Source organism: Arachis stenosperma, chromosome 9 (genome assembly GCF_014773155.1).
Source record: "Arachis stenosperma cultivar V10309 chromosome 9, arast.V10309.gnm1.PFL2, whole genome shotgun sequence".
Lineage (NCBI taxonomy): Eukaryota > Viridiplantae > Streptophyta > Magnoliopsida > Fabales > Fabaceae > Arachis > Arachis stenosperma.
Genome location: NC_080385.1, coordinates 163,706,099 through 163,778,187, shown reverse-complemented (window position 1 = coordinate 163,778,187; position 72,089 = coordinate 163,706,099). Strand labels below are relative to the sequence as shown.

Here is a 72,089-nt window from a genome sequence, read left to right as displayed (position 1 = left end):
CTACATTATTGTCATTGTTATTAAATAGTTGTAAATATATTGGGAGATACAACAATGCAAAGCGTTTGATTGACACGGATAATTAAAGATCCTTTTCAAGTTGTGTTCTTTAAAGTGGGTTATAAATTAATTAAATTACTATTAGTGTGAATTTCTCATTGTTATATTACATGATGAATTAATCAAAGTTAGAGAGGCTTAACAAAAAATAACAGTGGAAAGAGAGATAACATCAAAAAGAGTTTTGAACTTTTTAAATTTGTATATTTCTTGGATTTTCTTATATATATATATATTAAAATTTTTTATTTTGTGGTTGGAACTAATTAATAGGTGTATAGTATGAAAATACAAAATAAAAAATATGAAATTCTTATAGTAATTTTATAATTTGCAAAAAAAGGTTATAGTATGATTAATTGGTTATTAGGTTATCAAAATTTCAGTTAAATTAATAATTAAAATTAATTATGATAAATTAATATGTTATTAGATATATATTATAAAAAATAATTTATTTTTTATTTTAGAAAAAATTAGGTAAAATTTACCTATATTTCTTTTGGTAAAATTCTAGCTATTTTTATCCTTTTTTCTATTATAATAAGCAGATTCTGGTTTGTGATTGCTATCGGTGAGTGATCACATGAACAATATCTTTTATGCAAGGATTTTTTTTTTTATTGTTTTCATCAATTAAAGTTACTTTTGTCGATATCTAAAATTTTTTTAGCAGTGTACCTATTTTGTGTTTGGGGTGGGGGGCGGGTGGGTTTGTTTTGTGTTGTATTGTGTTATTTTGGTTAGTGTATTTACAAAAAATATCTAATTTTTTTAATAACAAAATGTTCTCAAAATATTTTTAAATGTAATAAAAAATATCCAAGTTGAATATATATTTTTTAAAAGTATTTTAGACATTTAATTTTGATGTAATTTTTTTATAAATATGATTAAAAAATAAGATATTTTTATTTTTAAAATTTAGTGATTTTAAGTTAAGAAGTATTTTGTGATTTTTTTATCAATGGTCAAGAATATTTTTAAAAATTGAAAAAAATTCTAAAAATCAAATTTTTATTCGATTTTTTATATGTATCTTTTAAATATTATCCAAATATTCCTACAAAATTTTATAACAAATGTACAAGTGATTTACTAAATACAAAAATTTTAGAGTTCAAATTTTTATTTGATTTTTTGTATGTACTTTTTAAATATTATCTAAATATTCTTATAAAATTTTATATCAAATGCATAAATAATTTATTAAATACAAAATTAATTTGTCACTTATAAAAAAATAATATTTTATTTCATTATGTGTGTCCCATTTTATAATATTTAGATAATATTTTAATCGTTATTAAAAAAATCCTTTTTATCAACAATTGAGGATGGTTTTATATTAGTCGTTTATCCTCATCAACTATATGATAGAGTTTCTCAAATTCATACGGAGCTATAAAAACATGTATATGATGTGATTATCAATCAATCATCAAGATAGTAAAAAAAGAAAATAAAATAAACAATGAAGACAAAAGCAAGCCCTAACTTGAAAAATCAGCTATCTCAAGACATGCCTATCACTTCACTTATTAGTTCATTCATGTAGAGTTTAATTGATTTAGTTGACGAACTCAATTTTGGTGGGGTCAAACGTTGACCTTCCCAAACTAAAGTTAATTAAATAAAATGGGACAAGCAAATCTTAGTAAAAAAATCATTTAGATAAAGACGTTTAAAATATTTTTTTTAAATATTTTTAAATAATTAAAATTTAATATATAAATATATAATTGATTAAATTATATTATTTTTATTAAAATTAGATTAGATAAATTAATTTGTTCAAAAAATCAATAAATTATATTTTAAACCGATTTAAATTAATATTTTTTATAAAAAATAATTATAATATATCTATTACAAAAAATTATTAAAATATTATTATTATTATATATATTTTAAAAATCTTAAATTTTAATTCTTTTTTTTCTTTATGCTGTATAGTATTAAAATTTAGAATTTTTAATATATATATATATACATATATATATATATAAAATAGAAATATTTTAATTATTTTTTATAATAGAATTATTGTAGTCATTTTTTATAAAAAATTATTAATTTAGATCGATTCAAGGTTTGATTTATTGACTTTTCAACCAAATCAATTTGTCTAATCTAATTTTGACAAAAATAACATAATTTAATCGATTATGTTAATTAAATTTTTATTAATAAAAAATATTAAAAAGAAGTATCTTTATCGGAGTGGCCTCTTACCAAAGAAGGTAGGGATTTTAATTTGTTTCCAATGGAAAGACTTTCATTCTTTTAGAACGTAACTTGTCAAACAAGGATCAGAAATATGACAACCAAATTTTTTATTACTAGTATCCATCGTCTAGAGGTCAAGTATCCTCTCATCAATTATGAAGTAGATCTACTTCAATTCTATATGGCATCGATGTTTTTATTTAATAATTTCAAATTTTATTTATTTATTATCATTGGACATATTATATGCAATTATTGAAAGGTAAAAATTAATATATTGGCAATGGATGATCCACTAAGATATGAAAATGACCAAATGGATCCCACTACATTGGAATAATTCATGGATGCTTGTCATTCTTTGTGACTCAGATCAAATGATTTTTGGTGTCACACATAATGTTATGATAAGAAGTTTGATCAAGTTCGTTAGTTCTCTCTTGCTGTAGCTTGGGGCCATTTATGTCTTTTCCTCTCACGGGTGCCCAAATTAAATAAAATTTAATTTTGCATAGTCATAATACTAAGCTAAAAAGTTAGGCAATAAATTTCAACTTAATATATAATTTTATGTCCCTTAACTTGTGAAGCTACACTGAATTATCTAACGAGTAATATATATATATATATATATATATATATATATATATATATATGTGTGTGTGTGTGTGCACGCGCATACGTGTGTGTTTTGAAATTTGAAGAACAACAAAAAAGATTTTAATAATTCTTTATATATATGTGTGTGCACGCACATGCGTGTGTGTTTTGAAATTTGAAAAACAACAAAAAAGATTCTAATAATTTTAAAGAATTATAAAAAAAATATTAATAAATTAATTGAATGAACAATGTTACATTATTAATAAAATTTATTATTTTTTATTAATATTTAATTAAAATTTTAAATATTAAATACTAAATTTTAAATTAAAAATTTTAAATTTTAAATTTTAATAATATAAAAATAAATGTTAACCAAATATATTAGTTATACTAATAGAAAAATATTAATCTCCTAATATTTCTCCCATTGAATTAGGCTTTAGATAGCACTTTAATTCGTTTCCATGGGTGATAGAATTTAAAGTAGGTTAAATAGAAAAAAAGAGAGAGTAGAAATCAACCAATCACAGAAACTTAACACATACAATCAACAAGAATTAAAGTAGGTTAAATTAAAATAGTGAGATAAAAGCAATATAATTATAAATCACTCTATATTTTAAGAAGTATATATATATATATATATATATATATAATATCATTTCACCAAATAATTTTGTGACAAAATTTTGATTCTCTAATATAAGTTTGTATATACAATTACAAGAGGATGTATATTTAGAGAGAAAACTAAGATTATAGTAATTTAAATATTATTAATCTTGCCAGCAAAGAAGCATTGTGATGCACCTTCTGAAAATATAGAACCTTGCTCTTTGCTCCTTAACAAGCCTATTGCATCTTCTTCCAAAGGATCTCAAGGGTTCACAAACATGCCTATTACACAACCCCTTATCATCATTATCTTCTAATTGCTTCATTTTCATTGACCACTCTGAATTTGTTGTTTCCTTCTTGATGATTTGAGTTGAATTTCTCTTATGTTGACTTTGTTTGCATGTGTTGTATGCAAATTAAAAGACAGAGAGATAGGTTAATTAGTTGAAGGAAGAGAGGAGCATAGAAGAAGAAAAAGAGAGAAAATAGAATGAAGGGATCTTTAATTTTTATCTATCTATATATGTAGGCAAGTATATGATGCAAAAGGGAATGCATATATATAAGAGCATTTAAAGAAAATATATATCTTTTTGCTTAAAGATTTTCTAGATCGTGTCAAGAGTCATTGTCTTACTCTATTATTGTTAGATTTTAATATTTTTATTTTATTTTAGTTTTTTTTTCTCTTAAATTGTGTTCCAAATTTATTACTTAAATTTTGCGTTCAAATATCATCGCAAGTTGGCATCAATGAATGAGAGTTTGTGTTCGTTAACTATTTCTTTTGAATTCGATGCTAGCTTGTTTGAAAGGATCGTTTACTCTGTTTCTGTAGTATTTGAGAGATTAATTATTAGACTTTTAGCCTAATAAATATCCTAGTACAAACTAAAAAAATTTGCATACAAATATTACAATTTATTTTTTACAGTTATATTAAATATACAATAAAATTAATTATTAGTTTGTAATATATTTTAAAATATAAATTATATATATTTATATAAAAATATATAATAACTAATTTTGATAGATGATTTGAGTGCATAATTTTTTTTATGAGTAATATTCGTTTAATTTTCAAGCGGAGTCAATGCTCATTTTACCACTTTTAAAATTTAACTTGGGTCCCACTCATATTTTTTTAACACTCTTTAAATACATAAGTAGTTGGATATAATTATATAAACTCCCTACATTTATTAAAAGCTTGGAATGATTCCAACTTAAAAGAGTAATTTTCTAGAATTTATTAATTTTTTTTAAACTGTAACTAAAAAATCGTATGAAATTGAAAATGAAATAGAAAAACAATATTAGAACCTAAAACTTGAATGTTAAATTAAAAAATCATCCTATTAATGTAACAACTTAATTTTCATACACTATGAATATAAAAAAAATTATTCAAACAGTCAATTGTGTATTATTATATTAGTAAAATAATTAATTTTTAAATTTATTACTTAAAAAGCATAAATATATAAAAATTAAATAATTGTGTATAATTTTAAATTTTTTATATTATTAATAAATTAAAATTAAATTCCATAGGTAATAATGGAAAATAATTGATATACAAAGAACATAACCCGTAGCATATTTGTGCGCTTTTCAAAGTTTAAATGATGACAATTAATGATAAAGCAATGTGAGTTTGATATTACATTGCATGGCATGGCCCATAAATCAAATAAACTGATTGCTTTTATTTGCATGAATTGATATGAGATATTGATTCCTCAGTTATTATGGAAACTCCTAGCTACTACCTTATCTTGAGCGAGAATTATTGAAATATCATAACTATGTATATAATTTTGTCCATCCTATTATTTTTCTAGTCTAAATAATTAGGTATTTGTTTGGGTACAATAATAAATTATACATATTAATACAATAAATAAAAATATAAATAAATAAAAATATGAGGCATGGATTATATTATCTATATTAATAATTTATTTTTTAAATTATTTAAAATTTGAAAATATAAAAAATTAAAATTAGTTAAATTTAAAATTTAATTAAATTAAAAGAATAATTTTGTTTAACATAAAAAAATATTTAAATTTTTTTATAAAATTAAATAAAAAGATATTTTTAATTTTATTAAATTATAAAAATATTTTAATAAAAATAATAATATAATATATATTTTTTAAAATAAAACTAAATACTAATATGAATAATAAAATTTTTGTTTTATATTTTTATTTATCTATATTTTTATTGTATCAATAGTTCAATACGTATAAATTTATTATCGTGCTGAAATAAACGTAAAATAATTATTGCTCATACAAATTCATCCTTATCTAACGGACATCTTTAGTTAAAATAATCTTAATGAAAATAATTAATATATATTGATTATGATATTAAACAAGTCATCATGGGATAAAAGTTAGACCTTATCTGATATGTTTTGCACTTTGAAGTGATTTTGTCCTCTCAAGAAAGCTCATTTGAAGTATATGATTTGCTAATTGCTCATTTATATCGTTGTCTCTCAATAATTAACATTTTTTCAAAAATACATTTTCGATTGGTTAAATTTCTACATTACATAATGCAGTGACGAATTTAAAAAATTTAATAATAAAAAATATATATGGCAAATTATTTAAATAAATTAATTGAATTCTAAATATACCACAATCTTTTAAAATAATACATATATTTACAATTTTTTTATATTTATATATGTAAACTGTTATAAAATGTAATCATTTTTAAAATAATCATAATTCACTACAAAATATTATGAATTACGTGAAAAAACAAATTGAACATAAACTGCTAAAGGTCGTAGCAGTTTTTGAAGAATACATAGGTTACATAAATTGCTGTTGGGTATAGCGATTTATGAAAAAATAGTGCGTAGCTCAATTCGTGTCATAATGTAGCGGCATGTGAAAAGTGTGCGTCTCAAGACACTACCTCTTAATAAATGTGTTGATTATAAGCTTACCTAATCAGAACTAATAATCGTTCAGCCTAGTCAAGTGATACAAGTCAATCATTAATAAGGTATAAACTTTTTATGTATAGGCATATTTTGTTGTTTTCAAACGTTATAAATACACATACTTAACTGTATCATGTGATATAAAAATAACTACACTATAATTAAATTCTGATACTTACAAACCTAAACCATAAATTATTATTAAAAATATCTTATTCCGGTACAAAAATAACGTAACTGTTATCTACCCAATTTTTTAGAAGTAAAAATAAAAAACATAAAAATTCTAATATATTAAAACCTAATCAATAAATTACTGATAAAAAATATTAATTTTGTTTGATTTGGAAAAACAAATCTAACATTTTTTTCATAGTATAATAAAAGTTATCATACTTTTCAAAAAATGAAAATCAAATTCAAAATACTGAAATTTATCTATTTTTTATTAATTTTTAATTAATATACATTAATTAAATATTTAATTTAGTTCTCTTAAAATTATATATTAAATTTTTTATGAGTTTAATTTTAATAAAGTTAAAAAATAAGTATGACGGTCTAAATATAAAAATAGAACAAATATTAATGTACTTTAGAACAAGTAACAAATGTGTCATTTTTAAAATTTTAAGTCTAAATTTTGAATTTTAAATCTTAAATATTATATTCTAATTCCTATACCCTAAATACTAGATTTTATATTCTAAACTTTAATATTAAAAATAAACAAATTAACCTCGTCATTGATGCCTCCGGCAACGCGGATAATGCCGTTGAGTCGGTACAAGCGGTTTTTGTCTGCCATGGTCTTACTTAAATATGGCCTCTCCCAAAAACTTAAATCCTCTCCCATCCTCCTTCTCCCTCTCTCAAGAATGTCTTCCCTCTAACCAAATTCCCTTTCCACACTAAATGAAGGATCCGCTGCTGGCTATCACAGTTTTATAACCAACCTTCACGTAAATTATGACACCCTCTAGCGGATTAGAATAGCTGTTGTCTCTTCATAAACCGTTGGATCCTATAATAGTCTATGATTGGTTGTGTTCCTTCAAAAACTGCTACATCCTCTAGCAATTTCTGCTTTGCACATTTTTTCACGTAATTCACGTCATTTTATAGCGGATTATATCCTCCATCTAGCAGATTACGTGCAGTTAGAAACCGCTACACCCTGTAGCGATTACATCCTCTTCCACTATCGCCTTCTCCCACAACCCCATGCCCTCTTTCTCTTTTTCTTTTAACCAATTATTTTACTAATGAAGATGAAGGGTAAACTTGTTAAAAGATAATGATAGTATAATTGATTAAATAAATATATTTTTAAAATAATTTTAATTAGAATATATTTTAGTATATTCCGTTAATTTTAACGTTTTTGTCATGGTGAAGATTAATTACAGAATTTGATATGGTATAAGGGCTCAACTGAAAAGAAAAAAAAGTATAGGGACCTAATTGAAAATTCGGTAAAATTATAAGGACTGATGAAGTAATTAAACCTTTATAAAATCCCAATGTGAAACTCCTAAAACTTTGCAATACTTGAAGAAGAAATATCTTGACAAATCTAAGTGTTTTGTTCATATTTGTTAGAAAGTTTTGTGATTCACTAATACTAATATTGCACAAAATAGGCTTGTAGTTAAAGTTGTTTGTGCTACTAAAATTATAATTATGTCAAAAAAATAATTTTTTTTAAATTAGGAATATTTTAAATTTATTTGGTGTCAATATCTTAAGAGTTTAAGCATATAAATAATAATCTTCATAATAGAATGACATCTTATATTTAGTAATTATTATTATGGTTTCTATACTACCTAAATGTAAGTATTATAAACTAATAATTAAATAATGTTAATATTTTAGTGTTAATAAATAAAATTAACTTTTAGTATATATTTTATATTCTTTATTTATTATATATGTTTAATAATATTTTATTACTCTGATTAATAAAAATATTATAAAATATTGACTTTTGAAAAAAAATTAAAAATATTTGAAAGGACTATTTTAAAATGAAAAAATAACCATTTGTATCCATAAACATTACAAACACTAACAAAAATACTCATCAAAAAAGGAAACTAATGTTGTACTCATCAAAAATGGGTTCCGGCAAAGTAACCAAACTATAAATTTTTATTGATTTTTTAATAAAATTTTTAAATTACCCCCGATCTTTATCTTCAACCTCAACTTCACCACCACTTCTTCTTTCTCAAATTCCAAACTTTCACAACAGTTGCCACCCAAACATCCCTACCACCTCTGGAACTCTACCTTCTTTTGCCTCTGACACACCTAATACACCGTTGCCCGCCCCTTTCGTTTCCAATCCACAACTGCTACCCTTCGAAGTGGCTCCCCGCTGCTACACGAACCTCCTGAAGATGACATCATCGTCAAATCGAACGTCGTCGTCGAAGGCCCCGCCTCACCAGCGCCGCTCATGCTTCCGCAGTCGTTGTCCCCTTCTGAGAACCTCATCGCATTTTCTGAAGCTCTCGAAGTCGATGCGAAAGGCGTATCGCACGACTCCACCACTGTGAATTGTTCTCTCGGCGCAATCCCCTTTAATTTTGGCGACGGTCCCGATACGGCTGCTGCCTCTCCTCTCGCATGATTGCTCCTGGTTTGGCAAAACATGTGAAGTTCGGAGTATTCGTGGCTACTGCCAACTGCCTATCCAACCTCCTCAGTAGCAAAATCGAGCTTCTGTTTATGTTCGTAAAGGTTCGGTGGAGAAACGATGAGTTTGGGTTGATGATGGGCATAATAAACAATGTGGATTTGATGGTGGACAGTCACGTGGCGAGCATGACCGATTACAAGCCGCCGGAAGGAGAGGGTCCGGTGGCGGGTGTAGGGATGACAAAGAGAGGGGATTTGAACAGAGGAAGGCCATGGGGAAGGGAAGGGGAATGATGACTTATGATGGTGAACAATGAGAAAGGGGTGTTTAGGCTGCAAGATTTGATGAAAGCGTTGGAGGAGGTGCTGAGAAATAACGGATTTGGAAAATAAGAGAGAATAGAGGTGAGGTTGAAGACAAAGAGCGTGGGTAATTTGAAAATTTTATTAAAAAGTCAATAAAAAAAATTAAAGTTTTGGTAAGCATTCATAAAGTTTATAGGTATAAATGATTGTTTTTTCTTTTAAATTTTTTCAAGAACTATTTTGAAATTTTTAAATTTTTTTGGAGACTATTTTATCTTTCGCCCGTGAGGACTGATTTGTTTAGCTAGTTCGTACATGTAGACACTTAATGATTACCTGTGTTAGTTAACATTTCACGTCAGTAATTACTATTAATAATTATAGAGAAAGATTGCTAATCGAAATAAACATTGGAAATTATTTTATATATTTTAAAATCTGAAAGACTAAAATCTTTAATTTTAAAATTCTCATAGACTAATTTTGGTAATTATTTAATTTTAAGAAAGTTAGCTAGAAAGTTTCAACTAATTTGATTAATGCATAACAAATTAAAATTATATTCCCTCCAGCTGCAGTCTCCTCCATCTCCCTTCCTTCAATTGGTGTGGTATCTAAGGTACCTATCCTCTTCACTCTCTCATGATATTGACTGGGTACCGCTGTGCAAGCTTTCGTTGTTCTGCTGCTCGCAATTTTCGGGGTGCTTCACTCTTTAGGACCGTCATCAGCTCTGCCTGAGTCGAGCTGCTTCTTTGCTTTGTGGTTGGCGATTCGGTATTCCCTCCTGAAGGTGTTTTTTTTTTTTTCTGGTCAGTGAAGGTGTATTGTTTCTTTTTTGGTCATTGTTATGGGCCACAATAAAGGATTACAATTTAAATAGGAACTATGTGTTTTTAACTTTTTTTTTTTTGGTAATGAAACGGAGCTGAAAAGCCCAAAAGAAAACCTAGATACAAACTAAACGGGGTAAGGTAACCCCTCTTTTATCATCACTAATAATCCTCCTAAGGTCAGAAGGAGGTATATCCCAAAAAATAAAATCAGCTTCCATTGTTAAACTCTTTTTTGCCAGGTAATCTGCACACATATTACCTTCTCTATATATTTGAACAAAATGAATATTCCAATTTCTTCTTTTTAATTCATATATCTCTCTGACCACAGCATTAGGGTGGGAGGCCAAACTTTCTCCCTTGTTGAGGAGCTTTATCACTGCTCCAGCATCTATCTCTACCACAATTTTTTGAAAACCCATTGTCCAGGTTATCTCTAATCCCTTCTTCACACCGCAGAGTTCCGCCATGAAAGCTGTTCCAACTCTCTTTTTAACTTTTTATTCGTTCTCTTTTTGGTTTTCATGAAGTTACGATCCATGGATTTTTTATACGGCCCAGAATATAATTTTAGAAGCACATATAATATAATCAGAGTTCCAAAAATAGTGACCCATATAATTTAAACTGGGCTCAAGGCCTCACCACAGACGGATCTATCTTTCAAACATTATAAAGTAAGTAGTCCAAATTAAGTGTTTTCTCACAAAAAAAACATATTTTTTACTTTCAATATTGAACAAAAAAGAAGTGCTAAACAGCACTAATCCTTATAGGCATTCATCTCGACATCCAAAACAAAAATAGTGTATCCTTGTAGGAATAAAATTACCAGTTCAAATATACCAGCCTGACCCCCAAAAAAAAAAAGTATTCCAAAAAAATACCAATTCAAAGAACCAATTTGAGTTAGTCGAGTCAGCTCACTTATTTGCTTAAATAAGTATCAGGAGTTTGAATTTTTTGTTTAAACAAATGTCAGGAGTTTTAATTTTCCCGTGTATATATAACAACTTATTGACCGATAACAGATCCTTAAATAAAACTTAGATTAGTCGTTAATTTATCGAACTGAGAAATATCATGGACAATAAAAAAAAAATTACCAGTCCAAAGAAAAAACAATGTGCATAAAATTTGGTGGCAATTTCCATCTAACTAGACACCCAAAAAATCTCATCTAACTGTATAAATTAAAAACTTAAAATAAAGGCTAAAGTATCAAAATTAACCAGTAAATATTTTTAAAAATATTGATAAAAATAATCATATAACATAAAACTCACTTCATAATAATCATCTAATATTATTTCGATTCAATACCAAAAGTTATTAGCCGCTCTACGTGCCTTGTTATCTTTTACTCTAGCATTAGGACAAACTTAACATTTGTTCGGTTTTAGCTAAGAGATAATCTTATGTGATTGTTATCGTTTAATCTTTTATAATTATTCTTTTGCAACATTTTTTTTAAAATTTTTATATATCATATTTTTGGAGATTTATTCTAAAATAAAATTCAAAGTAAAAATGTCGAAATAGAGTACGAGGAGTATGAAAATTGTTCTGCTAGGTTTTTGTTTGGTTCTTAAAGATTTTTCTTTTTTCTTTAATTTTAATTTTTTAATTCTCTTCTTATTTTTAAAATTTTTTTTATTTGAATCTATTTCTTACAACCTTTTCTCTTTTTTTTCGCTCGTTTTATTTTTTTTATCTTTTTCTTATTCATATCATGAACCCAAAAGAATAATAAATTCACATCTGAACCTAAAGAGCATAAAAAAAATGAGGAATTGGTGTTTGTAACTTCTCTTAAGAGACTAAAGGTATATATAGAATTTGTGGTAAAAAAAAATGTATGTTGAACAAAAATTAATTGCTAATCAGAGGATAAAAGGTGCCAACCAATCAATGACATCTGTTATCATGAAATTATCAGAATTTAAACAAATCCTAATAGTTTAAAACTTTAAAGGGTTGGTTCAATTCCGCTCTTCCGAGTTAATTTTTTTTTTGAAACAAAAAACCAATATCTACATGTGAAAAAAAAAACCTCATAAACTAATTTTAAGTTGGGGTTTAATTTCACCCAAACTTAGTCCTTATTATTTGGCTGATATTCCACGCATATATAGTCACACTAAGATTAAATCATCATCCCTTTGACAATGTCATTTAAAATCCATCACAATCCAGTTTCAACCAGTCAAAACCTATTCCTACTCCTATATATTTATGAAGAACCTACATTGTATAGCTATAACTATACCTATAACTATACCTGTCTTTTTCGATAAATAAACTCGAGTAAGCTTTTGAATAAGAAATTGATTAGTCATTGGAAATGTTTATAAAGGTCTCAAGATATTTATATAAAGTGTCACAAATGGTGTCACCTTCAACAAGTGTGGCAATTCAGAATCATTTCATTTTCTAACTAATTAAAATTAGGGTTGTTTATCAAAATAAATCAATATGTTAGGGTTATATACTTGTATTGTAGGTCATAATTAATTTTATAGCATGATCTTGCACTGTAAGAAGAAACATATATAATTCTATGGATTCAATCATATCTCTTATAATTAGTAGCGTAGCGAGTTCAAAATTTAATATTCAACAGCTCCAACCCTCTTTAATTGTGATAATATTTGTGCTATTTTTTTTCCCTTGCCACAAATCCAATTTTCTACCATAATAAACCATTACCGTCCATAGTTTCTAGTCAAAGTCAAAGTATAGAGAGCATTATATTTCATCCTAAAATTTGGATCAATTATCCTTAAGGTATGTGTACTTTTAATTCAAGGTTTATAGATATTTATTTTTGGAAGAATAGAATAATAATATGGAAATATATTGTGCTCATGTTTGTGAGGAGCTCTCAACCACCGGAGACGAATCAAGTGAAATAACATAAAATGAGAAGATACTACATCTAACTCAAAACTTTAAGGTAATATATTGTGCTCATATTTGTAAGGAGCTCTCAACCACAGGGGATAAATCAAGTGAGATAACATAAAATGAGAAGACATCATATCCAACTCAAAACCTTAAGATAATAAGTTAATGGATCTCTCCTCTTATAAACTTTTCGTTCTTCCTTATTTTTTTTATGTAGGACTAACTTCATACTCTTCACACTTGCAACATAAATAACTTGTGGAATTAATTTCATACGCTCTCACACTTGCAAATTATTCTTCTCATATTTGTATATTTTCATTCACTCAAAAGTTTAGAGATAAAAAATGAGTTTAATTTTAATAAATCAACAAATTTTTTAAATAATTATCTAAAAAAATCATGAATTTAAATAATTTTTTAAATAATAATTAAATTTAAAAATTAGTGAATTTATTGTCACATGATAATATAAAATTAATTATATATATACAACTCTTACATTGACCGCATAAAAATTTATAAGAAAAGAATAAATAGGTCCCTAACCTTTTGATTTACGGACTTTTTTGTCTTTGACCATTGAAAAATACTTTTAAGTCCCTGACTTTCACAAAACTTGGGCAGAGACCCAACGGAAAAGTCTGACGTAACTCCCGTAATGCTTGTCACGCGTACGCGTCGTTATGAATTCAACAAATCCTCATTTCTTCGTGGATTCTCCACTCTGCATTCTTTTTTTTCATTTCTTTCAAGCCATTCTTGCCTTCAAAACTTTAAATCACTCAAAAAAACATATCAAGGCATCGAATGGGAGAAAAATAAATTAAATTTAGCCCTAACTCCATTACAACCCTTGAAATGACCTTTTGATATGTGTATCCATGCATTGAATATATGTTGATTGGTAGAAAAAGAGCAAGCTTTAAAAAGTAAGATTAGTAGAGAATTGAGAGAATTCCGGTGAGGGTTCGATGCTCAATCCCTTGTTTCTTACTTTCACAAACTTTCTTCTTGCAAGTATATTTATACTTCATTTTGAGATTTGAATGAGTGAAATTTATAAATCATCATACTATCTTACCCTACTTGTTCATATATGTTCTTGGAGATTGATTCATTTTAACCAAGTAAATAGACGTATTTTGCATATTAGTTAATAAACCACAAGAGTTTAGCATGAGGACATGCTAATGTTTAAGTATGGAAAAGTCGATGAACCACAATTTTATGATTTATATTGTATTAAATTTGGTGGATTTTATCATTCTACTTTTCAAGTTTCGTGACAAACTGAGGGGCACGGATTTGGTACGCCACACATGTTTGCTACCGAAATGTCAAAATACTGTTTGGCACACCGAAACGCCAGAGAGCATCAAAATAAAAATATTTATTTTCTAAGGGCCTTTTCTACAATTATATATAAAATAGAAGGGTCATTTTTTTATTTAAATTTTTTAAATAAATACATTTAATTTAATTATTAAAATTAATTAAACAATCAGTAGTTAATTATTATCGCTCCTAACCTCCTCTTTCAAATTTTCTCCCTCCCCTTCTTCTGCCATAGCGCACCACCTCTTCCATTGTCTCCAGTGCTAACGACCGAAACCTCCCCACCACCTCTCCTACTCGCTTTTACGTCGCACTAGCAACTCCTTTTCTTCCCCCACTCAGCTATGGTAGCTTGGCAACATCTTATTCGACACGCCCGAGATCCACTGCCGACATTCCACCGAAAATTTCAACGACTCTATCCCTTCAGAAGTACCCACATCCTCATGCTCAACAGTAGGATCCATTTCCATAGCATAAAAATTGGTGAGGCTATTGACCAAAGTTGGAGTCTCCGTGGATCGGTATTGGATCGGTGGAGATAATGAGAACAGAGTTCCGAACACGAACAGTATTGTGCTACATGTGGTTTTGCCAACGCCACCTTTGCCATCAAAAAAGACTCATTTGAGAGTTTCTTGTTCTAGGATGTTCTGCACCGTTCTTTCTAGCAAATTCTGTTGATCTGCCATGGCCACATGTTTCTCTCTTTTGGAATATTCCGTCAAAGTCTAGGATGAGATCGACATTTTTTAACCATTTATATCTTTTGAACCATGAATTATCATTCACACAAATATAATTATATCTTTTCATAAATGAATTATTGAGCAATTTAATGAGATTAATTTTGAGTATTATTTTTAACTTTTATAGTAACTAAAATAATTTTAAATTAAAAATTAAAAATTAAAATTTGTATTAGATACTATCTTTAAAATAATACTGATATCATATTAAAATATACGTAGACATAAATATCAAAATATTGTAAGCACATTTGAATATTCTAAAATTAGTCTCTTATCTAGTATTAATTTATGTATAAAGATATATTTTATATATATGAATATCACTCTTATTTTTTCTTCCTGTCTTTGGTTTATTAGATTTTGTTAAAAAAAAAAAATAATTTTTAGAAAATATTAAAAAAAATTTAATGGATGAGATTAAAAAATTATAGGATATTTATGAAAATTTTTAAATATTAATTTTATTATAATAAAATATATTTATTTTTTTTAAATTTACGGTTAAAATGAATAAATTTTTTAATATTATTTAAATTATATTACTAAAACCTATAAATTTATTCTAAAAAATTATTAATTTCACATAACATCTTATTATAATTAAAAAAATTATTTTTCATATTATTTTTAAAATTAATGTAATAAAATTACTAATTTTTAATATATATAATTAATTAAATTACTCTAAATATTACTAATTTATAGTCTAAGTTGTAAGATTTATAGGTTTATGAAGTCTTTATTAATGTAATATGAGACTTTTTTTATGTTATTTTTTTGTATTTTTTTATGTATTCTTTGTACTCATTTTTATAGTATCTTACTATAATTAATAATTTTTCATAACATATTACTATAGTTAATAAAATTAATTTAACATAATTATTAATTTCTCATATCATATTAATATAATTAATAAAATTACTTTAAAAATTTACTAATTTTTCGGATCATATTACTTTAATTAATAAAATTACGAAAAAATAACTAATTTCTTAAATTATATTATTATAGTCCATAAAATTACTCTAAAAAATACTAATTTCATATGACATCTTACTATAATTAATAAAATTATTCTCGATATCATTTAACTATAATTAATAAAATTAACGTAACAAAATCACAGATTTTTAATATATATTACTATAATTAATTAAGTTACTCAAAATATCATTAATTTTTCAGAACATCTTACCTTGAAAAAAATATATGTTTTGTATATCTAAATATTACTTTTATATCTAATCTTTATTTTAAGTCATTTCTCTGCCTTTTTAATTTCTTCCCAACTTTTGACATATAAAAATAGTATTATATCACCTTTTGTTTTTATCAATTTAATGTAAAAAAATAATTTTTTTTGTCTTATCAATTAGATGCAGAAAGAAAATCGTTTCTTTTTATTTGATATCTGTTTTTATGTTTTTTTATATGTCTTTGACTATCAATGATTAAATGAAAATTTCATAAATATTTTGTTATTTTTTAATTACTTTGCAATAATTTTTTTTAATTTTCTAAAATATTGATTATGTAGAGTATTATATTCGAGATTTGAATACTTAGATATTTACTTTGAAACTAAATTAAATTATTAAACCTTAAACCCTAAACCCTAAACCCAAACCCCAAACCCCTAAACCCCTAAACCCTAAACCCCTAGACCCCTAAACCTTAAACCCTAAGCTCCTAAGCACCTAAACACCTAAACCCCTAAGCCCATAGACCCATAGACACTAGACCCTAGACCCTAGACCCTAGACCCTAGACCCTAGATCCTAAACCCTAAACCTTAAACCCTAAACATGAGACCTTTGAGATGGGGAGAGGGCGGAATGCCGTGTGAGCTATGGCTCATTGGCGGCAATTTATGAATTTATATAGAACGGCAACAAAAAAATAAACACCGAACATATAAATCTGAGTTCACTATTGAAACCCATAATAAAAGCCAACATGTCAAATGAAAAGCCCAACAGTTTCAACAAAAACAAAAAAATATGAAAAATTAAATCAAACAACACAAAAAGAGAAGTGAAAAAAGGAATAAACTAATGAATCAATCAAAATAGAATGCTCACCAGCCTGAGAAGGCAACTGAGTTTGCTGCTTCTGCTGCTGAGCCGTCGCAGCTGAACCCTTCTTGGGTGGAGTTGCCAGTGCCGCCGCGGCGATTTTCTGTGAAGGGTCATCGGCGTCGTCATCTAACAAATGGAAAGTGTTCGCCGTCGCCATTTTTGGAAAGCCGGGGTGACATGAAGTACGACGAAGCAGACCAGAGAGAGAAGTGTCAATGTCGTCGGTGCGGTAGGGTGCTACGGCGAAGAAAGAATGCCGGCCCAGCTCGGAGAGCAACGGAGCAGATCAAAGAGAGAGTGGGAGGAAGCAGGCCAGATAGAGAAAAGGAGCCCTGTGGTTTACCTTTTCTTTTCCTTTTTCTTTATTCCTAAAATTAGTGAGGCTGACACCTGGATGAAAGTTCCACAACAAATATACAAGTGGGAGCAATGTTCTAAAAAACGGTTCGAACCGTCCGGTCGAATCGTGAACCGGTGAGAATTACGGTTCGGTTTTATGCCAAAATCGAAAAAAATAAAAACCGTTGTTGAACCGTTAAACCGGTCGGTAACCGGTCAGTCGAACCGAACCGAGACCCGGCCGATTTTTTGCTTGGCCCAAAAACACTAAAAACGCGCGTTTAGCTTTCAGTAACCCCCTCCCCAACTCTTGCGTTACCAACCCTAACCCACTCCAATTCTCCAACGGCGCAGCAGCACACGCTCCCTCGTCCCTCCCATCACCCTCGAGCTAGCCGTTCCTCTCAACGCCGGCGAGCTCAGTCCCTCTCTTTCGCGCTGCCACGGTCCCGCCGGCGCTAGCTCTATTTCACCGCAGCCACTGTCTCGTTCGAAGGTGCTCCTTCTCTCGGTGTCTCCTTCTTTTGTGTTATGTTCAAGGCTTCTAGCTTCGAAGGTGCTCTCTTTCGCCACCGTCGCGCTCACATAGAGGAAGAATCATCACAAGTGTCGCCGTTTCCTCCTCCTCTCGGTCAAGCCGTCATCCACTTTTCTGCTGCGCCGCTGTCTACTTCTCAATCCTCCTACTCACCGCAGTCTTTCATCCGCTATCTACTTCTCAATCCTCCTCTTTTTCCCTGTCCCAAATCCATGCGGTCAGACCTTCTCTTATAGGCTTTCTAGCTCGGCACGTCGTCCAGTCTTCGTCGGTGACTTCGGTGTTCAAGGCTTCCAGCTGCTGCGCCGTCGAGTCGTCGTCGTCGTCCTGCTGTCGGTGGAAGGTTAGTAAATTTGTTTTTGAGTTTGAGCTGTCAAACCCAAGGTTTTGAAAACCAGACCGGACTGGCCGGTTCGACCGAATTAATTGGGAACCAGTCATTTGACCGGTCCGATTAGTCTTTAGAACTGTTATGCAAAAAATCGATTTAAAAACCGGATGAACCGGTGGTTAACCGGCAAACCGAGTGAACCAGCCGGGTTTTTTCTAGTCCCGGTTTGCTGATCCAACAATCAAAACGACGCCGTTTTGATTCCAGAGAAAAACAAAAACCCAATGCTGAGTTATCCCCTTTCTTTCTCTAACAAACGCACCCTCACCAACCCTAGATTCTCCTAAACGGCGAAACCCTATCAGAGCCACCATCACCATCTCCCCTTTCATTCTGCTCTTCTCCTCGCGTCGCCAGAAGCTAGGGTCGGTTCGGGGCTGTTGTTGGCATCGCCGTTTTTCTGTCCGAGCTCTCTTTGTCGCTGCTTCTTTGCTCTTCATCGTTGGTCGTTGCCGCTTCTCCAATCCTCGCCGTGGGTCGTCACTGCTTCTCCCCTCCTTGCCGTGTCGTTTCTTCTTCTCACCTCCTCGTCGTTTTTTGCTGTGGCCCCTTCTCGTCTCCCCGCCAGTCTTGTCGTCGCTGCCTCTCTGCTCCGCACCGTGTCTCACTGTCGTCGCTTCTCTGTTTCACGTTACTAAAATTCCCAATTTGAATTTCTCTATCTCGCTGGCTCTATGCTGTCTTTTCCTCTCCTTCGCTGGCAATCCAGATAACGTAAAACCTCCCCTTTATCCTCTTCAATAATGTTCAATTTGTTGTAATTGTATTACATTGTTTTCTTCTTTATTTTGTTCTGAATATACTTATGATATATTATTGATGATTCCGCTGAGTTTTGAGATATTCATTTTCTGAAGTTTTATTTGAATTCAGTCAGTTGATGTTGAATTAATTCTGCTAAGATTGAATTATAAATTTACTTTTTTTAAGTTTAATTTATTAATTATGCTGAGATTATATTTGCTGAGATTGATATTGAATTAATTCTACTGAGATTGCCAGATTGGGTTATAAATCCAATCTGTTTTACTTGTTATTTTGGTAAATTGTTATTTTGCTGTCATTGATTCAAAAGAGAAACATTGCTACAATTCTGCATTGGATTTACTATATAGCTTTAAAATAAGGGTTGGATGAAGTTCAAACAAGGAGTAGTTTATTCATAGAAAAAGAGAATGAAGTTAAGAAGTAAAGAACAAAAAGATTACCTAATTTATGAAAATGGAAAATTCAGGAATGGAAACCTAATTTATAAAGGTTATTCATGCTTTTATATTTTGTTTTTTTTTTGTTTAGTTAATTTAATTGCTCAGTTTTTGTGTATTCTGAGCTTCTTACTGTGCTGTGGAATTGCTTCTTCTAGTTCAAATTGAAGACTATACTGATTTCTTTTTCTCCCTGCACCATACTAAAATTTGTGGCCTCAAATTTAGGTAGCCTATAATGGATCATTATCTTCTGTTATATCAGGAACTGATATTGTTTGACCAAGCTTAGAAGTTGCTAATGTGTTATATATACATGAAGATTGAGAAACTTAAATGAAAGAACCAAGCTTCGACCAATTTTAATTCATACAATGCTTTAATTGCTCTGCACCTTATCTCACAATATATGCCACTTTGAATTTTTAATAATTTTATGTTATATTTAACTAAACCGGTTCAACCACAGTTCGACCTCGGTTGAACCATTGAACCAATGAACCAGTTACTTGACCGGTCCGGTTCTCGCAACCTTGGTCAAACCCAAAAAACCCCTAAGCTGCTTCAGTTTTTTTGGTTGTTTCCAATCCAGCACAGCCTTGGATGAGAGCGAAAGTGACCCTTGGATTTCTTTTTCCCCTGTTTCAATCAGCTTTTCAATTTTTTTTTTAAAATTTGTGTATTAGTCTTTTGTTATTCAGTCTTTTAAGCATTTAGTCAAATATTCAAGTTGTAGCAGCACTTCATTGCTTCAAAGTTCAAACAAAACAAAATTGAGACAATTCAAGAATAAGCTAAAAAGTATGAAGAAACCGAGTCTTTCTACCAAAAATTACTTAGCTAAAATCAAGAAATTTGTTTTTTATTATGAGCTGTTTCAGTGTTATGAATTTGATTTTGAATGTATGATGAGTGATTTGTGATTTTTGAATCCGAAATTAATTAATTTGTGATCAGTGTTTTGAATTTAAAATTTGCGATAAGTGATTTGTTATGCTGCATTGCTGCTGTTGGTATTTAATTTGTTGTTGAAATAGTTACGGATTTGTTGAAATAGTTACTTATTTGTTTAATTCTGAATGCTCGGTTCTTCTTCTTTCTTTTAATTTCTGAAATTTTTGTTCAAATTTTCTTGTAATATTTTGTAATGTTTTGTATGTTTGTTGCTGTTTTGTAATTGCTGGTTGCTGGGTGCAGGTTTAGTGTCATCACTGATTTGGAATGTTTTATAATGTACAATGTTTGTTGTTGTTTTGTAGTTGTTGTTTTGTAATTGCTGGTTGAAGGTTTAGTGTGATTATTGGTTAATGTTTTGTAATGTTTGGTGCTGAAGGCTGATTGTTGAGTTCAGATATAGTTGTTTATTTTGACTTGGGTAAAGAGACTTATGGTCATTTTTTCCTGCCTTGTACCAATTCAGATGATTATTTTCAAAGGATGAGCACTTATTTATGTATCTTGAGAAACTGTTTCTGTTTGTTATGAGCACTTAGTTTCACCAAGAAAGCTTAGTTTGTTATGAGCACTTAGTTTCACCAAGAAAGCATAGTTTCGCCAAATGGTCCTCAAAGCAACTCATCCAAAATGCTGCCGCACAAATCCAAGTCTATTATCTCTTAAAGCCTGCATGCTCTTTCATTTGGTGAAGTCTTTCTAGCAGTAGTCCACTGCCAACTTTGTTATTAATAATGTTATCAAATTTGTTTATCCAAGTACTATGTTTATTTTTTTCAGTTGGATTTATGATAATTCATTTGATATTCTTCCTATTCTTGTGAGATATTTCTTTTAACATTTTGTGTACTGATGAGGAATTGTACTTGCTTGGTATCATGCTTTCATCTAGCAATTTTGTATTTACTATTAAAAAAAGAAATCTTAAAAAAGTAACTTACCACTCCATTGGAAAAATTTCATACTACCCTATACCCCAACTTAATACTTGCATATTTATAATTTATTTATTATTTTATTCTAAAATGGGTTTTTTCGGTTGAACCACCGGTTGAACCGGTTGGACCAATAAACCAGTGAACCAGTGACTAGAGCGGTTTGATGACCGGTCCGGTTCTCAGAACCTTGAGTAGGAGAGGAGATTAAGTTAAACACCCTCATTTTTCACCCTAGATCTCCGCAGCCTCACCTTCTTCCTCTGCCTCCAACCGCTGCTTCTCCTCTCTTCTAAGGTTCCCTGCGTCTCCGCCGGCGCCAGCCACTAGTTCGCCGCCGTTCATCGACGGTGCGTTCGACTTCGCGTTCTCCGCAAGTCTCGACGAGGCGCTGTTCCCGGCGAGATTCGCTAGAGAGATGGATCGCCGTGTCAGGTCTAGTGGCTTGTGTGTTTATCGCTAGCAAGGCCCAAATGAAATAAATTATATCTCCCGTTGGATGAAAAACTCTATGATTGGGTTGGGTCTGGGAGACACTTCACTCACAATCTTATTTCTTATTCATCTTCTCTTCTCTTCACGTGTGTTTTGTTTTTCTAATTCTCCCAATCAAATTTTAGTCTCAGGCGTCTTCTCCAATAATCCCAACGAACGAGTGTCAAGACTGGCCTCGCAGGTTAATCAATGGATAGAAAAAAGTACAGAATCATGATGGTCTCTGATTTTTTCTATCCCAACTTTGGTGGCGTCGAGAACCACATCTATTATCTCTCTCAGTGCTTACTCAAGCTAGGCCACAAGGTCATAATCACAATTCTCTGTAATTCAATCAATTTGTTAGTTAATGATTTTCTGCTTATGCTGTTAATTTCGTTTTCGTAATTTCTATGAATTAAAAGAAAAATATATGATACGAGTATTATCAAATTCAGGTAGTGGTTGTAACTCATGCATATGGAAACCGATCTGGGGTTAGATACATGACTGGTGGTTTGAAAGTTTACTATGTTCCGTGGAGGCCTTTTGTTATGCAGAATTCATTCCCAACCCTATTTCTCTCACTCCCCATTATTAGAACCATTCTCATTCGAGAAAGAATCACTATTGTCCATGGACATCAAGCATTTTCCACTCTCTGTCATGAAGCTCTCATGCATTCTAGAACCATGGGGTACAGGGTTGTATTCACGGATCATTCTCTGTATGGATTTTCGGATGCTGGAAGCATACATATGAACAAGGTCTTGCAGTTTACATTGGCTGATGTGAGTCAGGCCATATGTGTTTCGCATACGAGCAAGGAGAATACAGTGCTGCGGTCGGGGCTGCCCCCGGAGAAGGTTTTTGTTATACCTAATGCTGTGGACACTGCAATGTTCAAGCCAGCGGTGGTGCAGCCGAGCCGCTCGGAGATTGTTATTTGTTGTTATTAGCCGGTTGGTTTATCGCAAGGGAGCAGATTTGCTTGTTGAAGTCATTCCAGATGTATGCCGTCTGCATCCCAATGTGAGTAGATGATTGAAAAAAAAAAGAAATATTTTTGGTTTTTCTCGCATGATATATTTTGAGTGTAATTCCATGCTAAGGTCCCTTGTGGGAATGGTTTTGACCTTTCTCTGCCGTACTTCAAATTGCAATGTTTTTATTTGGTTCAATTTCTCTATGGTTCTTGCCCTGTTGCTTTGTATAAGTTATATTGCTTTTGTGTAAAAGTCTAAATGCTGTTTTTCAAAGCTGTAGTGGGATGTTAAATATGTGAAGTACCTATAGAACCTTTTTGAGAGGCCACAGTATTCCCAAGGAGTTTGCACATTGCTTTCTGATTATAATTGGAATTGTAGGTTCGTTTCATTGTTGGAGGTGATGGACCTAAGCGTGTGTGGTTGGAGGAGATGAGAGAAAAGCATTTTCTTCAAGATCGAGTTGAAATGTTGGGAGCCGTGCCACATGCACAAGTCTGATCTGTTCTAATATCAGGACACATCTTCTTAAACAGGTTCAGCTTCCTTATATTTTCCTCCTTTTAAGCTTTCCAATGATGATATTAGAATTTGTACATGTCACCATGTTGTCTAATTTTGGAATTCAAGCAATGTTGGAAGCTTATGTTATTTTCATTTTGAGAGCTTCAACATTCAGGTCATTTTACAATCCATATCTATTGTCAATCATTAATAATGTTTGAATTATTTCAGTTCGTTAACTGAAGCTTTCTGTATAGCCATATTAGAGGCTGCTAGTTGTGGATTGTTAACAGTTAGCACACGTGTTGGAGGAGTTCCCGAGGTGGGTGCAACTTTCCTTCTTTTACCGGTTAAGTATGAGAATAAATGCTCTTTATTCTTTAATTAGTTTAATTTTTCTTACAAAAATCTGTTTCTTTCTAATTCCACAATTTTGGAATGCTGTCTTGCAAGGATTGATATGGATTCACTTCTTTGCTGTATAGGTTTTACCAGATGACATGATCATTTTGGCAGAACCTGATCCTGGTGATATGGTGCTTGCAATTGAAAGGGCAATATCAATGCTGCCAAAAGTTGATCCACAAGTCATGCACCACCGGGTGATTGTTGTTTGAGGGATACGTCCCTGATTCAATTGGTAAAAACTAGTTCTTTTTTAATTTTTTTTCTTTTTTCCTTTTTGTAGATGAGGGAACTCTATAACTGGCATGATGTTGCCAAAAGGACTGAAATTGTATATGATCGTGCTTTGAAGTGCCCCAATCAAAATCTACTTGAACGGGTCTCACGGTACATTCTTAACATTATATGTTGAATTTGATTGTAATGGTATTGTATACTTTTCACTTTAAAGTTGTAAAGGGAAATCTGGTTTTTATTTTTTTTATGTGATTTGTGATTACTTAGGATAAAATTACTTGTTCTGCTTCTAACATAGTTTAGTTGGGTTGGTAGCTGGCAAAGCAAGGAATCATTAGGTTTTTCATTTAGTATCTACACTATTATATTTATTCTTGCTATGCGGACAGTTTTTGGATTACTAAATTAAGAAACAGAGCATGAAGCTGATTCTTATTTCTGGATTTTTCTCTTCCATTCAAGATTGAAGTCAATTGGATATCAAGCCTACTTAAGGAATGAAGGGGCTAGTTCTAGTAGAAACTGATAGTCTGTGTTCTGTCAGATACCTTTATTGCGGAGTGTGGGCAGGCAAGCTGTTCTTCGTGGTTATGATAGTTGATTTTTTGTTTTGGCGGCTATTGGAACTGTGGCAGGTAAGCTAGTGGCCTTAGATATGCTTGCCATTTTTAGCTTATTTATGTTTTTAGCCTATAAGTATACTATAGCAGCTACATTGAGGAGATGCCAGATTTAACTCTTCCACACATCTCCAACAAAGAGACATTGCAAGAAACCGAATGAAAAACGTATTGTGATATTGAATTTTCATTACTGCACCAGAAATCAGAGGCATGAAGCTTTGTTAGTGACACAGTGTCAATGTGTTAGCATTTACTTTGTTTAGTAATCAAACATGTCAATTTGGTCTTTGGAATTGAAATCACGATTTATTTATTTTTTCTGAGGTGCTTATAGTTTAGGACTTTAGGTTCTTTCTTTCACGAGAATTTGCGACTTCCAATTTTTGTTCCTTGGAAATAGTCCCACAAGAAAGATCCTCTCTTCCATGTAATGAAAATTATGTTTGAGATAGTTCTATCGACTCTATATGTTCTTATTGATTGGGCTAGTTTAATTGACTGCCTAAATTGCTTTACAAATTTGGCTTGACCTGTTAACTTACACTTAATGGTTTTATTTTTTGTCATAACACTGTTATGGCAAAAAGATCCGAATTTTGGATTTTATACCCAATTCAGACCAGATCATTTTAAAAAATCCAGTATCAAATAAAAAGAAGTCAACCAAATTACATCGATATTGTAATTTAGTTTTTTAATCCAAACCATTTAAACAGTTTCAAATTTGGAACCAGAATCAGATCCAAATTTAGATGAAAAAAAAAATTCTAATCTGAATTTGACATTGAGTTTGGTTTTGCAGTTCACCATTAACACACACAGCTTCTCCTTCTTTGTCTTTGGATCGTCGTTGCACTGCCGTTCCACCATCCACCTTTCTCTTGGGGTACCAACGCTCTAGAAAAGTGTTGATAGCCTTGTGGCTTCGGAAAATGAGACTTGGAGGGAGAGAATGAAGTAGGTAATGATGTTGGACTTATGTTTATTGAGATTGAAAGCTTCTACCCTAATGATTAGGATTAGTCTTGAAATTCATAAATTACGTGGGATCTAGGGGTCTTTGCTTGTTTTGATTTTCGTTCCCCTAATTGCTAGTTGTAATGTGAAGGTTGTTGAGATGGAATCATGAATAGAGCAGAAAACATAAATTTAAAGCTCTTCTTTTCTTTTTAAATGATACTGCGTTGATTTAAACATGCAACAAGAAATTCAGACTTAAAAGATGTTCAAATTTATATGGTATCTTTTTTTTCTGCTCTATTCAAAATTTCATCTCAACAACCTTCACATTACAACTAGCAATTAGGAGAACCAAAATCAAAACAAGCAAAGACCCCTAATTCCCACGTAATTTATTAGGGTAGAAGCTTTCAATCTCAATAAACATAAGTCCAAACATCATTACCTACCTCATTCTCTCCCTCCAAGTCTCATTTTCCGAAGCCACAAAGCTATCAACACTTTTCTAGAGCGTTGGTACCCCAAGAGAAAGGTCGATGGCAGAACAGAGCGGCGGTGCAGCGACGATCCAAAGAGAAAGAAGAAGATGGTGTGTGTGTTAATGGTGAACTGCAAAACCAAACTCAATGTCAAATTCAGATTAGAATTTTTTTTGGATCTAAATTTGGATATGATTCTGGTTCCAGATCTGAAACTGTTTAAATGGTTTGGATTAAAAAACTAAATTACAAAATCGATATAATTTGGTTGACTTCTTTTTATTTGATACTGGTTTTTTTTCAAATGATCTGGTCTAAATTGGGTATAAATCCAAAATTTGGATCTTTTTGCCCAGCTCTAACAGTGTTATGACCAAAAACAAAACCATTAAGTGTAAGTTAACAGGCCAAGCCAAATTTATAAAGCAATTTAGACATTCAATTAAACTAGCCCAATCAATAAGCATACATATATAGTCAATAGAACTATCTCAAACATAATTTTCATTACATGGAAGAGAGGATCTTTCTTGTGGGACTATTTCCGAGGAACAAAAACTGGAAGTTGCAATTCTCGTGGAAGAAAGAACCTAAAGTCCTAAACTCTAAGCACCTCAGAAAAAATAAATAAATCGTGATTTCAATTCCAAAGACCAAATTGACATGTTTGATTACTAAACAAAGTAAATGCTAACACATTGACACTATGTCACTAACAAAGCTTCTACCTTGTCTCACTAAAATCTAAATGGCAATCCAAATGCTTCATGCCTCTGATTTTCGGTGCAGAAGCTGCCTAGTCCAGCAATGCAACGAAGCCAACTGAACAATAAAATATCCTCTTTGTATTCTGCATTGCAGACTAGACAGTAATGAAAATTCAGTATCACAATACGCATTTCATTCGGTTTCTTGCAATGTCTCTTTGTTGGAGATGTGTGGAAGAGTTAAATCTAGCATCTCCTCAACGTTGTCTGCAGGCTAATAAAGTAGAAATGCAAGTAGTATGCTTATAGGCTAAAAACATAAATAAGCTAAAAATGGCAAGCATATCTAAGGCCACTAGCTTACCTGCCACAGTTCCAATAGCCGCCAAAACAAAAAATCAACTATCATAACCACGAAGAACAGCTTGCCTGCCCACACTCCGCAATAAAGGTATCTGACAGAACACAGACTATCAGTTTCTACTAGAACTAGCCCCTTCATTCCTTAAGTAGGCTTTGATATCCAATTGACTTCAATCTTTGAATGGAAGAGAAAAATCCAGAAATAATAATCAGCTTCATGCTCTGTTTCTTAATTTAGTAATCCAAAAAACTGTCCGCATAGCAAGAATAAATATAATAGTGTAGATACTAAATGAAAAACCTAATGATTCCTTGCTTTGCCAGCTACCAACCCAACTAAACTATGTTAGAAGCAGAACAAGTAATTTTATCCTCAAGTAATCAACAAATCACATAAAAAGAATAAAAACCAGATTTTCCTTTACAACTTTAAAGTGAAAAGTATACAATACCATTACAATCAAATTCAACATATAATGTTAAGAATGTACCGTGAGACCCGTTCAAGTAGATTTTGATTGGGGCACTTCAAAGCACGATCATATACAATTTCAGTCCTTTTGGCAACATCATGCCAGTTATAGAGTTCCCTCATCTACAAAAAGGAAAAAAGAAAAAAAATTAAAAAAGAACTAGTTTTTACCAATTGAATCAGGGACGTATCCCTCAAACAACAATCACCCGGTGGTGCATGACTTGTGGATCAACTTTTGGCAGCATTGATATTGCACTTTCAATTGCAAGCACCATATCACCAGGATCAGGTTCTGCCAAAATGATCATGTCATCTGGTAAAACCTATACAGCAAAGAAGTGAATCCATATCAATCCTTGCGAGACAGCATTCCAAAATTGTGGAATTGGAAAGAAACAGATTTTTGTAAGAAAAATTAAACTAATTAAAGAATAAAGAGCATTTATTCTCATACTTAACCGGTAAAAGAAGGAAAGTTGCACCCACCTCGGGAACTCCTCCAACACGTGTGCTAACTATTAACAATCCACAACTAGCAGCCTCTAATATGGCTATACAGAAAGCTTCAGTTAACGAACTGAAATAATTCAAACATTATTAATGATTGACAATAGATATGGATTGTAAAATGACCTGAATGTTGAAGCTCTCAAAATGAAAATAACATAAGCTTCCAACATTGCTTGAATTCCAAAATTAGACAACATGGTGACATGTACAAATTCTAATATCATCATTGGAAAGCTTAAAAGGAGGAAAATATAAGGAAGCTGAACCTGTTTAAGAAGATGTGTCCTGATATCAGAACAGATCGGACTTGGGCATGTGGCACGACTCCCAACATTTCAACTCGATCTTGAAGAGAATGTTTTTCTCTCATCTCCTCCAACCACACACGCTTAGGTCCATCACCTCCAACAATGAAACCAACCTACAATTCTAATTATCATCAGAAAGCAATGTACAAACTCCTTAGGAATGATGTGGCCTTTCAAAGAGGTTCTATAGGTACTTCACATATTTAACATCCCACTGCAGCTTTGAAAAACAGCATTTAGACTTTTACACAAAAGCAATATAACTTATACAGAGCAATAGGGCAAGAACCAGAGAAATTGAACCAAACAAAAATATTGCAATTTGAAGTACGACAGAGAAAGGTCAAACCATTCCCACAAGGGACCTTAGCATGGAATTACACTCAAAATATGCCATGTAAGAAAAACCAAAAATATTTTTCCTTTTTTTCAATCATCTACTCACATTGGGATGCAGACGGCATACATCTGGAATGACTTCAACAAGCAAATCTGCTCCCTTGCGATAAACCAACCGGCTAATAACAACAATAACAATCTCCGAGCGGCTCGGCTGCACCACCGCTGGCTTGAACATTGCAGTGTCCACAGCATTAGTTATAACAAAAATCTTCTCCGGGGGCAGCCCCGACCGCAGCACTGTATTTTCCTTGCTCGTATGCGAAACACATATGGCCTGACTCAAATTAGCCAATGTAAACTGCAAGACCTTGTTCATATGTATGCTTCCAACATCCGAAAATCCATACAGAGAATGATCCGTGAATACAACCCTGTACCCCATGGTTCTAGAATGCACGAGAGCTTCATGACAGAGAGTGGAAAATGCTTGATGGCCATGAATAGTAGTGATTCTTTCTCGAATGAGAATGGTTCTAATAATGGGGAGTGAAGGAAATAGGGTTGGGAATGAATTCTGCATAACAAAAGGCCTCCACGGAACATAGTAAACTTTCAAACCACCAGTCATGTATCTAACCCCAGATCGGTTTCCATATGCATGAGTTACAACCACTACCTGAATTCGATAATACTCGTATCATATATTTTTCTTTTAATTAATAGAAATTACGAAAAAAAAATTAACAGCATAAGCAGAAAATCATTAACTAACAAATTGATTGAATTATAGAGAATGTGATTATGACCTTGTGGCCTAGCTTGAGTAAGCACTAAGAGAGATAATAGATGTGGTTCTCGACGCCACCAAAGTTGGGATAGAAAAAATCAGAGACCATCATGATTCTGTGTTTTTTTCTATCCATTGATTAACCTGCGAGGCCAGTCTTGACACTCGTTCGTTGGGATTATTGGAGAAGACGCCTGAGACTAAAATTTGATTGGGAGAATTAGAGAAACAAAACACACGTGAAGAGAAGAGAAAATGAATAAGAAATAAGATTGTGAGTGAAGTGTCTCCCAAACCCAACCCAATCATAGAGTTTTTCTTCCAACGGGGGATATAATTTATTTCATTTGGGCCTTGCTAGCGAATAAACACACAAGCTACCAGACCTGACATGGCGATCCATCTCTCTAGCGAATCTCGTCTTGAACAGCGCCTCGTCGAGACTTGCGGAGAACGCAAAGTCAAACGCACCGTCGATGAAGGGCGGTGAACAAGTGGCTGGCGTCGGTGGAGACGTAGGGAACCTTAGAAGAGAAGAGAAGCAGCGGTTGGAGGCAGGGGAAGAAGGTGAGGCTGTGGAGCTCTAGGGTGAAAAATGAGTGTGTTTAACTTAATCTCCTCTCCTACTTGTATATTTGTTGTGGAACTTTCATCCAGGTGTCAGCCTCACAAATTTTAGGAATAAAGAAAAAGGAAAAGAAAAGGTAAACCACAGGGCTCCTTTTCTCTCTCTGGCATGGTTCCTCCCACTCTCTCTTTGATCTGCTCCGTTGCACTCCGAGCTGTGCCGGCATTCCTTCTTCGCCGTAGCACCCTACCGCACCGACGACATTGACACTTCTCTCTCTAGTCTGCTTCGTCGAACTTCATGTCACGCTGGCTTTCCAAAATGGCGACGGCGAACACTTTCCATTTGTTAGATGACGACGCCGAGGACCCTTTACAGAAAATCGCTGCGGCGGCACCGGCGTCTCCACCCGAGAAGGGTTCAGCTGCGGCGGCTCAGCAGCAGAAGCAGCAAACTCAGTTGCCTTCTCAGGTTGGTGAGCATTCTATTTTGATTGATTCATTGGTTTATTCCTTTTTTCACTTCTCTTTTTGTGTTGTTTGATTTAATTTTTCGTATTTTTTTTTGTTTTTGTTGAAACTGTTGGGCTTTTCATTTGACATGTTGGCTTTTATTGATGGGTTTCAATAGTGAACTCAGATTTATATGTTCGGTGTTTTTTTTTTTGTTGCCGTTCTATATAAATTCATAAATTGCTGCCAATGAGACATAGCTCACACGGCATTCCGCCCCTTCCCTATCTCAAAGGTCTTGGGTTCGAGTTCTACCAGCTGCAACTGAGAAGAAAAAATTGGTAAGTATGTGCGGAGTGTGTGGGTGTATATTGTGTACCAAAAATTTAGGGATGTCCAATTGATTGGGGTACCTAGGATTGGAGGTTGTCTAATCCACCAACCAAAAAAAAAAAATTCATAAATAAGTAAGATCTCCGGATGATCATGAACCCTAAAACTGTTTTTAATAACGGAAATGTTTGGTAGTAAAAAAAAAATCAGCAAAAAACAGTCATAACTTACCTTATTTAGCATTCATTAATTGTTGCGACAATTAATGAATGCTAAATAAGATAAATTCTTGCGGTTTTTTTATGAGGCCTGCTACACATACAAGTCTTTTTGGCTTACAAGTCTTACAAGTTGGCACAAGCCCAACAAAAAACACGCATTACACTCCCACATTCAAGAGTAAATAAATAAATGCACGTTATTCAACCACTTCCTGTTTCCAAAGCGCACTACTCACCATGCATTATAAACGACTCTTCTTCTTCTTCCTCCATGAAAACGAGTTTCTTGCCAAATTTGAAGATAATGGAACTTTAGAAATACACCCAAACGATTACAGAAATACACTCAAACGATTACAGAAATACACTCAAAAGATTACAGAAATATACCTAAACGGTTACAGGAATTCACCCAAACGATTACAGGAATACACCCAAAGAATTACAGAAATACACCCAAAGAATTACAAAACTACACCCAAAGGATTTAAGAAATATACCCAAAATTCGTTGAAGTACAAATTATGCATAATTCAGAACTCTTTCTCTTTCTCCTTCTCATCTTCTGCTGCTTCTTCTTCTTGAAAAACGATTTCAGAGCTTGATGTCAAAAAATAATAGAAATCGAGAATAACGAAGAAAGAAAACAGAGAGAAAAGTACGTAAATGAAGAAGGAAAAAGAGAAGGCAAGAAACAAAAGAAAAGAAGAAGAAAAGAAAAGAAGAAAGAGAAGAAGAGAGAAGAAGAAGGTGCAGTAACGGTTGAAGAAGGAGAAAGAGAAGGCAAGAAACGAAAGAAAAGAAGAAGAAGAGGAGGAAGAGGAAGAAGAATGTGCAGCAAGAAGAAGAAGAATGTGCAGTGAAAACGTGCAGTAACGGTTGAAGAAGGAGAAAGAGAAGGCAAGAAACGAAAGAAAAGAAGAAGAAGATGAAGAGGAAGAAGACGTGCAGGAAGAAGAAGAAGAAGGAGGTGCACTTGTAAAGACTTGTATAAAAAAACACTTGTATGTAGAGAATTTATTTTTTTTTATCTCCCTAGTATTACCCAATACTTTAATCAAATATGTAACTTAAAACTTAAAAGTGTTATACACGCTGCTTCTCCTAATTGATCAATTTTTCTTTGGAGATTAAAGAAACGTGCCTTCATTGTATATAAATGCATACTTTTTTCTTTTAAATTCTTAGTTAAAACGCGGCAAATTTTAGAGCTCTAGCAGCAACTAAAAGAGAAGCATGTGCATAAAACACAATGATCTTGAAACATAATAAAAGCTATATACACTCCATATGCAAACACTTCAATTGCTTCCCAAATAAAGAATTAATTAGGTCTCTTCAAGCCTTTTACTCTTTTGTGATACCAAAACATGAGTTTGACTCTAGCGTTGCTTTGCGTAGCTTAAGATTTTGTTTCTTGATTTCAAAAAAAAAAAAAAGAAAGAAAGAAGAAGAAGATGAAAGAAGTGAAGCTTTTTTGGAAGAAAAGTTCAACTTCTTTCTCTATAATAATAGTATTTTGTGTAAGGAAATTTGAAATAACTATGCATTGAACTTCAATGCGGAAGTAACAGAAATTATTGTTATAGAAGCCTTTTATATTTATTAAAGGAAAAGTATATGGAAGGAATCAAGAGATTATTAGTCAAAAACTAAACAAAACCACATTAATTTATATTAATAATTAATTTTAAATTTTTTAAATTCAATTTAAAAAATTTTAAATTAATTAAGTAAACCTAATTAAAACCTATAAAAGCATTCTTCTTCTCTTTCACATTAACCTACCCACCTCCAACAATCACACACACAGACCTCTCTCTCTCACCAATGCTACTAGAAGCGCTGGCGACTTCCATGCTCTTCGCGACGCCCTCAATAAGCGCATCTAAGACAACTGCTTCAGCATGAAGTCCACCTTCGACTTCGTCACTGACAAAACCTTATCCTCTTCCCTCCTCAACCACCTCCTTCAAACCCTATCTTTCCTCAACTGCAGCGTCACTCGCAAGAACGCGTTCGATTCCCTCATCACGCGCCTCTGTAAGCTCCAGTGCGTCGATGACGCGCTCCACGTTTCGGTTGGGAGGGAGAGAGAGCGATTGGAAGCAAACGTGACAGGGAGGATGGGAGGGAGAGATGAGGCACCTCGAATAGGGGATGGCGCTGGAGCAGCCTGTCCCCATGAATATCAATACCGATTCCGAGGAGGAGCCACCACTCTCCGACACAGTTGCCGCCATGCTTCAATTGAATCAAAGAAGATTGAAGAAAGATGAAATAATTGAGTTTCATTGATCTTTAAACACTTGATTAGGTGTTCTGTGTTCAATCCAAGTAGCAAGTGTATAGGAAAAATGTTGACTTTGATTTGTAGAGTTCAATTGATAGTAATCTAAGGATGCGCTTTTGCTTTTTTATTTTTATTTTGTTTTTAGTGTTTTGTATTTTTAAATTTTATAAAAAAAGTGAAAATAATAAAATTTTATTTTTTATTTTTATTTCATGTTTTTTTTGTTGCAGATGTTGCTCTCTGCATTTTGCGATATTAAGTGCCGTTTTAATGATTAAAGAGACTGCAAACTGCACAATTACAGAATTATAAAAAAAACATTCATTTAATATGAAAAAAATATTCTAATACTTAACAAAAGAAACATCTAATTATATTTTAGCAAAAATAATTAAATATCTATAAAATTTAAAAAAAAATTAAAATTTTTAAAGAAATAGAGACATTCACATTTGCAATACAAAAAAATTCGAAAAATATATAAAAGAACATCCATTTAGTATAAAAAAGAAACATTCTGATACTTAGCAGAAGAAACATCCATATATATTAACTCGTAGAGATTTTGAATTTCCTAAAGATATTTGGCTGATTTTTGACTAATACTCTTTTGATTCCCTACATTACTCTTTATTAAATTATAATCATAATTGTAATAGTATGTGACTTGAAGCAAGTAAGGCTGAGATAAAGATGATTCTTAACCAAGATTGAGATGAATATAATTCTTGATCACAAGTATGGAAAGGTAGATAACAAGTTCTCTAATAATAGCAATTCCTAACCAACTAGATACCCTAAAACTGAATGCAGTTAAGCTAGGGATATTATATTAATTGATTTACAATTCTAATCCCATATTATACCTATATCCATTATAATAATCACAAGTTTAAACTGATATATATGATGGTACTTCGTTAGCGTAGCATTCTTTTATGATATTGAAGAGTTTGACTATATTGTTTAATTTGTTATTTGTTGATCTGTTTCAACTTTCTTCCATGTAGGTGACGACTGAGCAAGGTTCTGAAAATCGGACTGGACCGATCGATTTGATCGGATTAATTGGGAACCGGTCATCTAGCCTGTTTGATTGATTTCCAAAACCTCTCTGTAAAAAATCGATTTAGGATTTAGGGTTTAAGACTTAGGACTTAGGGCTTTAGGGCTTTAGGGCTTTAGAAATTTAGGGGTTGGGGGTTGGGGGTTGGGGGTTGGGGAATGGGGAATGGGGCTTGGGGGTTGGGGGTTAGGGGTTGGGGGTTAGGGCTTGGGGCTTGGGGTTTAAAAGGAGGAAAATATAAGGAAGCTGAACCTGTTTAAGAAGATGTGTCATGATATTAGAACAGATCGGACTTGTGCATTCGGCACGGCTCCCAACATTTCAACTCGATCTTGAAGAGAATGTTTTTCTCTCATCTCCTCCAACCACACACGCTTAGGTCCATCACCTCCAACAATGAAATGAACCTACAATTTAAATTTTCATCAGAAAGCAATGTGCAAACTCCTTGGGAATGCTGTGGCCTCTCAAAGAGGTTCTATAGGTACTTCACATATTTAACATCCCACTACAGCTTTGAAAAGTAGCATTTAGACTTTTACACAAAAGCAATATAACTTATACAGAGCAATAAGGCAAGAACCATAGAGAAATTGAACCAAACAAAAACATTGCAATTTAAAGTACGACATAGAAAGGTCAAACCATTCCCACAAGGGACCTTAGCATGGAATTACACTCAAAATATGTCATGCAAGAAAAATCAAAAATATTTTTCCTTTTTTTTTTCAATCATCAACTCACATTGGGATGCAGACGGCATACATCTGGAATGACTTCAACAAGCAAATCTGCTCCCTTGCGATAAACCAACCGTCTAATAACAACAATAACAATCTCCGAGCGGCTCGGCTGCACCACCGCTGGCTTGAACATTGCAGTGTCCACATCATTAGGTATAACAAAAATCTTCTCCGGGGGCAGCCCCGACCACAGCACTGTATTCTCCTTGCTCGTAGGCGAAACACATATGGCCTGACTCACATCAGCCAATGTAAACTGCAAGACCTTGTTCATATGTATGCTTCCAGCATCCGAAAATCCATACAGAGAATGATCCGTGAATACAACCCTGTACCCCATGGTTCTAGAATGCATGAGAGCTTCATGACAGAGAGTGGAAAATGCTTGATGTTCATGGACAATAGTGATTCTTTCTCGAATGAGAATGGTTCTAATAATGGGGAGTGAGAGAAATAGGGTTGGGAATAAATTCTGCATAACAAAAGGCCTCCACGGAACATAGTAAACTTTCAAACAACCAGTCATGTATCTAACCCCAGATCGGTTTCCATATGCATGAGTTACAACCACTACCTGAATTCGATAATACTCGTATCATATATTTTTCTTTTAATTCATAGAAATTACGAAAAAGAAATTAACAGCATAAGCAGAAAATTATTTACTAACAAATTGATTGAATTACAGAGAATGTGATTATGACCTTGTGGCCTAGCTTGAGTAAGCACTGAGAGAGATAATAGATGTGGTTCTCGACGCCACCAAAGTTGGGATTGAGAAAATCAGAGATCATCATGATTCTGTGCTTTTTTCTATCCATTAATTAACCTGCGAGGCCAGTCTTGACACTTGTTCATTGGGATTATTGGAGAAGACGCCTGAGACTAAAATTTGATTGGGAGAATTACAGAAACAAAACACACGTGAAGAGAAGAGAAGATGAATAAGAAATAAGATTGTGAGTGAAGTGTCTCCCAGACCCAACCCAATCATAGAGTTTTTCATCCAACGGGGGATATAATTTATTTCATTTGGGCCTTGCTAGCGAATAAACACACAAGCTACGAGACCTGACACGTCGATCCATCTCTCTAGCGAATCTCGCCGGGAACAGCGCCTCGTCGAGACTTGCGGAGAACGCGAAGTTGAACGCACCGTCGATGAAGGGGGGCGAACTAGTGGCTGGTGCCGGCGGAGACGCAGGGAACCTTAGAAGAGAGGAGAAGCAGCGGTTGGAGGTAGAGTAAGAAGGTGAGGCTGCGGAGATCTAGGGTGAAAAATGAGGGTGTTTAACTTAATCTTCTCTCCTACTTGTATATTTGCTGTGGAACTTTCATCCAGGTGTCAGCCTCACAAATTTTAGGAATAAAGAAAAAGGAAAAGAAAAGGTAAATCATAGGGCTCCTTTTCTCTCTCTGGCCTGCTTCCTCCCACTCTCTCTTTGATCTGCTCCGTTGCACTCCGAGCTGCGCCGGCATTCCTTCTTCGCCGTAGCACCCTACCGCACCGACGACATTGACACTTCTCTCTCTGGTCTGCTTCGTCGCACTTCATGTCGCGCCGGCTTTTCAAAAATGGCGACGGCGAACACTTTCCATTTGTTAGATGACGACGCCGAGGTCCCTTCACAGAAAATCGTCGCGGCGGCACCGGCGACTCCACCCGAGAAGGGTTCAGCTGCGGCGGCTCAGCAACAGAAGCAGCAAACTCAGTTGCCTTCTCAGGCTGGTGAGCATTCTATTTTGATTGATTCATTGGTTTATTCCTTTTTTTCACTTCTCTTTTTGTGTTGTTTGATTTAATTTTTCATATTTTTTTTTGTTTTTGTTGAAACTGTTGGGCTTTTCATTTGACATGTTGGCTTTTATTGATGGGTTTCAATAGTGAACTCAGATTTACATGTTCGGTGTCTTTTTTTGTTGACGTTCTATATAAATTCATAAATTGCCACCAATGAGCCATAGCTCACACGGTATTCCGCTCCCTTCCTATCTCAAAGGTCTCGGGTTTAGGGTTTAGGGTCTAGGGTCTAAGGTCTAGGGTCTTTGGGTCTATGGGTCTATGGCCTTAGGGGCTTAGGGGCTTAGGGGTTTAGGGGCTTAGGGGTTTAGAGGTTTAGGGTTTAGTGTTTAGGGGTTTAGGGTTTAGGGGTTTAGGGGTTTGGGTTTTAGGGGTTAGGGTTTAGGGGGTTAGGGGTTAGGGGTTTAGGGTTTAGGGGTTTAGGGGTTTTAGGGGTTTAGGGGTTTAGGGGTTTATGGGTTTTAGGGGTTTAGGGGGTTAGGATTTAAGGTTTAGGGGTTTGGGGTTAGGGGTTTAGGTGTTTAGGGGTTTAGGATTTAGGGTTTAGGGGTTTAGGTGCTTGGGGCTTGGGGCTTGGGGCTTGGGGCTTAAAAGGAAGAAAATATAAGGAAGCTGAACCTGTTTAAGAAGATGTGTCCTGATATTAGAACAGATCGGACTTGTGCATGTGGCACAGCTCCCAAAATTTCAACTCGATCTTGAAGAGAATTTTTTCTCTCATCTCCTCCAACCACACACGCTTAGGTCCATCACCTCCAACAATGAAACGAACCTACAATTCCAATTATCATCAGAAAGCAATGTGCAAACTCCTTGGGAATGCTGTGGCCTCTCAAAGAGGTTCTATAGGTACTTCACATATTTAACATCCAACTACAACTTTGAAAAGCAGCATTTAGACTTTTACACAAAAGCAATATAACTTATACAGAGCAATAGGGCAAGAACCATAGAGAAAGTGAACCAAACAAAAAAATTGCAATTTGAAGTACGGTAGAGAAAGGTCAAACCATTCTCACAAGGGACCTTAGCATGGAATTACTCTCAAAATATGTGATGCAAGAAAAACCAAAAATATTTTTCCTTTTTTTTTTCAATCATCTACTCACATTGGGATGCAGACGGCATACATCTGGAATGACTTCAACAAGTAAATATGCTCCCTTGCGATAAACCAACCGGCTAATAACAACAATAACAATCTCCGAGCGGCTCAGCTGCACCACCGCTGGCTTGAACATTGCAGTGTCCACAGCATTAAGTATAACAAAAACCTTCTCCGGGGGCAGTCCTGACCACAGCACTGTATTCTCCTTGCTCGTAGGCGAAACACATATGGCCTGACTCACATCAGCCAATGTAAACTCCAAGACCTTGTTCATATGTATGCTTCCAGCATCCGAAAATCCATAGAGAGAATGATCTGTGAATACAACCTTGTACCCCATGGTTCTGGAATGCATGAGAGCTTCATGACAGAGAGTGGAAAATGCTTGATGTCCATCAAAAATAGTGATTCTTTCTCGAATGAGAATGGTTCTAATAATGGGGAGTGAGGGAAATTGGGTTGGGAATGAATTCTGCATAACAAAAGGCCTCCACGGAACATAGTAAACTTTCAAACCACCAGTCATATATCTAACCCCATATCGGTTTCCATATGCATGAGTTACAACCACTACCTGAATTCGATAATACTCGTATCATATATTTTTCTTTTAATTCATAGAAATTAAAAAAAATTAACAGCATAAGCAGAAAATCATTTACTAACAAATTGATTGAATTACAGAGAATGTGATTATGACCTTGTGGCCTAGCTTGAGTAAGCACTAAGAGAGATAATAGATGTGGTTCTCGACGCCACCAAAGTTGGGATAGAAAAAATCAGAGACCATCATGATTCTGTGCTTTTTTCTATCCATTGATTAACCTCCGAGGCTAGTCTTGACACTCGTTCGTTGGGATTATTGGAGAAGACTCCTGATGAGCGGATAATTTGTATACTTTTTGGCATTGTTTTTAGTATGTTTTTGATATCTTTTAGTTAGATTTTAGTATATTTTTATTAGTTTTTATTTAAAATTCACTTTTCTGGACTTTACTATGAGTTTGTGTGTTTTTCTGTGATTTCAGGTATTTTCTGGCTGAAATTGAGGGACTTGAGCAAAAATCTGATTCAGAGACCAAAAAGGACTGCAGATGCTGTTGGATTCTGACCTCCCTGCACTCGAAGTGGATTTTCTGGAGCTACAGAAGCCCAATTGGCGCGCTCTCAACGGCGTTGGAAAGTAGACATCCAGGGCTTTCCAGCAATATATAATAGTCCATACTTTATCCAAGATTTGATGGCCCAAACCCGCGAAGCAATCCGGCCTCAGAAATTCCAGCGTTAAACGCCGGAACAGGAATAAAAGTTGGAGTTAAACGCCCAAACTGGCATGGGAGCTGGCGTTTAACTCCAGAAAGGGTCTCTACACGAATTTCCTTGATTGCTCAGCCCAAGCACACACCAAGTGGGCCCGGAAGTAGATTTTTATGTCATTTACTCATCTATGTAATAGTTTTCTATAAGTAGGACCTTCTACTATAGAGAGTCAGGGAGTCAGAGAGTCAGAGAGTCGGAGAGTCGGAGAGACGACATCTAAGTAGCTATCTTTGTTTTATGCTATCTTAGACCTTTGGGAGGCTGGCCATTCGGCCATGCCTAACCTTTGTTCTTATGTATTTTCAACGGTGGAGTTTCTACACACCATAGATTAAGGGTGTGGAGCTCTGCTGTACCTCGAGTATTAATGCAATTACTATTGTTCTTCCATTCAACTCCGCTTGTTCTTTATCTAAGATATCACTTGTTCTTCAACCTATGAACAAGATGACTGACAACCATTCTTGTTCTACAAGCATTCAAGGCTTTAGTGAATATCTCTTGGATTTCTGATTGCATGATGCATGGTTGATCGCCTGACAACCGAGTGCTCGTCTGACAAACGAGCCAGCCATTCCATGAGATCAGAGTCTTCGTGGTATAGGCAAGAACTGATGGCGGCATTCAAGAGAATCCGGAAGGTCTAACCTTGTCTGTGGTGTTCTGAGTAGGATTCAATGACTGAACTGTGACGTGCTTCAAACCTGTAACCTACTGGGCGTTAGTGACAGACGCAAAAGAGTGATTCTATTCCGGTAGGGGAGGGAACCAAACCGGTGATTGGCGGCACTGTGACAGAGTGCTCTGCATTAGCTTTCACTGCGCGGATGGGAGGTAGCTGCTGACAACAGTGAGACCCTACACAAGTTTGCCATGGAAAGGAGTAAGAAGGATGGATGAAGACTGTAGGAAAGCAGAGAGACGGAAGGGAAGGCATCTTCATACACTTGTCTGAAGCTCATACACCAATGATATACATAAGTATCTCTATCTTTACTCTTCTGTTATTTTCGTTTATCATCATCATATACATTTGAGTCTGCCTGACTAAGATTTACAAGATGACCATAGCTTGCTTCAATACTAACAATCTCCGTGGGATCGACCCTTACTCACGTAAGGTTTTATTACTTGGACGACCCAGTACACTTGCTGGTTAGTTGTGCGAAGTTGTGTAATGCCATGGTATTAGGCGCACCAAGTTCTTGGAGCCATTACCGGGGATTATTTGAGTTGTGAAAAAGTATTGTTCACAATTTCGCGCACCAAGTTTTTGGCGCCGTTGCCGGGGATTGTTCATGTTTTGAGCAAGCTTGTGGTAACATCAGATGCCAAGATCCGGCAACATCAAGTTCTTGGTGTTATTGCCCGGGATTGTTTAGGCTGGACAACTGACGGTTCATCTTGTTGCTTAGATTAGGTATTTTTTTTCGAAATTCTTGAAGGTGAATTCTAGAGTTTCATGATGATTTGTTGAAATCTGGCTGGCTGAGAAGCCATGTCTAACCTGATTGGACCGAGGTTTCAACTTATCACCACAAGAGCTTGTTGATTTCGTATCAATCTTGCTCTTGGAGCAGTGATTTGCTAAGATTTGGCTGACCTTGGTCATGTCTAGTGTTTTGGACCGAAGCTTTCCTTGGAAGCTTGGCTGGCTGTGAAGCATGTCTAATTCCTGGACCGGAGTCTTAGACTAGCATTGCACTGATTGGAATTCTCATTAAGAATTTGATGCCTTTTTCCACTTAATTTTCGAAAAACACAAAAAAATTTATAAAACATAAAAAGACCAAAAAGATTTATGTTTCTTGTTTGAGTCTAGAGTCTCATCTTAAGTTTAGTGTCAAATGCATGTTTTTGTTATAATTTTCGAATTCATGCATATATTTCTTGTTTTGATCTTTGAATTCTATTGACTTGAAGTATTTGGTGTCTCATATGCATTCTCATATTGTTAGTGTCAGTAGTGCACAAACTGCTAAGTTTGGTGTCTTGCATGCATTGTATTTGATTCTTGTTGCATTTTGATTAATAAGAAAAATCCAAAAAATATTTTTAATTTGAGTCTTTTCAAGTCAATGATACAAGGAATTGAAGATTCAGAACCAACTGCAGAGGAATTATACAGAAAAAGCTGAGCATTCAAAAATGCCCAGTGAAGAAGGCAGACTGGCGTTTAAACGCCAGCCAGGGCACCTGGTTGGGCGTTTAACGCCCAAAAGGGTGCATTTTGGGCGTTAAACGCCAGAATGTATACCATTCTGGGCGTTTAACGCCAGGATGGTGCCAGGGGGAAGATTTTGTTTTCAAAATCAATTTTCTTAGTTTTCAAATCAAATCTTTTTCAAATCAAATCTTTTCAATCAAATGTTTTCAAATTCAATTTCTTTCCTTTTAAAAGATACTTATCAACAATTAATGATTTGATTGAACATCACAAGATTGTTGCCTTTTGTTGAGAGGGTTAAATGTTTCAATCATATCTTTCTTGTTAGGCAAGTCATCAATTTTCAAATCATATCTTTCAAATGTTTTCAAATCATATCTTCTCATCACATCTTTGTTAAACCCATAACTTTTCAATTAAATCTTTTTACACATCTTTTTCAAAATAGTTCTCAATCAAATCTTTTTAATTTCTAATTTCAAAATCTTTTTCAAAAATCACTTTATCTCTTTTCCACTTTGATTTTTCGAAAATCAATTAACATTTTTCAAAATGTTTTCAAATTTTTTTAATTGAATTTCGAAAATTCTCTTCCCTCCTTCCCACATCCTTCTATTTATGGAGTACTACTCCTTCTAAATGCACAATTCGAATTTTATCTATTAAATTCGAATTCTCCTTCTCCTTCTTATTACTATTTCTCTTTTCCTCTGACATTCAGGAATCTCTATACTGTGACATAGAGGATTCCACATTCTCTTCTTTTTCTATTTTGAGCAGAAGCAGAGACAAAGGCATTCTTGTTTGAAGCTGATCCTGAACCTGAAAGGACTTGAAGAGAAAGCTAAGAGAAGCCAAAGCACAACTCTCTTTAGAGGGCTTGACCGAATTCTTCAAGGGAGAAGACATGGCAGCCGAAAACAACAACAATGCCAACAATGCAAGGAGGTGCTTGGTGACTTTACTGCACCTACTCCTGATTTCTATGGGAGAAGCATCTCAATCCCTGCCATTGGAGCAAACAACTTTGAGCTTAAGCCTCAATTAGTTTCTCTAATGCAACAGAATTGCAAGTTTCATGGACTTCCAATGGAAGATCCTCATCAGTTTTTAGCTGAGTTCTTGCAATCTGTGACACAGTCAAGACTAATGGGGTTAACCCTGAGGTCTATAGACTGATGCTATTCCCTTTTGCTGTGAGAGACAGAGCTAGAATATGGTTGGACTCTCAACCTAAAGAAAGCCTGGACTCTTGGGAAAAGCTAGTCAATGCCTCTTGGCAAAGTTCTTTCCTCCACAAAGATGGAGTAAGCTTAGAGTGGAAGTCCAACCTTCAGACAGAAGGATGGAGAATCCCTCTATGAAGCTTGGGAAAGATACAAACAATTAATCAGAAGATGTCCATCTGACATGCTTTCTGAATGGAGCATCATAGGTATTTTCTATGATGGTCTCTCTGAACTATCCAAGATGTCTTTGGATAGCTCTGCAGGAGGATCTCTTCATTTGAAGAAGACGCCTGCAGAAGCTCAAGAACTGATTGAAATGGTTGCAAATAACCAATTCATGTACACTTCTGAGAGGAATCCTGTGAACAATGGGACTGGTCAGAAGAAAGGAGTTCTTGAGATTGATGCTCTGAATGCCATATTGGCTCAGAACAAAATATTGACTCAACAAGTCATTTGATTTCTCAAAGTCTGTCTGGAATGCAAAATGCACCAAACAGTACTAAGGATGCTTCATCTGAGGAAGAAGCCTATGATCCTGAGAACCCTTCCATGGAAGAGGTGAATTACCTAGGAGAACCCTATGGTAATACCTATATTCTTCATGGAGAAATCACCCAAACCTCTCATGGAAGAATCAAGAGAGACCTCAACAAGGTTTCAATAATAATGGTGGAAGAACAGGCTTAGCAATAGCAAGCCTTTTCCATCATCTTCTCAGCAACAGACAGAGAGTTCTAAGCAGAATAATTCTGACTTAGCAACCATGGTCTCTGATCTAATAAAGACCACTCAAAGTTTCATGAATGAAACAAGATCCTCCATTAGAAACTTGGAAGGACAAGTGGGTCAGCTGAGCAAGAAAATTACTGAACTTCCTCCAAGCACTCTCCCAAGTAACACTGAAGAAAATCCAAAAGGAGAGTGCAAAGCCATCAATATGGCCGAATTCTGGGAGGAAGAAGAGGCAGTGAACACCACTAAGGAAGACCTCAATGGGCGTGCACTGGCCTCCAGTGAGTTCCCCAATGAGGAACCTTGGGAATCTGAGGCTCAAACTGAGACCATAGAGATTCCCTTGGACTTACTACTGCCTTTCATGAGCTCTGATGAGTATTCTTCCTCTGAAGAGGATGAGTATGTCACTGAAGAGCAAGTTGCTAAATACCTTGGAGCAATCATGGAGCTAAATGACAAGTTATTTGGAAATGAGACTTGGGAAGATGAACCTCCCTTGCTCACCAAGAACTGGATAACTTGTCTAGGCAGAAACTGCCTCAAAAGAGGCAGGATCCTGGGAAGTTTTCTATACCTTGTACCATAGGCACCATGACCTTCAAGAAGGCCTTGTGTGACTTAGGGTCAAGTGTGAACCTCATGCCCTCTCTGTAATGGAGAAATTAGGGATCTTTGAGGTGCAAGCTGCAAAAATCTCACTAGAGATGGCAGACAACTCAAGAAAACAAGCCTATGGACTTGTAGAGGATGTTCTGGTTAAGGTTGAAGACCATTACATCCCTACTGATTTCATAGTCCTAAAGACTGGGAAGTGCATGGATGAATCCATCATCCTTGGCAGACCATTCCTAGCCACAGCAAAGGCTGTGATTGATGTTGATGGAGGAGAGTTGATCATTCAAGTGAATGAAGAATCCATGGTGTTTAAGGCCCAAGGATATCCCTCTATCATCATGGAGAAGAAGCATGAAGAGCTTCTCTCAAAACAGAGCCAAGCAGAGCCCCCACATTCAAACTCTAAGTTTGGTGTTGGGAAGGTCCAACACGGTTCTGAGCATTTCTGAGGCTCCATGAGAGACCTCTGTCAAGCTAGTGACAGTAAAGAAGCGCTTGTTGGGAGGCAACCCAATGGTTTATAATTAATTATTTTCTTTTGTTATTTTATCTTTCTTGTAGGTTGATGATCATAAGAAGTCATAAAAATAATGAAAAAAGCAAAAACAGAATGAAAAACAGGAAGAAAAACAGCACACCCTGGAGGAAGATGCTGCTGGCGTTCAAACGCCAGTCAGCCTAGCAGATGGGCGTTTAACGCCCAGTCTGGCACCTTTCTGAGCGTTTAACGCCAGAAAGGGGCACCAAACTGGCGTTAAACGCCAGTAAAGGTATAAACCTGGCGTTAAACGCCAGGAATGGGCACCAGCCCGGCGTTTAACGCCAGAATTGGCCCAAAACGTGGATTTTGGTGCCAATTGGTGCAGGGATGCCTTTTCCTTGACACTACAGGATCTGTGGACCCCACAGGACCCTACTACAGGATCTGTGGACCCCACAGGACCCTACAATCACTCTCTCTTCTTCCCCCATTCACCAATCACCTCAACACCTCTTCCCCAAAAACCCCTCACCTATCAAATCCCATCTTTCTCTTCACCACTCACCATCCTTCATAAAACCCCACCAACCTCACACTTCAAATTCAAACCACTTTCCTCCCAAACCCACCCTCAAATGACCGAACTTTCATCCCCCTCTCTCCTATATAAACCCCTCTTTACACCCTTCATTTCCACACAACCTAAACACCACTTTTTCCCCCTTTGGCCGAATACACCTCCATCTCCCTCTTCCTCATTTCTTCTTCTTCTACTCCCTTCTTTCTTCTTTGCTCGAGGACGAGCAAACATTTTAAGTTTGGTGTGGTAAAAGCGTTGCTTTTTCGTTTTTCCATAACCATTATGGCATCCAAGGCCGGAGAAACCTCTAAAAAGAGGAAAGGGAAGGCAAAGGCTTCCACCTCCGAGTCATGGGAGATGGATAGATTCCTCTCAAAGGTGCATCAAGACCACTTCTATGAAGTTGTGGCCTTGAAGAAGGTGATCCCCGAAGTCCCTTTTTCACTCAAAAGGGTGAATATCCGGAGATCCGCCATGAGATCCGAAGAGAGGGAAGTACTTACCAACCCCATTCAACAAGTCGGAATCTTGATGGTTCAAGAGTTCTATGCCAATGCATGGATCACCAAGAACCATGACCAAAGTGTGAACCCGAATCCAAAAATTATCTTACTATGGTTCGGGGGAAATACTTGGATTTCAGTCCGGAGAGTGTGAGGATGGCGTTCAACTTGCCCATGATGCAAGGAGATGAGCATCCTTACTAGAAGGGTCAACTTTGATCAAAGGTTGGACCAAGTCCTCACAGTCATATGTGAAGAGGGCGCACAATGGAGGCAAGACTCAAGAGGAAAGCCGGTTCAATTAAGAAGGCATGACCTCAAGCCCGTAGCTAGAGGATGGTTAGAGTTCATACAACGCTCAATCATTCCCACTAGCAACCGGTCCGAAGTGACCATAGACCGGGCCATCATGATCCATAGTATCATGAGAAGAAATAGAAGTTCATGAGGTTATAGCTCAAGAACTCTATAAAGTGGCGGACAAGACCTCCACTTTGGCAAGATTAGCCTTTCCTCACCTCATTTGTCACCTCTGTTATTCAGTTGGAGTTGACATAGAGGGAGACACCCCCATTGATGAGGACAAGCCCATCACTAAACAAAGGATGGAGTACACAGGGAGCCCTCTCATCATGAGATCCCTGAGACACCTCAAGGGATGCATTTTCCTCCATACAACTATTGGGAGCAACTTAACACCTCCCTAGGAGAATTGAGTTCCAACATGGGACAACTAGGGTGGAGCACCAAGAACACTCCATCATCCTTCATGAGATTAGAGAAGATCAAGAATCATGAGGGAGGAACAACAAAGACAAGGAAGAGACATTGAGGAGCTCAAGCACTCCATAGGACCTTCAAAAGCAAGGAAGAGCCGCCATCACTAAGGTGGACCCATTCCTTGATTTCCTTGTTCTTTATCTCTCTGTTTTTCGAATTCTATGCTTTATGTTATCCATGTTTGTGTCTTATGATCATTAGTGTCTTAGTGTCTATGCCTTAAAGTTATGAATGTCCTATGAATCCATCACCTTTCTTGAATAAAAATGTGCTTAATTGAAAAAGGAAGAATTGCATGAATTTTGAATTTTATAATAGTTTAATTATTTTGATGTGGTGGCAATATTTTTGTTCTCTGAATGTATGCTTAAACAGTGCATATGTATCTTGAATTTGTGGTTCATGAATGTTGGCTCTTGAAAGAATGATGAAAAAGGAGACATGTTACTGAGGATCTGAAAATCAATAAAATGATTCTTGAAGCAAGAAAAAGCTATTCAAAAAAAAAAAAAAAAAAAAATCGAAAAAAAAAAAAAAAAAAAAAAAAAAAGAAAGAAGAATAAGAGTTGTGATCCAAGGTAATAAGAGTGTGCTTAAGAACCCTGGACACCTCTAATTGGGGACTTTAGCAAAGCTGAGTCACAATCTGAAAAGGTTCACCCAATTATGTGTCTGTGGCATGTATGTATCCGGTGGTAATACTGGAAGACAGAGTGCTTTGGGCCACAGCCAAGACTCAATAAATAGCTATGTTCAAGAATCATCATACTTCACTAGGAGAATCATTAACACTATCTGGACTCTGAGTTCCTAAAGAAGCCAACCATTCTGGATTTCAAAGAGAGATTGAGATGCCAAAACTGTTCAGAAGCAAAAAGTTAAAAGCCCCGCTCATCTAATTAATACTGATCTTCACAGATGTTTTTGGAATTCATTGCATATTCTCTTCTTTTTATCTTATTTGATTTTCAGTTGCTTGAGGACAAGCAACAATTTAAGTTTGGTGTTGTGATGAGCGGATAATTTGTATACTTTTTGGCATTGTTTTTAGTATGTTTTTGATATCTTTTAGTTAGATTTTAGTATATTTTTATTAGTTTTTATTTAAAATTCACTTTTCTGGACTTTACTATGAGTTTGTGTGTTTTTCTGTGATTTCAGGTATTTCTGGCTGAAATTGAGGGACTTGAGCAAAAATCTGATTCAGAGACCAAAAAGGACTGCAGATGCTGTTGGATTCTGACCTCCCTGCACTCGAAGTGGATTTTCTGGAGCTACAGAAGCCCAATTGGCGCGCTCTCAACGGCGTTGGAAAGTAGACATCCAGGGCTTTCCAGCAATATATAATAGTCCATACTTTATCCAAGATTTGATGGCCCAAACCCGAGAAGCAATCCGGCCTCAGAAATTCCAGCGTTAAACGCCGGAACAGGAATAAAAGTTGGAGTTAAACGCCCAAACTGGCATGGGAGCTGGCGTTTAACTCCAGAAAGGGTCTCTACACGAATTTCCTTGATTGCTCAGCCCAAGCACACACCAAGTGGGCCCGGAAGTGATTTTTATGTCATTTACTCATCTATGTAATAGTTTTCTATAAGTAGGACCTTCTACTATAGAGTCAGGAGTCAGAGAGTCAGAGAGTCGGAGAGTCGGAGAGACGACATCTAAGTAGCTATCTTTGTTTTATGCTATCTTAGACCTTTGGGAGGCTGGCCATTCGGCCATGCCTAACCTTTGTTCTATGTATTTTCAACGGTGGAGTTTCTACACACCATAGATTAAGGGTGTGGAGCTCTGCTGTACCTCGAGTATTAATGCAATTACTATTGTTCTTCCATTCAACTCCGCTTGTTCTTTATCTAAGATATCACTTGTTCTTCAACCTATGAACAAGATGACTGACAACCATTCTTGTTCTACAAGCATTCAAGGCTTTAGTGAATATCTCTTGGATTTCTGATTGCATGATGCATGGTTGATCGCCTGACAACCGGTGCTCGTCTGACAAACGAGCCAGCCATTCCATGAGATCAGAGTCTTCGTGGTATAGGCAAGAACTGATGGCGGCATTCAAGAGAATCCGAAGGTCTAACCTTGTCTGTGGTGTTCTGAGTAGGATTCAATGACTGAATGACTGTGACGTGCTTCAAACCTGTAACCTACTGGGCGTTAGTGACAGACGCAAAAGAGTGATTCTATTCCGGTAGGGGAGGGAACCAAACCGGTGATTGGCGGCACTGTGACAGAGTGCTCTGCATTAGCTTTCACTGCGCGGATGGGAGGTAGCTGCTGACAACATGAGACCCTACACAAGTTTGCCATGGAAAGGAGTAAGAAGGATTGGATGAAGACTGTAGGAAAGCAGAGAGACGGAAGGGAAGGCATCTTCATACACTTGTCTGAAGCTCATACACCAATGATATACATAAGTATCTCTATCTTTACCTCTTCTGTTATTTTCGTTTATCATCATCATATACATTTGAGTCTGCCTGACTAAGATTTACAAGATGACCATAGCTTGCTTCAATACTAACAATCTCCGTGGGATCGACCCTTACTCACGTAAGGTTTTATTACTTGGACGACCCAGTACACTTGCTGGTTAGTTGTGCGAAGTTGTGTAATGCCATGGTATTAGGCGCACCAAGTTCTTGGAGCCATTACCGGGGATTATTTGAGTTGTGAAAAAGTATTGTTCACAATTTCGCGCACCAACTCCTGAGACTAAAATTTGATTGGGAGAATTAGAGAAACAAAACACACGTGAAGAGAAAAGAAGATGAATAAGATATAAGATTGTGAGTGAAGTATCTCCCAGACCCAATCCAATCATAGAGTTTTTCATCCAACGGGGGATATAATTTATTTCATTTGGGCCTTGCTAGCGAATAAACACACGAGCCACCAGACCTGACACGGCGATCCATTTCTCTAGCGAATCTCGCCGGGAACAGCGCCTCGTCGAGACTTGCGGAGAACGCGAAGTCGAACGCACCGTCGATGAACGGCGACGAACTAGTGGCTGGCGCTGGCGGAGAAGCAGGGAACCTTAGAAAAGAGGAGAAGCAGCGGTTGGAGGCAGAGGAAGAAGGTGAGGCTGCGGAGATCTAGGGTGAAAAATGAGGGTGTTTAACTTAATCTCCTCTCCTACTTGTATATTTGCTGTGGAACTTTCATCCAGGTGTCAGCCTCACAAATTTTAGGAATAAAGAAAAAGGAAAAGAAAAGGTAAACCACAAGGCTCCTTTTCTCTCTCTGGCCTGCTTCCTCTCACTCTCTCTTTGATCTGCTCCGTTGCACTCCGAACTGCGCCGGCATTCCTTCTTCGCCGTAGCACCCTATCGCACCGACGACATTGACACTTCTCTCTGGTATGCTTCGTCGCACTTCACGTCGCACCGGCTTTCCAAAAATGGCGACGGCGAACACTTTCCATTTGTTAGATGACGATGCCGAGGACCCTTCACAGAAAATCACCGCGGCGGCACCGGCGTCTCCACCTGAGAAGGGTTCGCTGCGGCGGCTCAGCAGTAGAAGCAGCAAACTCAGTTGCCTTCTCAGGCTGGTGAGCATTCTATTTTGATTGATTCATTGATTTATTCCTTTTTTCACTTCTCTTTTTGTGTTGTTTGATTTAATTTTTCATATTTTTTTTGTTTTTGTTGAAACTGTTGGGCTTTTCATTTGACATGTTGGCTTTTATTGATGGGTTTCAATAGTGAACTCAGATTTATATGTTCAGTGTTTTTTTTTTTGGTTGCCGTTCTATATAAATTCATAAATTGCCGCCAATGAGCCATAGCTAGCACGGCATTCCGCCCCCTCCCTATCTCAAAGGTCTCGGGTTTAGGGTCTAGGGTCTAGGGTCTAGTTTCTAGGGTCTAGAGTCTAGGGTCTAGGGTCTATGGGTCTATGGGCGTAGGGGCTTAGGGGCTTAGGGGCTTAGGAGCTTAGGGGTTTAGGGTTTAGGGTTTAGGGTTTAGGGGTTTAGGGTTTCGGGTTTAGGGTTTAGGGGTTAGGGTTTAGGGGGTTAGAATTTTAGGGGTTATGGTTATGGGGTTAGGGGGTTAGGGTTTAGGATTTTTGGGGTTTTAGGGTTTTAGGGGTTTTATGGCTTTAGGGGTTTAGGGTTTTTGGGTTTAGTGGTTTGGGATTAGGGGTTTAGGGGTTTAGAGTTTAGGATTTAGGATTTATGGGCTTAAGGCTTGGGGCTTTGGGCTTGGGGCTTGGGGCTTGGGGCTAGGGGATTGGGGTTAGGGGTTAGGGGTTAGGGGTTGGGGCTTTGGGGCTTTGGGGCTTTGGGGCTTGGGGCTTCGGGCTTGGGGCTTGGGGCTTGGGGCTTAGGGCTTAGGGCTTGGGGTTTAAAAGGAGGAAAATATAACGAAGCTGAACCTGTTTAAGAAGATCTGTCCTGATATTAGAACAGATCAGACTTGTGCATGTGGCACAGCTCCCAACATTTTAACTCGATCTTAAAGAGAATGTTTTTCTCTCATCTCCTCCAACCACACACACTTAGGTCCATCACCTCCAACAATGAAAAGAATCTACAATTCCAATTATCATTAGAAAGCAATGTGCAAACTCCTTGGGAGTGTTGTGGCCTCTCAAAGAGGTTCTATAGGTACTTCATATATTTAACATCCCACTACAGCTTTGAAAAGCAGCATTTAGACTTTTACACAAAAGCAATATAACTTATACAGAGCAATAGGGCAAAAACCATAGAGAAATTGAACCAAACAAAAACATTGCAATTTGAAGTACGGCAGAGAAAGGTCAAACCATTCCCACAAGGGACCTTAGCATGGAATTACACTCAAAATATGTCATGCAAGAAAAACAAAAAATATTTTTCCTTTTTTTTTCAATCATCTACTCACATTGGGATGCAGACGGAATACATCTTGAATGACTTCAACAAGCAAATCTGCTCCCTTGTGATAAACCAACCGGCTAATAACAACAATAACAATCTCTGAGCGGCTCGGCTGCACCACCGCTGGCTTGAACATTGCAGTGTCCACAGCATTAGGTATAACAAAAACCTTCTCCGGAGGCAGTCCCGACCGCAGCACTGTATTCTCCTTGCTCGTATGCGAAACACATATGGCCTGACTCACATCAGCCAATGTAAACTGCAAGACCTTGTTCATATGTATGCTTCCAGCATCCGAAAATCCACAGAGAGAATGATCCGTGAATACAACCCTGTACCCCATGGTTCTAGAATGCATGAGAGCTTCATGACAGAGAGTGGAAAATGCTTGATGTCCATGGACAATAGTGATTCTTTCTCGAATGAGAATGGTTCTAATAATGGGGAGTGAGGGAATAGGGTTGGGAATGAATTCTGCATAACAAAAGGCCTCCACGAAACATAGTAAACTTTCAAACCACCAGTCATGTATCTAACCCCAGATCGGTTTCCATATGCATGAGTTACAACCACTACCTAAATTCGATAATAGTTGTATCATATATTTTTCTTTTAATTCATAGAAATTACGAAAAAGAAATTAACAGCATAAGCAGAAAATCATTAACTAACAAATTGATTGAATTATAGAGAATGTGATTATGACCTTGTGGCCTGGCTTGAGTAAGCACTGAGAGAGATAATAGATGTGGTTCTCGACGCCACCAAAGTTGGGATAGAAAAATCAGAGACCATCATGATTCTGTGCTTTTTTCTATCCATTGATTAACCTGCGAGGCTAGTCTTGACACTCGTTCGTTGGGATTATTGGAGAAGACACCTGAGACTAAAATTTGATTGGAAGAATTAGAGAAACAAAACACACGTGAGGAGAAGAAAAGATGAATAAGAAATAAGATTGTGAGTGAAGTGTCTCCCAGACCCAACCCAATCATAGAGATTTTCATCCAATGGGGGATATAAGTTATTTCATTTAGGCCTTGCTAGCGAATAAACACACAAGCCACCAGACCTGACACGGCAATCCATCTCTCTAGCGAATCTCGCCGGGAACAGCGCCTCGTCGAGACTTGCGGAGAATGCGAAGTCGAACGCACCATCGATGAACGGTGGCGAACTAGTGGCTGGCGCCGACGGAGACGCAGGGTTCAGCTGCGGCGGCTCAGCAGCAGAAGCAGCAAACTCAGTTGCCTTCTCAGGCTGGTGAGCATTCTATTTTGATTGATTCATTGGTTTATTCCTTTTTTCACTTCTCTTTTTGTGTTGTTTGATTTAATTTTTCATATTTTTTTTGTTTTTGTTGAAATAGTTGGGCTTTTCATTTGACATGTTGGCTTTTACTGAAGGGTTTCAATAGTGAACTCAGATTTATATGTTCGGTATTTTTTTTTGTTGTCGTTCTATATAAATTCATAAATTGCCACCAATGAGCCATAACTCACACGACATTCCGCCCCCTCCCTATCTCAAAGGTGTCGGGTTTAGGGTTTAGAGTTTAGGGTTTAGGGTTTATGGTTTATGGTTTAGGATTTAGTGTCTAGGGGTTAGGGTCTAGGGGTTAGGGTCTAGGGTCTAGGGTCTAAGGTCTAGGGTCCTAGGGTCTAGAGTCTAGGGTCTAGGGGCTTAGGGGCTTAGGGTCTAGGGTGTAAGGTTTAGGGTTTAGAGTTTAGGGTTTCTATTAAAAGGCATATATATATATATATATATATATATATATATATATATATATATATATATGTTTTTTTTTTAATTTTTATTTTTTATTTAATTAATATATGGTCGAATCTACGGGTTGATTTGGATTCCGCACCCTAGAACCGTTACCCAAACCAACTACTAGAGAGAGTCATTGGTTTAGTTTGGGTTGGACCTGATTACCCATTCATTTCAGAACCAATTTAACTGGTTTGGTTCGAATTTGGACGGGTAATCAGTTACCCGCGATACGTGTTCAACCCTACCAAACTTTCAATTTCAACCCCTAATCTCTAGTTCTCAAATTCTAAATGCTAAATCCTAAAGTGTTTTAATTTTTAAAAAAATAAGATAAATATATTTTGTTATATTCAAACTAATATTTAAAATTTTTTATAAATATTCATGTAATATTTTAATTGATAAAATTAAAATATTTTTAATATTTTTTAAAAATAATTTTTTTTACAAAATCTAATAAAAAAAAGGACAAAAAAAATTAAGAGTGATATTTGTATATATAATATAAAAGTAATTTTTAGATATACAAAACATATCTTTTTTTCAAAGTAAGATGTTCTGAAAAATTAATAATATTTTGAGTAACTTAATTATAGTAATATATATTAAAAATTAGTGATTTTGTTACGTTAATTTTATTAATTATAGTTAAATGATAACGAGAATAATTTTATTAATTATAGTAAGATGTCATGTGAAATTAGTATTTTTTAGAGTAATTTTATGGACTATAATAATATAATTTAAGAAATTAGTTATTTTTTAGTAATTTTATTAATTAAAGTAATATGATGCAAAAAATTAGTTAATTTTTAAAGTAATTTTATTAATTATATTAATATGATATGAGAAATTAATAATTATGTTAAATTAATTTTATTAACTATAGTAATATGTTGTGAAAAATTATTAATTATAGTAAGATACTATAAAAATGAGTACAAAGAGTATATAAAAAATACAAAAAAATAACATAAAAAAAAGTCTCATATTACATTAATAAAGACCTCATAAACCTATAAACCTTACAACTTAGACTATAAATTAGTAATATTTAGAGTAATTTAATTAATTATATATATTAAAAATTAGTAATTTTATTATATTAATTTTAAAAATGATATGAAAAATAATTTTATTAATTATAATAAGATGTTATGTGAAATTAATAATTTTTTAGAATAAATTTATAGGTTTTAGTAATATAATTTAAATAGTTTTAAAAAAAATTATTCATTTTAACCCTAATTTTTTTTAAAAAAATAAAATAAATATATTTTATTATAATAAAATTAATATTTAAAAATTTTCATAAATATCTATATAATTTTTTAATCTTATCCATTAAAATTTTTTTAATATTTTCTAAAAATTTTGTTTTTTTAAAAAAATCTAATTAAACAAAGACAAAAAAAAAATAAGAGTGATATTTGTATATATATAATATATCTTTATACATAAATTAATACTAGATAAGAGACTAATTTTAGAATATTCAAATATGCTTACAATATTTTGTTATTTATGTCTACGTATATTTTAATATGATATCAGTATTATTTTAAAGATAGTATCTAATACAAATTTTAATTTTTAATTTTTAATTTTAAATTATTTTAGTTATTATAAAAATTAAAAATAATACTCAAAATTAATCTCATTAAATTGCTCAATAATTCATTTATGAAAAGATATAATTATATTTGTGTGAATGATAATTTATGGTTCAAAAGATATAAATGGTTCAAAAATGCCAATCTCATTTTAGGCTCTGACAGAATATTCTAAAAGAGAGAAACATGTGACCATGGCAGATCAACGAAATGTGCTAGAAAGAACGGTGCAGAACATCTTAGAACAAGAAACTCTCAAATGAGTCTTTTCTGGTGGCAAAGGTGGCGTTGGCAAAACCACATGTAGCACAATACTGTTCGTGTTCGAAATTCTGTTCTCATAATCTCCACCGATCCAATTCACAATCCCAGCAAAGACTCCAACTTTGGTCAATAGCCTCACCAATTTCTATACTATGGAAGTGGATCCCACTGTTGAGCATGAGGATGTGGACACTTCTGAAGGGATGGAGTCGTTGAAATTTTAGGTGGAGTGTCAGCAGTGAATTTCGGGCGTGTCGAATAAGATGCTGCCGAAGCTACCATAGCTGAGTGGGGGAAGAAAAGGAATTGCCAGTGCGACAGAAAAGCGAGTAGGAGAGATAGTGAGGAGGTTTCAGTCGTTATCGACGCTGGAGACAATGGAAGGGGTGGTGCGCTATGACAGAGGAAGGGGAGGAAGAAAATTTGGAAGAGGAGGTTAGGGACGATAATAATTAACTAAATACTGAGTGTTTAATTAATTTTAATAATTAAATTAAATATATTTATTTAAAAAATTAAAATAAAAAATAATCCTTCTATTTTATATATAATTGTAGAAAAAACCCTAAAAAAATAAATATTTTTATTTTGATGCGCTTTGATGTTTCGGTGTGCCAAATAGTATTTTAACATTTCGGTATGTAAACATGTGTGGCGTACCAAATTCGTGCCCCCAAACTGAGAATAACTTCAAAATCCTCTCTCAGTTTGAACAAGGATAAATATAAAAGATAATAACAACTCAGCATCTAAGAAATAAAAATTCACTCATTCAAATTCAGTTACTATCTAATAGCTTTCTATATTTTAGCTTTCTATCAGCAAACTTCAGTTATAAAATAGAAATATATTATTCTCTTTATATAACACACTTAATTAATAGCATATACAAACCATATATTCAATCAATATCACTTTTTTGTTTCTATTCCTGATTCCTGTTTTTTTAGCGAACCTTCTTTGCTTGATTCTTTATTATATTCATTTTTTTGAATATTCTTGATAAGCACAAAACTAAAAAATAAAGTTTATACTAAATTTATACAAATTCGAAAAGAATTTTTTGTGTGAGGAGACAAATTATATAAATATTCAATTATTCATATACTTTTTTATTAATTTAAATTAAAAAAATAAAAAATAAAAATTAATAAAAAATAAAAATTATATTATTTTATAAATTTAAATTATTAATTATTTTATAATTATTATTAGAATAATTAACAAATATTAAATATAATAAATATATAATTATAAAAATTATATATATAAAATTATAAATATTTTAAATAAAATCATTTTAAATGATTATTTTTTTAATATTACTGTTTTCGACACAAATGATTTCATATATAACAATATTATAATTAACATAAGACTAATCATTTATGATCTTTCTCCTATAAATGATAAAAAAATTAAAATTTAATTATTATCTAAAAAGTAGTGACTATCTAGACTCTAATAATCCAAACATACCCATAGTTCATTTTATATACATGCTTCCTTTTTATTCATTATGAACATACAAATTCGGTACTAATGTGTTTCCACAATGTTAGAGGTACATAAAATTATTTATCTAAAAAAATTAAGTTAATAAAAAAAATAATATTAATAATTATATTTTTAATACACAAGAAAAATAATTTTATACATGCTTAATTAAAGTGAAAATAATTTAATTATTAAAAATATTTTTTATATATTAAAATCAGTTACTAAGATCAACTATTAATATATTTATTTGTGTATAAATATATATATAATTTAATTTAACATATATTTTATACTGATAATCAATTTTGGTGACTGAATTTAATATATACGTATAAATATATCGTTTAATTTTAAATGCCAAGCTATTTTCTCTATATTTACCAAGGTGCATACAGTCTAATGGATTAATCATCATGTTTGACGACGTTGAAATATCTCAAATTCATAATTGCAAGCAAAATATAATAAAATATTACGTAGGTAACTTGGTTATGTGGCCAGATATTTAAATCATAAAAGTTATTTTGGGAAAGACTTCACACCCAGGTGTTTTTGCACTCAAACTTAGCTTCAATAACAGGTTGACATAACGATTAGGGGCCATTATTAGTCTACGATTTTAGTAAAAAAATAAACAAAATTAATGGATTAACATAAATTATGTGCAAGTTTGCGACAGATTTGTGTGGAGATATATATGTTTATTATTTATAAATTAAAATATCACGAATATAAGAATATTAATGAGTAGAGAGAGAGAGAGACTTTTAACAAGACACTATTGCACTAAACAAACACTAATATATGTTTTATATTCACTTTTTTACGTACATAGAGTTGATTCATTCTCTTATAGTATGATAAAAACACTATGAGAAGTAATAATCATAACATAAAAAGAAATGAATATAATAATAACACCAACCATAACCATTATTGATATATGATTTGTGGGAATATAATTCATTAATTAGTTTCTATAAATAGCAATTTTTTTTGTTTTTTTGTTTTGTTTTGCTTGGCCTTACACTTTTGTATGTCAAGCTAGGTAGGCTTAAACCTACCTAGCTTGACTAGGTGGCGGCCGGCCGAAAACGACGAAGAGACTAATCTGTCCAACAAATAAGCATGGCGACGCAGCGGCGGAGGATATAGAACCTTGTCCTATGCTCCTTCACCATCCTGCTACATCTCCTTCTGAAGGATCTCATCAAGGGTTCATCACAAAGGTGTTGTTGTTTGCATGATGATGAATTCATCTTCTTCCTTTCTTGCTTCATCTCTGTTTTTATGAGTCTTTTCTTGCTGCTTGTGAAGTGGTTCATTATTATTATTATTGTTACTATTATTCCTTGAAGTGTATATGGATGGAACAACAATAACAATAATAATAAGAATAATAATATAATACAAGCTTCAATTCCAACTAGTTTGGGATCGAAATGATATGATATATGATAATGTGTTGTAGTTTAATTTGTGAATGAAGATGGGGGTTCGTTAAGCACAGTATATATGGAATGGAATGTAAGGGACACTTGAAACGTTGCTTTTATGAATAGGATATAACTTTATCTGGAAAAGACATGCTGGTCCACTTTTTCCACTCTAATAATATCACACAAATATATAATCGTGAAAATTCATGTGTATTCGACTTTACGTAAAATTGATAGTCGAGAATCGTTAGATAAAAATTTAGTCAAATAAATCAAACCATTTAACAGCTCTTAACTATCAATTTCACTTGAAGTCGACATATATATATATATATATATATATATATATATCCTATCTATTTTGCTCATCTCAAAATATACACACTAAATTTTAATTATTCATCATTTTGTAGAAATTTTGAACTTTATATAAATATTTAGTTATATATTATTGTATTAATAAAAAATTTTATTTTTAAATTTATTATTTTAAAATATATAAATATATAAATCTGATTGTGTAAAATTCTTTATAATGTTAATATATTTAAATTGTACTAAAAAATTGAAATTATAAATTTTACAATATAAAATTATTAATAATTAAAATTTGGTGTCTAAATAAACTTTGATATATACGTGTCTCAATAAGTGTGAGGGTTTACAACTGTACATTATATTCATGTCCATCCTTGCCTATATATTTGAGACCTCAAGTATTCTCATATATTATCTCTTATAATATAATGTAATAAGAACTATGATATTGAATTTGCCATTTTATTTATTTATTTATAATATTCATCACCTTTTAATTTTTCACTTTCTTTTGCAATGAATAAATAAAATAATAGAAATATCATTTTTTTATTATCAAAATGCATGGATGTTCCATTGTTTTAAAATTGAATAATCTTTTGTATAAATATGACTTTAAAATCTAATGAGAAATTAAAATTTTTAAAGAAAATGCACTTACAAACAAGAGACTAGAGATACAAGAAAGACTACAAAAGATAAAGTCCACCATGTCTTAACAAAATATGGTCGGTTCTTATCTTTTATAATTCTAACTTTCTAAGAGAAGAGGTTTATTTATGTTGCTTTTGGGATGACCAGTTGTTACCAAAAATGAATAATATTTAAAATGTGATAGTATACAATGATTTTGCTATACAAAGAAATATATAATTGATGAAATAGAGAGATAAAGAATGAACGAAATTTATGAATAATAAGAAGAAAGTGCCAAATTTAGCAGTCATTGTCTTTTTGAAAATATTTTTAAAGATATTTTAATGAAAATAATGTGTACCTTTACTACCTTAGGCGCACTTTTCTCTTTTCTACAGTAAAAAGCGAAAAGAATAGGATGATTGTTTTTTTATACTTTTACTCTTATATTATAATAAAATTGATTTTGGGAAAAAAAATCAAGATATAAATTATATATAGTTAAACGCAAACTTAATATTTCATTTTTTTATTATAAGCTAATACATATATAAAATTTATAACCATTTATATACTTCGGTTTATTAATTTAAATTTTTTAAATTAATAAAAAGTTTAAGAATTCAATTTTGTTATCTAAAAAAAATAGTATAAAGCAAATGAAAAAATTTATACAAATCTAAAAAATATGTAAATAATTTTATTAATAAAAAAACAAAGTGAGTTATTTGAAACAATAAATATCTTGCACAGTGTATATGCTCCTTGATTGCATTGGATATGGACAACTCTCTTTATGATTGGGAATTGACATGCCACTCGGATATTCATACGTTCGGTATTGTCGATATCGTTAAACTAGAATTATTGATACATGCCTCTTCAACTGTTCTTATTTTCTTCTCCTTTCATCTTTTAACTATTCTTTTAATATCGAAATATTTGGATGATAACAAAAATTAATTTTATTTTATATTTATTAATTATTTTTAAAATAAATATATACAATTATAAATATTAAATTAAATAAAATAATTTTGAATTATTATCTCATTGATATTATTGATTTCAATAAATAGAGAATAATGATCATATAGTAGCTACTAGCTAGTTTCAAGTGGCACCACATTCTTACAAATTTTGTCACACTTACTATTGTCTTTCAACCTATGCCGTAATAATAAATATATATACCAAGATTTAATTTAACTTCTCTATCACGAACTATTTCTCTTAAATAATAATAATAATAATAATGTGTAAATATGTACTTAAAATGTTTCAAGACCATCACTTAAAAAATAATAATACAATTTTAAAATTTAGAATTTAATTAAAATTGAGATTGAACAGAATTAATTCAATTCCAAAAACTAACTCAAAAGATGAGAGCTACTTCAGAGTTCAGATTTATAAATTATTTAGAGATTATATTTTTATATTATTAAAAAAAATTTTTTAGTGGTCATTTATTTTATTTTAGCAGTAATAAAATAGCCGCAAATATATTTATTAGCAATTAGTTGTTTTATACTTTATCGTTAAAAAATTTTAGCTACAATTATTCAATTGTTAGTAAAATTTGTTTAATGGTCACAAAAATATATAATTTTTAATATAATATATAATAATAATAAAAAAATATATAATTACCGTAAAAATATAAATAAAATAAGACATATAGTAATGATTATATAATTGTCGCTAAAAGTTTGCTACTAAAAATATTTTTTGTTATAATGTAAAAATTATAAAACTTATAATATTTTTTCTTCACATCTAAAAATGATAATGTCGAGCGTGAACATTTTCATGTTGATGATCCAATAATATTAGATCCAATAGGTTCTGATACCATAAAAATTATCTAATTTATATAGTTGGGAAGAAGAAGAAAAGGTTAGTTGAGGATGAATGAGAGAAAAGTTTAGAAATCTCCATCCTCCTTTTCTTCTCTCCAACTGGTATTTTTTTTTTTAAATTAAATTTATAAAAGGTGTAACCACATGAAAAGTTGAATATATTTTTTTTGGGTAAAGTACTAAATTAGTCCCTTATATTTAGGTGTAATCCTGTTTTGGTTTTTAAAGTTTAAAATATTCTATTTGAATCCAAAAAAATTTTATTTAGCTTCAATTTAGTCCCATCGTGAGGTCAAAGATAAATAATTAACAAAATGTCCTAATGACAGTAGTATAAAAACAAGGTCGATAATTTGGAGAATAAGTACAAGCTCCAAAGGCACAAAATCAACCGTGAATGCATCAATACATGTATTTAACATTTTTTTTAGTTTTATAGAAAATATTTCATTTTAATTATAAGAAAAATAATAAATAAATGTATTGATGCATTCACGGTTGATTTTGTACCTCTAGAGCTTGTACTTATTTTCTAGATTATCGACCTTGTTCTTATTATGCCCAAATATAGAAAACCAATTTATCATTTTACCCTATTTTTTCTCATACTAGCTCATATATGATATAAGTGCATGTCAAAATCAGGTAATAATAAGAATAGAGAATGTCATAACTTTCCACCACATTGCCAGCCAAATGAAAAATTGGCACTTGGTAGTATGTATTCGGTTTTGTTTATTTTGCAGACACAGCCTCATTCATTGTTGTGGAGCCAACAATTAGCCTTCTAAAAAAGTGAAAAAGGGTTTACCCTTTTAATTCAATTCAACCATTTGCGGAGACATACACAACTGTTTCATTTTAACTTCTAATGTGTTTTAAGCTACTATAAGCCAATTCATGGATAACAACTTCATCACTCTTATATATTCACTAGTATACATACATACATGAAATTAATTATATATTTATTATCATTGTTCTGAAAATCAGATCGAATTTATCGATTTAATCAAATTAACCAAAATAAAAAATTAGTTGACAATGAACTAATAAAAAAATTAGAAAAAATTGTCAAAATATTGGTTATAGCTATTAATCATTTAATATAATAAAAATTTGTTCAAAAAAATTATATATTTTTTATATAAAAGTATAATTTTATTATATTCAATATAATTTTAATTAAATTTCAATTGATCTGTTAAATTTTAAAATTTAAACATCTAACTCTATTGATTTAATCATCGATTCGATTTTCAGAATTTTAATGTTTATTTATCAAGTTAATTTTGTTTGTAGAACAGAGTAGGTCTAGTGGTAATTAATTTTTCTATCACTGTAATATAACAGAATTTCAGAAAATTTAAATACATACTACTAAACTACTATAACTTTAGTAATCTTTTTGAATATATAACTCAAATATTACTTATTAAAAAAGGTATATTTTTTCTCGACCAAAGAAAATCTAGATTGGTTCAAAAATTACAATAATGACCATATCTTGTCTTGAATAAAACGACTATATACGCCACATGTAGGATTTTTCTATCACAAAAAGCTCAAGAAACCAAAAAACCCTTGTTGTTATTGCCGACATCTTGTTCTTTTCTTCTTTATTATTGTGGTGGTTGTTGTTATACATATATTAAAACTTATACTTTCTTTCCTACTTTTAATATTTTAATATATCAAAACTTGCCTTCATTTAGTTTTATTTATATTCTCTGTACTACCGAACCGAATCAAAAAATACTATAAAATTGAACCAAAATTTATAATAATTGAATAAAAAATCGAAAAAATCAATTTTTTTTAATTAAACTGATCAGTTCAATTTGATTTTCGGTTAGCTTAATAAAAACCAAATCAAACCGAATCGAAAAAGGTGTTTTATATTGGTTTTTTTTATTGATTTACCCTTAGTTTAACCTAGTAAAAAAGCCTAAATCTAAAATCCTTAACTCTCTTTCCCTTTCACTCGCGCAGTCACCTTCACCCAGACACCCACTCACCCACAGCTCACTTTCATCTTCCATTCTTCCTCCTCCATACGGCCATGCCTAAGAGAATGAGAGGCTGAGAGAGCCAGAGAGCATCGTCCACCATCAAAAAAGTCGTCCATCGTCGCTCAAAGTCGTCGCAAGTCTTCCGTTCTTCTCCATCGACGATCGATTTAGCTGCCATAAAGCCTGGTCGTTATGAGCAATAGAAAATTTGGTTACTAATGGTTGGTCCCTAATTAGCGACCAATATATTAGTTGCTAATTAGCAACCGATTACCTCAACGATCGATTTAGTGACAGAAAATTCAGTCACCATTTAGTGACTGATTTGGTTAGCGATTGATTTTGTTTGATGAGGATTTAGTAGTCTTGATTGAAAATTGGTCACTAAATCAGTAGCTAATGATTAGTGACCAACATCGGTCGTTGTTTCAAATTTAGCGACCAATATTTTGGCGACTGCCAGAATCGGTCAGTAGTGACACTTTTTTTTCTCAATCTCCTTTTTGTTAAAAAATCACAAATCTTTTTAATCAATCATCAACACTCTAATATATTAAAGGAAAAGTTTTTATATTGGTAATCATTGTGGTGGATCAATTTTATTTATGTATTGAAATCAAATATTATTAGCTGTTAAATATGCTAATTGTTCGTTTCAAATTTAAAAAATAGGATAGCATTAAACTTATTTAAAATTTTTTAAGATTAAAATAGGATGTTCGATACTTTTTAAAACAAAAATACAATATTTAAAATATTAGAGACCGAATTAGAATTTAATCCAAACATTAAAAACTAAAATAATAGTATATCCTAGATAATATATCTTGCTTATTTTTAGCGAATATTTCTTAATCTGTTTTTCACTATTTTTTAGATTATATTTTAATTTTTATATACATAAGAATAAGATATAATTATAATTCAATAATAACAATTATGCTAATTTGTTATATAAAAATCAAAATTTTTAAACTTTTACATTATAAATTTTTTTATGCCATATCATAAAATTAAAGAAAAGTACAGAGAGTCAAGTGTTCACTAGTCAAGAATTGAACAACTCAATTAATAATGATTAATTTTAAATTATTTTTTAAATTCAAAATTTGATTAATTGACATAAATGACATTTTTAAATCAAAACTTACCCTAATTATATTCAAAATTTTGATCCTAATTTTCTATTTACCTATTTTTTTTTACTAAATTTTACATCTATTATTCTTAAACTCTGATTTTTGTATGCAATTATAATTTAACAAAATATAAAAATCATTGAACATAGATTTATAAAAGTATTGTGCTTTTAAAACTAATTACATCATTTTAATGTCTCTAATTATTAATCACATCATTTAGGTAGTATTTGTTTTGAGATATTGGGATAGAGATTAAAAGACTATAATTCAATATTATGTTTATTGGCTCAGAGACTGGTATTAAAATTTCAGTCTCTATCTCTAAAATTTTAGTATTTCACTACCTCCAAAAACTGAAACTTTAATAACATTTTATAACTAAAATACCCTATTTCAATTAATTAATTCCAACTTTATCTTTTGTACAAATTAAATTAGAGTTTTATTTTTGTTTCAATTTCTGTCTCTCATTTACACCGAACATAATACTAAGATTTATTTCAATTTCTATCTCTCAATCTCTATCTCTCTTTCAAACGCTACCTTAAAGTCTTTAAACACTAACTAAAATTATAATTACAATGACATAATCATTTTTTTGAGGTATGTTCACCATCTTTGTCCTTTCTTGTATTTATTTTTTCACTTTGTAGTTATGAACTCAAAATTTTAAAATTAATTTTTTTTATTATTGTTAAAATAAACAGTTATTAAGTTCAAATCCTTTTCCTGTCTTTTCCAATCTAATTTTTAAATCATCATTTTCCTCTTGCATTTTTTTAATTATTTTTTCATGTTTTGATCTTCTCAATCAAGTTATACTTGGAAACAATATTTGACATACAAATTGATACCATAATAAAGTCCAAGAGAGATGTGAAAAGCTGAAAAATTCTCTTTAACTAGTGTAATGATGACCAATTTAAATTCACCTTCAATTTGCTTGGTTATCACATGTTTCACAAAAAATGCAGGTAAAAAAGATCCGGCACCAAGAAAATAGGTAAAAATGGCTTAGACATGAATCCAACTAATAAATACTTTTGTAAGAGAATAATATATAGCACTTGATTTAGCTGAAATCAAAGATTAAATCCAATAAAAAAAATCTAAATTTATTTTTTAAACAAATATTTGTTTTCATGCTTAATCAACACAAGATGCAATGCCAGGAGGAAAGAATCAATCCCACAAAAAAATTAAGAAGGTCTAGTTAACAATAAGTCAACAAATATTTTTGAATTATATTTTATATTAATTAATAATATTAATTGTTATTAACTAATGGTTATTTAATTTTTTTTAAAAGATACAAAATTAATGATTATTAATTGCCTCTTCTTACTTTAATTCACCTTTTACTATTTATTACATAAATATTAATTCCTCTTTTCAAAAAAAATTTCAAAACTCCAAAAAATAAAAAGCACCAAAACATAAAATAAAAAATCATCCAAATCCTAAAAAAAGCATACAAAATTAGGAAAAAGAATCATCTAAAACTAATAAAAAGAATCATCTGAAAATGTAGAAAAAAGAAACATAAAAAACTAGTTAAAAAAATCATTCAAAACAAAATAGGAGGAGGAGGAGAAGAGCCGTACGGTGGCCGGTGACGACGTCTTGGATGGCGTTGCGTGGACAGTGGGGACTCGCGGTGGCGTGTTGTGATGAGTGGAGGAGTCGCTATAGATCGGAGTAGTTGATCGCGCGTCGTGAATGGAGACCTGGTGGTGGCTACGTCGCGACGGATGGAGAGTCGTGGGGTGCGAGTGGCGAATAATGAGGAGTCGCGAGCGGCAAGGGTGCATCGGGCAAGCGATGGGGAGTTGCGATGGGACGCGAGGAGGGTGAAGTAGAAGCGCGATGGTGGCTGTCTTTCCTGCACAAATGGCAGATGAGGTGGCAAAGAAGGATGCAAGGATGACCGGCGATGGTGTGCGAGTATGGTGCTACGATGAAGCTAGCGGCGCAAGGACAAAACCACAGCAGCGTGGGGTATTAGAAAGAGGGATCAGGATTTGTGATTTTGTATGGTGAATGATGAGTGAAAGTGAAAATAAATTAGAGTAATTTTTATTTAAACATGTCATTGATGTCAATTAATCAAATTATGAATTTAATAAAATAATTTAAATTCTAGGCTCTCTATGCTTTTTTTTTTAATTTTATGATATGGTATAAAAAAATTTATAATGTAAAAGTTTAAAATATTTTAATTTTATATAACAAATTAGCATAATTGTTATTATTTAATTATAATTATATCTTATTGTTATGTATATAAAAGTTTAAATATAATCTAAAAAATAGTGGAAAACATATTAAAAAATATTCGCTAAAAATAAGTAAGATATATTACTTAGGATATATTATTATTTTAATCGTCTTTAATGTTTGGATCAAATTTTAATTCGGTCTCTAATATTTTAAATGTCTTGTTTTTGTCTTAAAAAGTATCGAACATCCTATTTCAATCATAAAAAATTTTAAATAAGTTTAATTTTATCCTATTTTTAAATTTGAAATGAACAATTAACATATTTAACAGCTAATAATATTTGATTTCAGTACATAAATAAAATTGATTCACCACAATGATTACCAATATAAAAACTTTTCCTTTAAAAAGATTTGCGATTTTTTGACAAAAAGGACATTGAGAAGAAAAAATGTTACTACTGACCGATTTTCGCAGTTGCCAAAATCTTGGTCGCTAAATTTGAAACAGTGACCAATTTTCAATTAAAACTACTAAATCCTCATCAAACACAATCAATCGCTAACCAAATTGGTCGTTAAATGGTGACTGAATTTTCTGTCGCAAAATCGGTCGCCAGAGGTAATCGGTCGCTAATTAGTGACCAACCATTAGTAACTAAATTTTCTATTGCTGATAACGACCAGACTTTATGGTAGCTAAATCGATCGCTGATCCTAATTTTCTATTTACTTTTTTTTTTTTACTAAATTTTACATCTATTATTTTTAAACTCTGATTTTTATATACAATTATAATTTAACAAAATATAAAAATCACCGAACATAGATTTATAAAAGTATTGCTTTTAAAACTAATTACATCATTTTAATGTCTCTAATTACTAATCACCTCGTTTAGGTAACATTTGTTTTGAGATATTGGGACAGAGATTGGGAGACTAGAACTCAGTATTATGTTTGTTGACTTAGAGATTGGTATTAAAATTTCAGTCTCTATCTCTAAAATTTCAGTATTTTAATATTTCTAAAAATTGAAATTTTAATAATATTTTATACCTAAAATAAGTCCATTTCAATTAATTAATTCTAACTTTATCTTTTGTACAAATTAAATTAAAATTTTATTCTTATTTCAATCTCTGTCTCCCACTTATGCCGAACATAATACTGAGACTTATTTCAATATCTGTCTCTCAATTTCAGTCTCTCAATCTCTATTTCTCTTCCAAGCGCTACCTTAAAGTCTTTAATCACTAACTAAAATTATAATTACAATGGCATAATCATTTTTTAGAGGTATATTCACCGTCTTTGTCCTTTCTTGTGTTTATTTTTTCACTTTGTGGTTATGAACTCAAAATTTTAAAATTAACTTTTTTTATTATTGGTTAAAGTAAACAATTATTAAGTTCAAATCCTTTTCCTGTCTTTTCCAATCTAATTTTCAAATCATCATTTTTCTCTTGCATTTTTTTAATTATTTTTTTATATTTTAATCTTCTCAATCAATCAGATGACTTAAAACCACGATAATTAGACTTTTTCTCCATTACAATAAATTCTATTCTAAATCCATAAATTTTTCTTCTTTTAGCTCCAGCTATTTTACACCACACATCTATTTTATTTGGTGTACTACTTCCTTTTTCTTACACTTTTTACATAATTTTTTTCATAACATTCTTAAATTCATTCTGCCAATTTTAAAATTAGATTAATCAGGTCACGAATATCTTTCGTGAGTTGTTTAAGTAGTGTTCTGTATCAAATAAGCTGCATTACTCAATATTCATACTGATATATAGGTAATAGTGTAATAATGTAAGAGAAAAGTGAATATTTACCATACGTCCATACACGAAAGTCATATTGAGATGTGAAAGCGGAAAAAAATTAATTAATTAGTCGAATAATAACCAATTTTAATCAACCTTATTAGTTATACTTGGAAACAATATTTAACATACAAATTGATACCATAATAAAGTCCAAAAGAGATGTGAAAAGCTGAAAAATTCTCTTTAACTAGCGTGATGATGACCAATTTAAATTCACCTTCAATTTGCTTGGTTATCACATGTTTCACAAAAAATCAGGTAAAAAAGATCCGGCACCAAGAAAATAGGTAAAAGTGGCTTAGACGTGAATCCAACTAATAAATACTTTTGTACGAGAACAATATATAGCACTTGATTTAGCTGAAATCAAAGATTAAATCCAATAAAAAAATCTAAATTTATTTTTAAACAACAAAAGATGCAATACCAGAAGGAAAAAATTTACATTATTATATCAGACCTTAGCTAATTAAATTAAAATTACAATTCTATTATTCTCAGTTTCAAAACAAAACAACCTTAGCTAATTAAATTAAAATTGAAATAGTTATGTGCACAAACAAGAGTCACATAAGTGGCTGAAAGAGAAAATAAAAGAAGGAAAAGTCTAAGGATCAACAGATTTATTAAAATTTGGTCAGCACTTAGCCAGCAAAACAAAAATGAGTGATTATTTACCATTAAATGAAATTTCACACCATTAAATACATTATTAATAACTAATTGATGGCTATAACTCATAAAATCTGTTGGCCCCTAGCACTCTTCTATTTTTTTATAACAGATCTATTTTTCTAAAATTAGTTGACTACTTGGCTATATCCTAATTAATTTCTTAGTAAAACCGTAAAATTAATTATCCCAAAAACGTAACCTAATAATAAAAAAATAAAAAACACATAGATATTATAGCTCTAACACAATGAGTTTGACTATACTTTGATAAACTTGATCCTCGCTCAATGAGTACGAGTTTAATGCTATATTGAATTGAATCACATTCATCATCAGTACAACTTCGTTCTTACAAACACAGAAAATAAATAATTGACACATATAGATTTGCTTCATTCTCAAATACATATACTTCAACACACATACATACATACATACATACACATTCATGATTAAGCCTTGCCATTGTTTCTTCACATGGATTTCCTCGCATGCTGAAGTAACTAGTAGTGGTCAAGGACCCTTATTCACCACCATAACCTTATTATTATTATTATTATTATTAGAACATGATGAGGATCCAAGAGGCTGATAATTAATATACCTGCTTGGAGCAGAAGTGCGTTTAACCCCTTTTGGCAAGCATGCTTCAATTGTATTAGTAAATTCATGCCCCTTCTTCTTCTTCTCCTCTTCAGTAATAGGCTTCAACTTCATGTAGTTGTCGTTGTTGGAAGAATCACCATTATCATTATTATGATTATTTTGTCCCAACAAGGGTCTTGTAGCACCCACACTAATAACAAAGGGTGTTGATATAGTGGGACTATTATTATTATTATTATTCAATACTAGTACTAGGAGAAGGATAATAATGATAAAATTGGTAGTAGACATAATGTTTGAATAATAATATGATATTATTACTATTATTATTATTACTATATGCTATAGTTAGTAATAATGTATGTGTATTATTGTGAGGGAAAAGGGTCTTAAATAGGGTCATGAAGTAGATTCATGATGCCAACTCATTGCTAGCAAGGCATTACTTTTGCTGACTCACAATGCAAAAATGTGACTTTGGTAGTTCACTTTTTAATTTCTTTCAACCATGGGAAGCTAAGTCATGATACTTATTCTCGTGCCTCTCATAACTCTTACATATCTTCTTTAAGATTAGCTTTGACTACTTCTACGTTAGTACTATATATATATATCCAAGTATATTCTCATTGTTATTAAAAGAAACTTTAATTTATATATCCTTCTCTAACAATTAGATTCAAGAATTTACAAGATGTATAATATATTAATTAATGGACCATATGTATACTTCAATGATAATTGTATTACGCCCTCTATAAATCAAAACCATTCCTTCATTTTTGTGCTTATAAAGATGCTATGAAAATAATATTAGCAAAATTATTGACAAAATTTTTTCAATAATTCAACGAAATATTTGTGCTTCATGGATAAATGCATGAAGTGATTAAATATTCGTAATATTTTGGTTAAATTTTAATTTTATATTTAAATTTAAAATGTCTTAGTTTTGTTCTAAATATTTTATTTTATTTTATTTTTTATTCAAAATTAAAATATTTTATTTATTCTAAAAATATATATTTTTTGTATTATCATCTTCTTCTAAATAACTGCAACAATTGTAATTGTGGTAGATATGATAGTAATTATACTAATTTAATAATAAAAATGATAAAAAAAAGGAATATATATAATATTGAAAACATATTTCAAAAAATAACCAAAAAATATATAAAAGAATTATAAATTTACATAAAAAAATAAATATTAAAAAATAAAATTAAAATTGAGACAAATGTTAGAAACTAAAAAACAAATACTTAAATCATATAAAAGAAAGGTAAAGAAAAATCATAGGAAAACCAAAGTAATAGAAAATCCTTAGATAGAAGACCAGTATAGTTGACTCTGAATAAGATCATGTTTCCACGAGCAAGCATGTTATTGGGACACGTGTGCATGTAGTAGCTTACTTGTGTGCTCAAACTCAAATAATTAACCTGACTACTTATCTTTCTGACACGTGTACTCTTCGGAGCATGTTGCAATCCACCTTTATCTTCAGGATCTTCGAACTCACCAACCTGAGACGCCCGACTTTCTTAAATAAGATGAGTGACTGATAATAGTTTTCTTCTTTTTTTTTTTTTCGTTGGACCGTTTTAAATTTTAAAGTATTATAACGTCACAAACTTATACATATTACCCTTTCTATATATAATATTTAAAGGTTTTTATTCATTATTTAACGTTAGTCAAAATTCAAATCTAGATACAATAGTATATTAAGAAGTATCAGAATTTATCATTGAAAAATGTTAGAAAAATAGTAAAACAAGGTTCAAAACTCATGAATAAAATTAATAGTCAAATTATAGAATTATCATAGTTTCAAAGATTCAAAAACTCGCCAAAAAGATGAGGTTAATTATATTATTTCTAGGTTTATGATCATTAGTTTGGTATAGATCAAAGTTATAAAACAACAAAACAAACATAAAATAAATATGAAGTGATGACATATTACCTTTATAAGAAAGAATTATATTTTATTGAAATCTAATTCTCTTTTTTATCATTTTACAATAAATATCTAATTTGTTATTTTTTATCTATAAATTTTATCCACACCTTTATAAGGCATGTTTTATTCTTCTCTCCAACCGGTGTGGATACTTCTCCCTAACATGACGCGTTTTGACGAGTGAGTATGGAGGTTTCGGCTATCGTCTCTATTGTCAAAGGTAAAACCGTGAGGTCAGGAACAAACACAAGGGGGACGAGTGGAGGTCTCAGCCCCCCAACTTTTTTAAAAAAATAATAGTAATAAATTATTATGTATAATTTAATTTAAAAAAATATTTAGTATTCAGTCTAGTATAAATAAAAGTTGAGTCTAATTTAAATATTAATGACTTCTAATATCTAAAAAGTAAGTAATAATATTAAAAAAATCTGAAAAATATATTATTATTAATATTTTTT

The 72,089-nt window shown here is 32.8% G+C and overlaps 1 protein-coding gene, 1 non-coding gene and 5 pseudogenes across 2 annotated transcripts; 1 reads left to right on the top strand and 6 right to left on the bottom strand.

Moving 5' to 3' along the window:
- Positions 1 to 10,071: 10,071 nt before the first annotated feature.
- On the bottom strand, positions 10,072 to 10,745 carry LOC130950408 (uncharacterized). The gene is made up of 2 exons (XM_057878895.1): positions 10,535 to 10,745; positions 10,072 to 10,226 (listed from the first exon to the last, which is right to left on the bottom strand). Exons 1-2 carry the CDS (start codon positions 10,743 to 10,745, stop codon positions 10,072 to 10,074), a joined length of 366 nt encoding a protein of 121 aa, XP_057734878.1.
- An 11,654-nt stretch (positions 10,746 to 22,399) lies between these two features.
- On the top strand, positions 22,400 to 25,104 carry LOC130950407 (phosphatidylinositol N-acetylglucosaminyltransferase subunit A-like; annotated as a pseudogene).
- A 2,179-nt stretch (positions 25,105 to 27,283) lies between these two features.
- On the bottom strand, positions 27,284 to 30,011 carry LOC130950406 (phosphatidylinositol N-acetylglucosaminyltransferase subunit A-like; annotated as a pseudogene).
- A 5,018-nt stretch (positions 30,012 to 35,029) lies between these two features.
- LOC130950404 (phosphatidylinositol N-acetylglucosaminyltransferase subunit A-like) lies at positions 35,030 to 36,372 on the bottom strand (annotated as a pseudogene).
- Positions 36,373 to 37,939: 1,567 nt separating this feature from the next.
- On the bottom strand, positions 37,940 to 39,277 carry LOC130950403 (phosphatidylinositol N-acetylglucosaminyltransferase subunit A-like; annotated as a pseudogene).
- A 3,979-nt stretch (positions 39,278 to 43,256) lies between these two features.
- Positions 43,257 to 43,359, bottom strand: LOC130953304 (small nucleolar RNA R71). Its single transcript, XR_009075475.1, has one exon. It is a non-coding gene; the product is annotated as a small nucleolar RNA R71 (small nucleolar RNA).
- A 7,878-nt stretch (positions 43,360 to 51,237) lies between these two features.
- Positions 51,238 to 52,577, bottom strand: LOC130950402 (phosphatidylinositol N-acetylglucosaminyltransferase subunit A-like; annotated as a pseudogene).
- Between the last annotated feature and the right edge of the window lie 19,512 nt (positions 52,578 to 72,089).

What these genes read in the sequence shown, in the direction of transcription:
- LOC130950408 (XM_057878895.1), bottom strand. Translation starts at nt 10,745, where the DNA reads ATGGCGGAACTCTGCGGTGTGAAGAAGGGATTAGAGATAACCTGGACA. An exon ending in TGTTCAAATATATAGAGAAG is followed by an intron (nt 10,227 to 10,534) that starts GTAATATGTGTG and finishes AAACACCTTCAG; the next exon opens with GAGGGAATACCGAATCGCCA.